This window comes from Ranitomeya imitator, chromosome 1 (assembly GCF_032444005.1).
Source record: "Ranitomeya imitator isolate aRanImi1 chromosome 1, aRanImi1.pri, whole genome shotgun sequence".
In the NCBI taxonomy this organism is placed as follows: domain Eukaryota; kingdom Metazoa; phylum Chordata; class Amphibia; order Anura; family Dendrobatidae; genus Ranitomeya; species Ranitomeya imitator.
The window spans coordinates 1180192685-1180264773 of record NC_091282.1 but is presented as its reverse complement, the minus strand read 5'-3'; the positions used below and the strand labels follow the sequence as shown (position 1 = coordinate 1180264773).

Here is a 72089-nt window from a genome sequence, read left to right as displayed (position 1 = left end):
TTATCATTTACTATTATTATAGCGCAGCTTATTCCATGGCGCTTTACATGTTTATATTTACAAATATTTCACTTTCGCTGCATCACTCCACTGTACTGCACTTGCCATCCTGTCACTTCCAGAGCGTGTGTGTTGCATGTCCAGACATCTCCCAACATGCACAGAAAACCTCAGCTCTCTATCACAGACAGAACGTGCTGGGATAGACAACTTACTGAATACCTCTAGTATAAGGAATGCAGAAGCTGCAGTTGCATACTGAATCTGAAGCTTAAGAATAGCAGGGCTCCTCTGCCACTAACATAATGAATCATGGCAGGTGGGGCTCCTGTCAAAGCTTTTGCATTGGTGCCCAGAGACTTATGCCTCCATATTGACCAGGTCTATTTGAATTGTTTGTTAGCAGGAGAACCATCCCCCCACCAGCTATAAGCCCTAGTCGGGTTAATCTTATTGAGATGACCAGTTTATAGTGATCTCCCAATTATAAAACCTGTGTTAAATCATATATCATCCAATTATCCAATATAAACTTTCTATACTATTACACTGGGAAAAAGTAATGAACACTTAAAGAAACAGAGGTGCAAAAAGACATGTAAAGTCATGATGCCAGCTGAAATCTATTAGTAACTAGAAAGTAATCATGCCACTTAGTGAAAAATAATATCAGCTTGTTCATCTCATGGTCTATAAAAGAGTGTCTCATTGCCAAGGTGCCACACAAGAAACAGCTCATTATAAGTAAAACCAGTGAGCTGTCTCAAGACCTTTGCAACCTTATTGTTGCAAAACATATTGATGGCATTGGTTACAGAAGAATTTCTAAACTAATGAAGGTTCAAGCGAGCACTGTTGGGCCCCTAATTGTGAAATCATTTCATCATAAACAAGCCATGACCAAGTGCTCCCCGCAAGATTTCAGACAGAGGAGTGAAATGAATAATCAGAATTATCAGGAGAATTGTCCAAAAGCCAAGGACCACCTATGGAGAGCTACAGAAAGATATAAAATCAGCAGGTACAATTTTTTCAAGAAAACTATAAGTAATGCACTCAACCTCCATGGACGGTATGTACACTCTCGATGCAAGACCCCATTGCTGAACATAAATCATGTTCAAGTACGTTTAAAGTTTGCTCAACAACATTCAGAGAAGCAGATGAAATACTGGGATAATATAGTCTGGTCAGATGAGACTAAAATTGAACTCTTTGGATGCCACAATGTACACCATATTTTGAGGTCAAACTGCATATCGCCTCAAAAACGCCATGCCAACACTGAAGTTTGGAGGTGGGAACGTCATGGTGTGGGGTTGTTTTTCAGCATACGACATTGGCAAACTTCATATAATAGAAGGAAGGATGAATGGATAAATTTACCCAGACATTCTTGACAAAAAATCTGATGCAATCTACCAGGATGATGAAGATGAAAGAGGGTGGACATTTCAGCAAGACAGTCATAGAATGTTAGAGTTGGAAAGGACCTCCAGGGTCATTGTGTCCAACCCCCTGCTCAATGCAGGATTCACTAATGGCAGATGTCTGTCCAGCCTCCGCTTTAAGACTTCTATTGAAGGAGAACTCACCACCTCTCGTGGCAGCCTGTTCCACTCATTGATCACCCTCACTGTCAACAACTGTATCTTCTCCCTTTCAGTTTCATTCCATTGCTTCTTGTGTTTCCATGTGTAAATGAGAATAATGATGATCCCTGTACACTGCGACATCCCTTCAGATATTTGTAGGCAGCTATTAAGTCTCCTCTTAGTCTTCTTTTTTTGCAAGCTAAACGGATGGTTTCACCCTTCCTTGTAGGACATAGTTTGCAGTCCGCTCACGATCCTGGTAGGTCTTCGCTGAACTTGCTCCAGTTTTTCAATGTCTTTTCAATGATCACACACACACAGCCAAGGAAGCCATCAGTTGGTTTCAGAGAAAGAAAATAAAGCTGCTGGAATGGCTGAGCCAATCAACTTACCTGAACCCAATAGAAAATTTATGAAAGGACATTAAGCTCTGAGCTCATAGAAGGAGTCCACAGAAGCTTCAGTTGTCCTAGTAGTGGACAACGCCTTTAAAGTAAATTTCCCATGAAAGAGATCACTAATTATTCATGGTAAGATAGCTGATAAGATTCTAATCACTGTGGTCCCCACTGCAGGACCCCAATTCATTTGAAGAAAGGGGGTCCTAATCCACTGTACTTCTTCACTGCATCAGAAGTTCTAATTGGGCCCTCCCCCCAAAAAATGATAATAATATTTAGTGGGGTGACAGAAGATAATCTCACAACTCTGCAGCCCTTAAAAAGTAATTTTGCACCCATTGAAGCCCCGTACACTAAGATACCTCTTTCATGTTCCCTATAAAGTATGATGCCAACAAAAGAGCCCCCTAAACACAGTATGACACCCTCATAGTGAGTTCCTCCACGTGCCCAGTATAGTGATCCTAGAATACCTCCCGCAAAATATGATGCCCAAACAGTGACCCCAACACAGTCTGTTGCCCCAACAGTGACCACAATACACTACGAAGGCCCCCACAGTCCCACACATACACATTATCATGGCCCAGACACATTACTCCCGCACAGTATGAGACCTCCACAGTCCTCTATACAGTATGAGTGGCCTCCATATAGTATGATGAGCCCAACACCCCTACATACAGTATGATGGCCCCCACACAATCCTCCACATATTATGATGCCCCTTCAAACTATATAATTGCCACCACATAGCCCTCCAAACAGTACAATGGCCCTAACATAGCCCTCCAAACAGTACAATGGCCCTAACATAGCCCTCCAAACAGTACAATGGCCCTAAAATAGCCCTCCAAACAGCATAATGGCCCCCCACCTAGCCCTTCAAACAGTATAATAGGCCCCACATAGCTCTCCAAACAATATAATTATCCCCCATACAGCACTCCATACAGTCTAATTGTCCCCACGTAGCCCTCCATACATTATATAGGCCCCCACATTGCCCTCTAAATATAATTGGCCCCCACACAGCCTTCCATATAGTTTAACCCAAAAATCTTAGCCGGACTATAAACTGGTTTATGTGCAAATTGTAATAGCATGTTCACACTGTGGCCATTTCACGGACAAAACCCAAGAATGAAAAAAATAAAATGAGCATATACCCTACAGCAAGTAAATAAGGGGGCCTGGTGCAGGCACCGGATCCCCCAAAATTCACCCTCCCCCTAGCGGTCCGCGGCTATTAGCCATATACTACTGGCTGCCTTCAGCGTCTGCACATGGCTCTGCTATCTCTGCCTACCCCATGGGCATGAATACAGCGAAAGTGGTCAAGTGCAGGAATATGCTGTAAACTGGTGTCGAGTACCCAGGAATTAGATATTAATCACACCAAAATATTTTGAGGTTATTTTTTTTTTCATTTCACTATCTTTTTTGCCAATATTTAGTACGTTATAAGGTAAATCAAATCATGGGATTCATCCTATAAAGAACAAGTCCTGATATAAATGTGACAATGGAAAAAAAAATATATATAAAAAAATGTAGAAAATAAATGTGTTCGGCTGTAAGGGGTTAACTCTTTGAAATAGAAAAATAATGGAGAATCTCTTATAAAAGGGCACGCATTCCGTTGGCAGCATTATCTTCCCTGACTTCGTCTAAAGAGAAAAAAAAAATCTCTCTATTTTTTTTTTCCGTATCTGGAATAATATCTCAGCGTTCAATTGATTTTTGTGTGGAAAACAACTTCAAGCTTTTCAAAGTGTAATAATGAAGATAAACGACAGAAAGTTATTGCTTTTGTGAAAAAAAATGATAAATGTCCAATACTTTGCCAATAATGCTGAAATCTACTGTTTGAATAACTGTGCGTCAAATTTATTTTTTTTTTTTGCAGGGATTGGAAAGGTCAGGCAGACTGCGAGGATGTTCAAGGCAATGCTAAAAAGAGAAAAAATCATAATTTCCAAACCTTGGCCTCCTTTCATAGTGAATGGTTAAAGCGGATCATACGTCAGATTCTCCAATACAAGCTGCATACGTTATAACATAGGTATGTTAGATCTGATGGGACTGGTGTACTTGCTTTGAAAATGCATGTCATAATTTTATGAGTCCAGCTTCACTCATAAAGTTCTGATTTTAATATTAAGCAGGGAAACGTTCACAAAATATTACGCGGCCATTCTGATGTGTATTCAACAGTTTTGAGGAGTTTCATGAGTGCTTGGTCTCTTTTTGCCATTAGTAATTTTCTAATATATTACAATAAAAAGAATTGGAAAGTTTCTCCTACCCATTACAATGTTGAGAACGGATGTCTGAATTGGGCCCTACAGGCGTCCTGCAGTCAGTCTCAGGTCCTTTCAGCTCCCCTCATGGCTTTACTTTGACAAAGGAGAGAGCTTCTTGTGTTGGCAACTGAATAATGCTGTGTGAAGAGGGCTAGCTCAGTTTAAAGGGGGCCGTTCACCAAATGTTTCATGTTGAACTGGACGCATGATGTAATAGTGCCTGAAGAGCGGAATAAAACATTTTTGTTTGTTTTTAATTTCGCCTCTCCGTTGCCGAGATATTAGTGATCAAAGTATTTGACATCCAATGAGTTAACATTTGCTAAGTCCACTGGGGGCGTGTACTTCTCCCTGCATGAGTCACTATCTGACCACGCCCACTTGGGGGCGTAACAAAAGTTAACTCATTAGGCGCCAAGACTTTGATTGCTAATATCTCCACAAGGGAGAGGCGAAATTAAAAACAACCAAAAAAGTTTTATTCCGCTCTGCAACCACTATCACATTGTGTGTCCAGTGCAACATGAAAATGCGATGAAAGGCCCCCTCTAAGCTGAGCCTGCCCCCTTCACATGCAGCGCAAGTCAGGGCAAGAAGTGAAGTTACAAAAAATACAAAAAACGTTTTAGTCCGCTCTGCAGTCGTGTGATCAGCTCTACATATAAAAATTTGGTGAAAGTTGCTGTTTAATACCCAAGCCAGCCTCCTTCTGGAGTTAAATTTGGAATCCAGCAGATAGAACAGGAGCCTAGATGTCATCGGTCACCTGAACACCCCCATCACCCAGAACTGGGCTTACGGATCAGGACCGTAAAACACAACAATATGGCATTCACATTGTCAGCTCTTCTGTGCACTATCAAAACGTCTTGCTCGTAACCACACATATTTTACGCCTCATTTACCACCCCCTTGAATGAGTAATTGGATGATGACGGAGCGCTGCAGCATTAGGCACGGGAAATCTTCCCCAAGTTCTGGTTTCTGGGTGATTCCATGAGACTTCCGCAGCATTGGAGAGATTTTCCAACTCTTTCGGGAGCCCGGGAGGTCTCTACAGCCTCTTCGACCTATCAGGGGAGAACAGGGCAATATTAGTGAACAGGGGTTTTGCCAAATTAAATTTAACACTTTAAAACAAAAAAACACTGTGTGAAAGAAATTTTAGAAATCTGATTCACATTGGTGTTACTGTAAAATTCTGTGTTTCTCCCACCACTAAAACTATTTAAAAAAAAAACAAGAAAAATGCCTAATGCTGCACTCTCCAGTAGTGGGAGCAGGCAGTCATTTGACCGCAAGTATACGATTTGCATACTTCCAGCCACATTCCAACTAGACGTGTTTGGCCTTGCTCAATTCACTTGTACTGAGCGAGTCCACGCACGTCTAGTCGGCATGTGACGGCATGTATGTATGCGCTGACATGAGAGAAACATAACAGAGCGCACGTTGCATGCTGTGAGGATTTACAAGTCTGCAGTCACATAGAGCGACTGCAGACTTGAGCCTGAAGTTTGGGGAACCGCTTTAATGTCTGCAGGATTTTTTGCCGGTAATATGTGCTGCACTTTGGATACACAGAGAGTGATGGCAAATGACTTGCCATAATAGTCTACGAAGAGACAAACCCTTTACGAGACGGGCTGAAGATGAGCGGATCGTTTTTACTGAATTTGTGATTCAGGTTTTGCTCTTTAAAGTTGCCAAATCGATTCCCCTAAGTCCAGTAATGCCTAAAGATCTGCAATTGATTCTCAGTGTTGGTTCTCAAAATGAAGTTACTGATTTTTCCAGAAAACCTGCCTTCTATAATGTGCACACATGTCAATATCATCTCTCTCTCTCTCAAATAGAGGAGTCAACTGAGCACAAAACTGTGCGAAAACGTGCGCTGTTTCTCTTACATGTGTGCCTATATACCAGGGGCACACATACAAATCATGGGGTACAGTGAGCAAAAGTACAGTTTGGGATTTTCACTCCTTCCCAATCCGCCACCCCTGAACAAAAAAGCATTGAAAGCAGAGAAATCACGGGGCCTATGTTAGGAAGGGAGTCCTTAGTCTATAGGTGCCGACACAGAAAAGGTTGGCACAAATGCCAAAAGACTTGTCTCAGCTTCTCTCTGCATCTCATCCAGCTGAAATGTTTCTGGCCACAATAGATGCAGGAGCCCAGAAGTCTGGCCCAGACCTACCGAAGTGAGCAGACGCCAGGCAGGGGATGGGGGCTGTTCAAAACCAGGACCCCAAGTCATGGGCTCTATAGCAGCTATATGGTCAGATTCTTGGCTAGCCAAGTCTTCTGACATTGCTGTTTTTCTTATTCTGTGACTTCACCTACATGTCGTAACCCTATCAATGGTCCGCTACTCTTGCTATTTTTTTAGAGGGGTCCAATTCTAATGGGACCCAATGATTTCTAAGTATACTGTATATACTTACTACTTTGTTAGACAGCTGTAAACCAAGGTAACCAAAGTCTCACCTCACAGGATGTTGGAAGGCTATGTGGGGGCCATTATACTGTTTGAAGTACTATATGGGGAACATTATACTATTTGGATGGCTATGTGGGGGTCATTATACTGTTTGATGAACTATATGGGGGCCATTTTACAATTTGGAGGGCTATGGGTGGGCCATTATACACTTTGGAGGGCTATGGGTGGGCCATTATACAGTTTGGAGGGCTATAGGTGGGCCGTTATACAGTTTGGAGGGCTATGTGGGTGAGTCACCGCCAGGGCCGTGGAGTACTCAGTACCGGGTCCGGTTGCAATTAAAGGGGATGTCGCGGTGGCTGCGACCCAGTCCATGGCCCTGGGCACCCAAATAAAGGAGAATGTCTTTAAAGGGGTTTTGAGAATAAAGCTTGTTCGTGACACCACCTGTGGTATTCGGTCAGTAGGGACCGATGCTGCTTAAAGGGGTCCTCTGAGGTGATGGTATGGCATCTAGATGGTATAACTTCCCACAGGTGAAGTAGGTCCCCAGGGCTCCCGTGTGTGTAGATGGAGATGGTCAATGATGCAGTGAAGAACGAGGACATAGGTTTGCAGTCTTTTACCTGGTTTACTGAAGCTTCAGGCAACCACAGTCCAGGGCACCAGATCACAGGGCAGGCAGGGTCCGGCTGGCTTGGAAGCGAATCCAGAGTCCCCTTTGCCAGGTTGAGATAAAAGCCTTCCTCAAAGCGTGGTGGAGTTGTAGTCCCTTACTGCCTATGGCTTCACCTAAGGTCCTCACAGTTCCTCTCTGTCCCCCATATAGGTTAGGACACAAACCCGTATGACAGGTGACTCAAGCCTTTTTATAGGGTCTCTATCATGACCCGGGCTCTATATGTCACTGTGCCTCCTGGGTGTAAAGGTGGACAGGTAACTTAAAGTTCAACTGTCCTGCCGGTTTCTGCTATGTCCCTTAGAGTCCGACACGGCCTCGGTCTTCCGGCTACTGGAATCTGCGCTAGCCAGGGAGGTAGCCAAATTACTGCTCTGCTCCCCTGGTGTCACTCTCCTGTGCCTTTTCTCTCCTGCACACTTTCCACAAGTTGTTCTTTTCCTTTCTGTTCTCTTTCTCCAGGGGCTGTAGTACCTCTGACTACAGGGCCCCTTCAGACCTTCTGACACTCTATGTCTGACTGCTTTCTTCTCTGTCCTCTGACAGTCTAACTGAACTAAACTCCTTCCCTCCAGACCAGAATGTATTTATAGGGGGTTCACCCTAATCCAGGTTTCCCCTTCTGGCCTGGAGTGTGACCGTGTTGTGTGTATGTGATTACCTGGTGAAAGATATCCTTCATCGCTTCCCAGCGTGACATCTCTCTCCCCGTGAGGAAAGCAATGCCACTGTGACAACCAGGACCCTGGGGCATAACATGGGCATCATTTTACTGTTTGGGGGGCTAGATGGGGACCATTTTACTGTTTGGAGGGCTATGTGTGGGCCATTATACTATTTGGAGGACTATATGGGGACCATTGTACAAGTTGGAGGGCTATGTGGGGTCATTATACTGTTTGAAGGGCTATGTGTTAGCCATTATACTATTTAGAGAACTATATGGGGACCATTGTACAGTTTGGAGTGCTATTTGGCAGATATTATACTATTTGGAGGGCTATGTGGGGGTCATTATACTGTTTGTAGGGCTATGTGGGGTTCACTATACTATTTGGAGGGCTATGTGGAGGTCACTATTTTGTTTGTAGAGCTATGCAGGGCCATTATACTGTTTAGAGGGCTATGTGGGGGTCATTATACTGTTTTTTGGGCTATGTGGAGGTCACTATACTATTTGGAGGGCTATGTGGGGTCATTATACTGTTTAGAGGACTATGTGGGGGTCAATATACTGTTTAGGGGGCTATGTGGGGGTCACTATACTGTTTGTAGGGCTATGTGGGAGTCACTCTACTATTTGGAGGGCTATGTGGAGGTCATTATTCTGTTTGTAGGGCTATGCTGGGTCACCATATTGTTTGGAGGGCTATGTGGGGGTCAATATACTGTTTGGAGGGCTATGTGGGGCCATTATACTGTGTGTGGGGCTATGTGGGGCCATTATACTGTTTGTGGGGCTATTTGGGGCCATTATACTGTTTGGAAGTCTAGTGGGACCCTAAAACTGTGCATGGGTTATTATACAATGTGGAGAGTTGTGCTGGGGCCATCATACCGACTGGAAGGCTGTGTTAGGGTCACTGTGAGGGAATCATACCTGGTATCATACTTTGTTGGGTAGGTGGTAACCCAAGGTCATCAAACTGTGCGCGTGGAGAGTACTGTGTAAGAATTCATCATGGGGGTATCATACTGTGTTTGGGGGGCACATATGTCTGCATCATACTTTATGGGGGCCATAAAAGATGAATCTTAATGGGTGAGATTACTTAAAGGGAACCTGTCACCCCGTTTTTTGAGATTGAGATATAAATACTGTTAAATAGGGCCTGCGCTGTGTGTTCCTATAGTGTATGTAGTGTACCCCGATTCCCCACCTATGCTGAGAAATAACTTACCAAAGTCGCCGTTTTCGCCTGTCAATCAGGCTGGTCAGGTCGGGAGGGCGTGTTCACAGCGCTGGTTCTTCCTCAGCTTTACGTTGGTGGCGTAGTGGTGTGCGCCTGTTGAAGTGACTAATCCACTGTGGGCACGTGAACAAGCAGCGCGCGATCTGCGCTGTCATCCCTTTCGTCGGTGGGGGCGGCCATCTTCCTGGGGCCGCGCGTGCGCAGATCGAGTGCTCTGCTGCACGGGGCTTCAGGAAAATGGCCGCGGGATGCCGCGCGTGCGCATTAGAGATCGCGGCGGCCATTTTCCCAAAGCCGAGATGCAAACTCGGCTTTGGGAAAATGGCCGCCGCGATCTCTAATGCGCACGCGCGGCATCCCGCGGCCATTTTCCTGAAGCCCCGTGCAGCAGAGCACTCGATCTGCGCACGCGCGGCCCCAGGAAGATGGCCGCCCCCACCGACGAAAGGGATGACAGCGCAGATCGCGCGCTGCTTGTTCACGTGCCCACAGTGGATTAGTCACTTCAACATGCGGACACCACTACGCCACCAACGTAAAGCTGAGGAAGAACCAGCGCTGTGAACACGCCCTCCCGACCTGACCAGCCTGATTGACAGGCGAAAACGGCGACTTTGGTAAGTTATTTCTCAGCATAGGTGGGAAATCGGGGTACACTACATACACTATAGGAACACACAGCGCAGGCCCTATTTAACAGTATTTATATCTCAATCTCAAAAAACGGGGTGACAGGTTCCCTTTAAGGGCTTCAAAGTTGTGAGATATGCATTTCTGTGACCTCGATTGAGATTTCTGCTCTGGGGCCCCATGATTTCTTTGTAGCCGAGTATAGCGCTCAGAGTCATCCCCAGTGCTGACAGTTCAGTGATCGGCGTGGATATATCTTCCGATTGGTTTCTCCGATTACTGTCATTAACCCTTCACTTGTTAAGGAGAAGTCCTTGATTCATCTTCATGGGTTTTTTTAATGCGCAGTGATAGTTATGGCCGGTCCTTACACCAATGTCTGATAGTTGGGGATCACAGACTTATTCTGCAGCACCTGGGACAGTGACATCCATAGGAGTGTGTCCGTGGCTGGTACCGCTACTCAACCACATGCAGCCCCGTTAAACTTGCATGGGCTGAGGTGCAGGACCAAGGACGGTCACACCGGTTGTTACCATGTGGGGATCATGGCTCGCCGGCTGGATCTTCACTGCCTTTTCCTTCTCTCGTGGGGGGAGGGGGTGGAAGCCGATTGATGGACTGCCCTAACGATAAGTCATTAACCCTTTCCCAAGGTATATCTTATATCAGGTGCAGGTATATACAGCGGGCATGTGTCTGAGACATCAGCAACCAGAGCCACCTCCGATCGCTGTTGTCTGACACTTTACATTACACTTTACTGCAGAAATTAAGTACAGTCATTGATAGACCATTATTTTTAATCTTTAGAGACTCCATAATAACAGGGTCTGTACCACAGGACTGGCGTATAGCAAATGTGGTGCCAATATTCAAAAAGGGGAAAAAAACTGAACTCGGAAATTATCGGCCAGTAAGCTTAACCTCTACTGTGGGTAAAATCCTGGAGGGCATTCTAAGGGACGCTATACTGGAGTATCTGAAGATGAATAACCTCATGACCCAGTATCAGCACGGGTTTACTAGGGACCGTTCATGTCAGACTAATTTGATCAGTTTCTATGAAGAGGTAAGTTCCGGATTGGACCAAGGGAACCCAGTGGACGTAGTGTATATGGACTTTTCAAAAGCTTTTGATACGGTTCCACACAAAAGGTTGATACATAAAATGAGAATAATGGGGACAGGGGAAAATATGTGTAAGTGGGTTAAGAGCTGGCTCAGGGATAGGAAACAAAGGGTGGTTATTAATGGAGCACACTCGGACTGGGTGGCGGTTAGCAGTGGGGTACCACAGGGGTCAGTATTGGGCCCTTTTCTTTTTAACATATTTATTAATGACCTTGTAGGGGGCATACATAGCAGAATTTCAATATTTGCAGATGACACTAAACTCTGCAGGGTAATCAATACAGAGGAGGACAATTTTATATTACAGGATGATTTATGTAAACTAGAAGCTTGGGCTGATAAATGGCAAATGAGCTCTAATGGGGATAAATGTAAGGTCATGCACTTGGGTAGAAGTAATAAGATGTATAATTATGTGCTTAATTCTAAAACTCTGGGCAAAACCGTCAATGAAAAAGACCTGGGTGTATGGGTGGATGACAAACTCATATTCAGTGGCCAGTGTCAGGCAGCTGCTACAAAGGCAAATAAAATAATGGGATGCATTAAAAGAGGCATAGATGCTCATGAGGAGAACATAATTTTACCTCTATACAAGTCACTTGTTCGACCACACTTAGAATACTGTGCACAGTTCTGGTCTCCGGTGTATAAGAAAGACATAGCTGAACTGGAGCGGGTGCCAGAGAAGAGCGACCAAGGTTATTAGAGGACTGGGGGTCTGCAGTACCAAGATAGGTTATTACACTTGGGGCTATTTAGTTTGGAAAAATGAAGGCTAAGGGGTGATCTTATTTTAATGTATAAATATATGAGGGGACAGTACAAAGACGTTTCTGATGATCTTTTTAATCATAGACCTGAGACAGGGACAAGGGGGCATCCTCTACGTCTGGAGGAAAGAAGGTTTAGGCATAATAACAGACGCAGATTCTTTACTGTAAGAGCAGTGAGACTATGGAACTCTCTGCCGTATGATGTTGTAATGAGTGATTCATTACTTAAATTTAAGAGGGGACTGGATACATTTCTGGAAAAGTATAATGTTACAGGGTATAGACACTAGATTCCTTGATAGGGCGTTGATCCAGGGAACTAGTCTGATTGCCGTATGTGGAGTCGGGAAGGAATTTTTTTCCCCAATGTGGAGCTTACTCTTTGCCACATGGGTTTTTTTTTGCCTTCCTCTGGATCAACATGTTAGGGCATGTTAGGTTAGGCTATGGGTTGAACTAGATGGACTTAGGGTACCGTCACACAGTGCAATTTTCATCGCTACGATGGCACGATCCGTGACGCTCCAGCATCGTAACAATATCGCTCCAGCGTCGTAGACTGCTGTCACACTTTGCAATGTACGACGCTGGAGCGATAATTTCATGACGTATGTGCGATGCAGAAGCCGTTGGTTACTATGCGCTCATCGTATACAATATCGTGCACACCTTTGTTACACCATGCGATCATGCCGCCACAGCGGGACACTAGACGACGAAAGAAAGTTTCAAACGATCTGCTACGACGTACGATTCTCAGCGGGGTCCCTGATCGCAGGAGCGTGTCGTGCCGTCGTAGCGATCAAAATTGCACTGTGTGACGGTACCGTTATAGTCTTCCTTCAACCTTAATAACTATGTTACTAGGTTACATGCCGCTGTCAATCACTGACATATACATTTATTTGTTGCCAGATTGTGCTGCGCCCGTCGCCTCCTCGGGGGTACCATGTTAGCTGGGGTCCTACTGAAAAGCCCCTGTAGCTGCCATCTTGGCGGTCCTGTGAAGCTCAACCTGACGCCGCGCTTCAAAGACGTCACTTTCACTAAAAACTGCAAAAGGAGACTAAAAAACAAAGCAAAAAATAATCAAAACATACGAAAAAAAAGTACAATTTTTAATCCACCACCTTTCCCTATTCAAAAATAAAGAGATAATAATAAAAAAAAGAAAAAACCTTGTGAACAATTTATGTTTGCCCTTTGGGGTCACTGCGCTTGTTGCCCGCTCCCTCTTCCCCCGCCCATCCCCCATACACGCAGGGGTCTCTCCGCTGTCGCCCCCTTTCTCTCGCCTCATCTCACTCTGCACAGGTAATGATGCTGAGGAATGCAGCCCAGCGCTGCAGCACTGAGAGAGTTAATGTTCTGCAGTGGGCGGTCCACGTGCTTGCGGACAACCAATGAACTGCCAGTCTGTGTTCCGTGTCAGGAGCTGACCAATCAGCGGCTAGATCCTGCGGCCTAACACTGAGCGGCGGAGGCTGCGGTGTCCCTGTGCTCTCCCGCTCCTCCCTGTTGCCATGTCCGCCCCGATGCGCCGGTGTCTGCTGCTGCTTTGCTCCCTGCAGCTGCTCGGGGTCCGGGCCGGGGGTGGGAAATACTCCCGGGACGTGAATGAGAACCGGGCGGACGAGGAGGCGGCCGAGTTCCGGATACAGAGGCTGAACCAGGTGTGGGAGAAGGCGCAGAGGGTGAGTGGTGACCGGTCATGTGATCTCCATAGACAATGCATTGGGCAGTGATGGCTGCGGGTCAGGACTGCTGCGCTGAGCCGGGACAGGCTGGATACAGCGCTCCCCTGTGACGCACTGCTCTCTGGCCTCATTAAAGGGGTTTCCTGCAGCCAGAAGACCCTGTCAGGACAATCTATATATATAATTGTCTAAGGGTCACTTCCGTCTGTCTGTCCTTCTGTCACGGTTATTCATTCGCTGATTGGTCTCGCCAGCTGCCTGTCATGGCTGCCGCGACCAATCAGCGACGGGCACAGTCCAGAAGAAAATGGCCGCTCCTTACTCCCCGCTGTCAGTGCCTGGCGCCCGCATACTCCCCTCCGGCCACCGCTCACACAGGGTTAATGCCGGCGGTAACAGACCACATTATGCCGCGGGTAACGCACTCCGTAACCGCCGCTATTAACCCTATGTGTCCCCAACTTTTTACTATTGACGCTGCCTATGCGGCATCTGTAGTAAAAAATGTCATGTTAAAAATAATAATAATAAAAAAAAAACCTGCTATACTCACCCTCCGTAGCCGCTCCCGCTGGCAGCCATCTTCCGTTGCAGGTTCCGGTGGCAGAAGGACCTGCCATGACCGCGACGTCATCACATTTCCTGCGCTCATACCAACCCTGGGACCGGAAGCTGCCATGGACTACAAGTGGCCCTCGGAAAGGTGAGTATATGTTTATTTTTTATTTTTTAACCTGTGACAAACCTGGCTGGGCAATATACTACATGGCTCTGTGCTGTATACTACGTCACTGGGCAATATACTACGTCACTGGGCAATATACTACGTGGCTGGGCAATATACTACGTCACTGGGCAGTATACTACGTCACTGGGCAATATACTACGTCACTGGGCAATATACTACGTGACTGAGCAAAATAATACGTGACTGGGCAGTATACTACGTCACTGGGCAATATACTACGTCACTGGGCAATATACTACGTGGCTGGGCAATATACTACGTGACTGAGCAAAATAATACGTGACTGGGCAATATACTACGTGTCTGGGCAATATACTACGTGGCTGGGCAATATACTATGTGGCTGGGCAATATACTACGTGGCTGGGCAATATACTACGTGACTGGGCAATATACTACGTGTCTGGGCAATATACTACGTGGCTGGGCAATATACTACGTGGCTGGGCAATATACTACGTGGCTGGGCAATGTACTACGTGGCTGGGCAATGTACTACGTGGCTGGGCAATATACTACGTGGCTGGGCAATATACTACGTGGCTGGGCAATATACTACGTGGCTGGGCAATGTACTACGTGGCTGGGCAATATACTACGTGGCTGGGCAATGTACTACGTGGCTGGGCAATGTACTACGTGGCTGGGCAATATACTGTACTACGTGACTGAGCAAAATAATACGTGACTGAGCAATATACTACGTGGCTGAGCAATATACTATGTGACTGAGCAATATACAGGATCTGAAGCCACATGCAGATTAGCCTGGAAGTGCCTTGGGGGTGTGACAGAGTGCATTTCCCCGCCCCCGAGGTGCTCCCAGGCCGATCCCAGCACAGGTGAGGTGAATTCTCTTGTACGGTTTCTCGGCCTCTGGTTGGACACAAGTATTGTTCTTTTCGCTAACAGGAAGCAGAGATGTTATAAGGAGCCGGGAGAGAGAAGCCCCACACACCAGGCGTGGTATTATGCAAGCTGTTTGGGGCGTGCTGCTAGTGGCTCAGTGGTTAGCACTGCTATTTGTAGGGAAGCACGAATGCTCAGTGGTTAGCACTGTATATATGGCACCACAATGGCTCAGTGGTTAGCACTATGCTATATATAGGGCAACTTGGTGGTTAACACTGCTTTTATATAGGGCAACACAGGCTCAGTGGTTAGCACTGCTTTATATAGGGCAGCACGGTTGCTCAGTGGTTAGCGCTGCTTTATATAGGGCAGCTTGGTGGCTAACACTGCTTTTATATAGCGTGGCTCGGTGGTTAGCGCTGCTTTATATAGGACAGCACGGTGGTTTGATGGTTAAAACTGCTTTTATATAGGGTGGCTTGGTGGTTAACACTGCTTTTATATAGGGCAGCACGGTTGCTCAGTGGTTAGCACTGCTTTATATAGGGCAGCATGGTGGCTTGGTGGTTAACACTGCTTTTATATAGGGCAGCACGGTTGCTCAGTGGTTAGCACTGCTTTATATAGGGCAGCATGGTGGCTTGGTGGTTAACACTGCTTTTATATAGGGCAGCACGGTTGCTCAGTGGTTAGCACTGCTTTATATAGGGCAGCATGGTGGCTTGGTGGTTAACACTGCTTTTATATAGGGCAGCACAGTTGCTCAGTGGTTAGCACTGCTTTATATAGGGCAGCATGGTGGCTTGGTGGTTAACAGTGCTTTTATATAGGGCAGCACGGTTGCTCAGTGGTTAGCACTGCTTTATATAGGGCAGCATGGTGGCTTGGTGGTTAACACTGCTTTTATATAGGGCAGCACGGTTGCTCAGTGGTTAGCACTGCTTTATATAGGGCAGCATGGTGGCTTGGTGGTTAACACTGCTTTTATATAGGGCAGCACGGTTGCTCAGTGGTTAGCACTGCTTTATATAGGGCAGCATGGTGGCTTGGTGGTTAACACTGCTTTTATATAGGGCAGCACGGTTGCTCAGTGGTTAGCACTGCTTTATATAGGGCAGCATGGTGGCTTGGTGGTTAACAGTGCTTTTATATAGGGCAGCACGGTTGCTCAGTGGTTAGCACTGCTTTATATAGGGCAGCATGGTGGCTTGGTGGCTAACACTGCTTTTATATAGGGCAGCACGGTTGCTCAGTGGTTAGCACTGCTTTATATAGGGCAGCATGGTGGCTTGGTGGCTAACACTGCTTTTATATAGGGCAGCACGGTTGCTCAGTGGTTAGCACTGCTTTATATAGGGCAGCATGGTGGCTTGGTGGTTAACACTGCTTTTATATAGGGCAGCACGGTTGCTCAGTGGTTAGCACTGCTTTATATAGGGCAGCATGGTGGCTTGGTGGTTAACACTGCTTTTATATAGGGCAGCACGGTTGCTCAGTGGTTAGCACTGCTTTATATAGGGCAGCATGGTGGCTTGGTGGCTAACACTGCTTTTATATAGGGCAGCACAGTGGCTCGGTGGTTAGCGCTGCTTTATATAGGACAGCACGGTGGTTTGATGGTTAAGACTGCTTTTATATAGGGTGGCTCGGTGGCTAACACTGCTTTTATATAGGGTGGCTCGGTGGCTAACACTGCTTTTATATAGGGTGGCTCGGTGGTTAACACTGCTTTTATATAGGGCAGCATGGTGGCTCAGTGGTTAGCACTGCTTTATATAGGGCAGCATGGTGGCTCGGTGGTTAACACTGCTTTTATATACGGTGGCTCAGTGGTTAGCACTGTTGCTTTGCAGCGCTGAGGTCCTGACTTCAAATCCCACAAGGACGTCTGCAAGTAGTTTTTTCTGTTCTCTCCGTGTTCGTGTGGGTTTCCTGATTTGGATAGTGAGCCCCAATGGGCACAGTGGCGATAATGTCTGTAAAGCGCTAAGGAGTTAATGGCGCCATATAAGTGAGTAAAATAAATGTTATCGGCACAGATCACCTCCAGTGCAACAGTGTGCGGGGCAGGAAAACCCCTTTAAAAAACACAAGTGTGAGAAATTGCTCCACAAATGGCCTCATTACTTGTGTGCTGCCGATCTTTATCAGCAATTTTTTCTTTTCTGTTTTTTTTATAGGTTTAATGACAAAAAAAAGCATCACAATAATAAAACAGTGCAGTGAGGTGCCCTGATGTGAATCACAAAAATGGGCATCAAAGTGGGCACCAAAGAGCGATGAATAAAGGGTTAAATGTCTTTGAGCCACTGATCTCACACTGCAGACATATAGAACCGGGTGCCCCACATCAAAACCAGGTATCTTCAGCCTGGCCCAAATGGGTTCTGGGCATCAGAACTGGCATCTAAGTGGGCAGACAGTCATTTTTGTCCATTTCAATAAGTAACTGATGTTTTTAAGGGGTTAAATGACTGTGGGCCACTGATCTGACACTTAAAATACACAGATAGTGATGCCCTCTATCAAACCCAGGTCCCTCCAGCCTGGCCCAAATGGGTCCTGGGCAACAAAACTGGCATCAAAGTGGCCATTTTCACATATTTGTGAAGGGGTTAAATGCCTTTGGCCACTGATACCACAGTGCATACATATAGAACAGGGAGCCCCACATCAAAAACAGGTCCCTCCAGCCTGGTCCAAATGGGTTTTCGGCATCAGAATTGGCATCAAAGTGGGCAAATGGCCAATGGTCATAGATTGTGGTGAGAGATCAGTGGCCCAAAGTCATTTAGCCCTTTAAAAACATCAACTTATTCTAATCTGTGAAAATGGACTGTTTGCCCAATTTAATGCCAGTTCTGATGCCCAGAACCCATTTGGGCCAGGCTGAAGAGACCTGTTTTGATGTGGGGCTCCCTGTTCTATATGTATGCACTGTGGTATCTAACCGCTTAAAAACATCAGTTACTTATTCAAATATGTTTGCTCGCTGTGATGCCATTTCTGGTGCGCAGAACCCATTTGGGCCAGCCTGGAGCGACCTGGGTTTGATAGAGGGCATCACTGTCTTTGTATTTTAAGTGTCAGATCAGTGGCCCAAAGTCATTTAACCCCTTAAAAACACCAGTTACTTACTCAAATGGCCAAAATTGACTGTCTGCCCACTTTAATGCCAGTTCTGGTTCCCAGAACCCATGTGGGCCAGGCTGAAGATGCCTGGTTTTGATGTGGGGCGCCCTGTTCTATATGTCTGCAGTGTGAGATCAGTGGCCTAAAGTCGTTTAACCCTTTCTTCAGCGCTCTTTGGTGCCCACTTTGATGCCCATTTTTGTGCCAGTTTTATTGTTTTTGTAGCTGTTTTTTTAGTGTATTCACATCAGGGCAGCTCACTGCATTGTGTTGTATTATTGTGATGCTTTTTTTTTGTCATTAAACCTATAAAAAGCAGAAAAGAAAAAAATGGCCTAATTAGAAACTGCCGAATAAGAAACCAACTTCAGCCTCGTACTGTAACTTCAGTATGAGAAATAAGAAATGTGAAACAATCTTGTGCCGCACTCGACACCTGCCACAGACCAGGCAGAAAGCGGAGGTGGCGCCTGTGTAACGCTGCCTCTCACTGCCGCGTCATCCACCCATTGTACATCCTTAGGCCGGCGTCACTCACAGCGTAAAACAATACGGTCCGTATATTACGGCCGTAATACGCTGAAAAGTCCCGAAAAAAGTGGTCCGTAGCTCCTCCGTAGGCAGGGTGTGTCAGCGTTTTTTGCGCATGGCATCCTCCGTATGTAATCCGTATGGCATCCGTACTGCGTGGTTTTCTCGCAGGCTAGCAAAACCAACATACCGCTATAGAAGTGATCCATGTGTCCCAAAAAGAAAAGAAAATATATGTATACTGTCTATATATATATATATATATATATATATATATATATATATATATATATATATATATATATATATATATATATCAGTAGACACATATATTAGAGAGAAAAGCCGGTAATTCAGTGCGGTGTACAGTTAAATCACACTGACAGCTTACAGTAGAATAGGTAGAATAAATGTGTACACATAGAATAGGTATATATATATATGTCAGTGAGACACATATATGTATATATATTAATATTTATTCCAGCGCTATACAGCTTGAAAGCCGGTAATTCAATTACCGGCTTTTTCTTTCTCCTTCCTAAAACCCGACATGATTTGAGACATGGTTTACATACAGTAAACCATGTCTTCTCTCCATTTTTTTTTGCAGATTCCACACTACTAATGTCAGTAGTGTGTATCTGCAAAATTTGGCCGTTCTAGCTCTTAAAATAAAGGGTTAAATGGCGGAAAAAATTGGCGTGGGCTCCCGCGCAATTTTCTCCGCCAGAGTAGTAAAGCCAGTGACTGAGGGCAGATATTAATAGCCTGGAGAGGGTCCACGGTTATTGGCCCCCCCCTGGCTAAAAATATCTGCCCCCAGCCACCCCAGAAAAGGCACATCTGGAAGATGCGCCTATTCTGGCACTTGGCCACTCTCTTCCCATTCCCGTGTAGCGGTGGGATATGGGGTAATGAAGGGTTAATGCCACCTTGCTATTGTAAGGTGACATTAAGCCTAATTAATAATGGAGAGGCGTCAATTATGACACCTATCCATTATTAATCCAATTGTAGTGAAGGGTTAAATAAAACACAAACACATTATTTAAAATTATTTTAATGAAATAAAAACAATGGTTGTTGCAGTATTTTATTCAACGCCCAATCCAGTCACTGAAGACCCTCGTTCTGTGAGTAAAAAAACATAATGAACCAACAATATACTTACCCTCCGCAGATCTGTAACGTCCAACGATGTAAATCCTTCTGAAGGGGTTAAAACATTTTGCAGCAAGGAGCTGTGCTAATGCAGGCTGCTCCTCGCTGCAAAACCCCAGGGAATGAGGCTAAAAATAGATCAATGATCTATATTTAGCTTCATTTGCGGTGAGGCGCCCTCTGCTGGCTGTTCATAGATCGTGGGAAATTACCTAGAAAGCTCCCTGGCTAGAACGGCCAAATTTTGCAGATACACACTACTGACATTAGTAGTGTGGAATCTCCAAAAAAATGGAGAGAAGACATGGTTTACTGTATGTAAACCATGTCTCAAATCATGTCGGGTTTTAGGAAGGAGAAAGAAAAAGCCGGTAATTGAATTACCGGCTTTCAAGCTGTATAGCGCTGGAATAAATATTAATATATATACATATATGTGTCTCGCTGACATATATATATATATATACCTATTCTATGTGTACACATTTATTCTACCTATTGGACTGTAAGCTGTCAGTGTGATTTTACTGTACACCGCACTGAATTGCCGGCTTTTCTCTCTAACAGCGCTGCGTATTTCTCGCAAGTCACACTGCTTGTCCGTGTGTAATCCGTATTTTTCACGCTTCCATAGACTTTCATTGGCGTATTTCTTGCGCAGTACGGTGACAAACGCAGCATGCTGCGATTTTGTACGGCCGTAGAAAGCCGTATAATACTGATCAGTAAAATACGGCAAATAGGAGCAGGGGCATAGAGAATAATTGTGCCGTATTTTTTGCGAGTTTTACGGACGTAGATTCTGCGCTCTTACGTCTGTAAAACTCGCAAGTGTGACGCCGGCCTTACTGTGGCCACAAATTCCGTGCCGACCGAGCCTGAAATCAGAAAAGTTGGGCCGCATTTATGTCATCAGATTAGCGGCATTAACCCCTTAGTGACGGAGCCGATTTGCAGCTTAATGACCGGGCCTATTTTTACACTTCTGACCACTGTCACTTTATGCGGTTATAACTCTGGAACGCTTCAACGGATCCCACTGATTCTGAGACTGTTTTTTCGTGACATATTGTACTTCATGTTAGTGGTAAAATTTCTTCGATATAACTTGCGTTTCTTTGTATGTTAAAAAAAAATGGTGAAAATGTTGATTTAGCAGTTTTCAAAGATTTAATCTTTATGCCCTTAAATCAGAGAGTTACCGTATGTCACACAAAATAGTTAATAAGTAACATTTCCCACATGTCTACTTTACATCAGCACAATTTTGGAACCAAATTTTTTTTTTTTGTTAGGAAGTTATAAGGCTATATTCACACTTTGCGGATTTTGCTGCGGATCCGCAGCGGATTTGACCGCTGCGGATCCGCAGCAGTTTCCCATGAGTTTACATTTCAATGTAAACCTATGGGAAACAAAAAACGCTGTGCACATGCTGCAGAAAAATCCGCGCGGAAACGCTGCGGATTACATTCCGCAGCATGTCACTTCTTTTCTGCGGATTTTCAGCTGCTCCAATAGAAAACTGCAGTTGAAAATCCGCAGAAGAAAACGCAGTAAAAACCGCGATAAATCCGCAGTAAAAACCGCGATGGGTTTTCACTGCGGATTTTGCAATTCCGCTGCGGAAAAATCCGCAGTGGAATCTGCAAAGTGTGCACATAGCCTATGGGTTGAAAGTTGACGAGCGATTTCTCATTTTTTCCAACCTAATTTACAAAACTGTTTTTTTTTTTTTTTTTTAGGGACCACCTCACATTTAAAGTGAGTTTGGGGTGTCAAAATAACACCATTCTGAAAACTGCACCCCTCAAGGTGCACAAAACCACATTCAAGAAGTTTATTAACCCTTCAGGTGCTTCATGAGAACAAAATCAATGAAAAAATAAACATTTTACCCTTTTTCACAAAAAAAAAGTTACTTTTTTTATATATATTTTCACAAGAGTATCAGGAGAAAATAGACCAAAAAATTTGTTGTGCAATTTCTCCTGAGTACACTGTATTTGGGGGTAAACCACTGTTTGAGCGCATGGCAAGGCTCGGAAGGGAGGGAGCGCCATTTGACTTTTTGAACATAACACTGGCAGGAATCGATGGCTGCACCATGTCGTGTTTGGAGAGCCCCTGATGTACCTAAACAGTGGAAACCACCCCAATTCTAACTACACCCCTAACACCAACTGCAAAGAATGGATAAAAATTACAATTTATTTATTTTATTTTTTTATCTAGGGGTGATAAAGGGGTATTTGATTTTCTATAATTTTTTTTTTTTTTTTTTTATAATTTTGATCACTGTGATAGTTTCTATACTGCACCCGCCATTTTCTTCCAGGAAGATGATGCCGGTGGACGGAATGGGAGGGTCTGGGGTTGGCGGAGGTACCGGGAGGGCTCTGGGGACCTCGTTTCTCTCTCCTCTGGTATGCTGTATCATATCAGAGGAGAGAGAGAGAAAGGAATTGAAAGCCAGACATAACAGCGATCACGTAACTGGGGACGGTGAAAACTGACCTGAATCTGATTTTTGGAAGCTGGGGGGGGGGGGGGGGTTGCGCTATACGCTTAATTCTCAGCACCTTTACAAAGCGGCGCTGAGGAATAAGTACTCTTAACTGCCGCTATTGAAATGTGTATTGGCGGTAGTTGTGGGTAGGCTGGCATTAATTTCGGCAGCACTCTATTTTCAGAATACATTGTGCCGTCGAGAACGATGCTCTTTTGTGCAGCCCACAAAAAAGATAATTTCGCCGTATGAGCGTTTTGAACATTTATTGCGTGATTGGCACATTGTATTTATCACCCACTCCTGGTTTTGGCTTATAAATGCTGAGGTAAAAAACTGACCAAATACTGAACGTGTGAACGTGGCCTTAATGCTCTTTTATTGAACTATAATTTTTTTTTTCTTCCTTTTATGATTAAAAACAGTTTTTACATGGCCTTTCAGCCTGAAAAACGTTTAAAAAAAACAAAAAACATCCGAAGATAATGAGAGGATGCATTTCTTAGCGGGATGTGAAGTTAATAAGTGTTCGTTTATAATGAGAAGTCTACAAATCACTAACTCCAGTGAATAATTACATCCTCTGGATATTCATTGACATACTTGACTTCTTTTTAAAAACGTTTTGTTAAAAAGGAGGAAGGAAAGGGCGACTTTTTTTCGTCATCTCTCTTTCATTCACTTCTTCCAAGAGCTGTAATTGCTTTACCGTAATTTTTTTTTTTTTTTTTGTTTATATCGTTGTAGTTGTGTGAGGCCTTATTTGTTTGTGTTATTGCAAAAGAAAATTCTGATGAACATAATCGGTAGTAGAAAGTGTTAATTAACACAAAAGGCATGAAGAATAATATTAAGCCTGCTCATCTACCACCGATGTATGGACAACTGCACCGCACAGAGCAAAAAAGTATCTTGAGACGACTAAGCAGTCATGAAAGTCCAAAAATAACAATTTTATTGGCTAAAATATATAAAAGACATAGTAAGTCAGACAATCGGACTCAACTGGGCCAAAAGATGGTACAAAGACAAAAGCCCCCATATGGAAAGCCCAAGGTAGGGTATATCCCTGGTACAGGTCATGTACACATAAATATATCGGTGGGGTAATACTATGCTCGTATGTGGAACATGCAGATGTCTATCAGTTAGTGATCATAGCGCAATGGCCCATATAGCACACCACATGTTCCTGACAAAATTATAGAGTGAAAGGATGTCCCTGGGTGTCAGTGTCTGCAGCGATAAGGTACTGTGAGTGGTGGTCTATGCTCTACAGAATGCTGTAGATAAGCCCCTGATGCCGGTGGCCTTTTCTCATATATGACTTTTGGGGTGACGGATTCCCATTAATAAATTGTTTTTCTAAAGCTTTATAGTGTAGTTTTAGGTCAGGGACGGATGGTTAGGGATGTGCTAGAAAGGTGCAGGGACAAGTAGTGATAGCTAGGGTTGAGCGACTTCTACTTTTTTAGGGTCGAGTCGGGTTTCGCGAAAGTCGAGTGAAATCGGCCGATTATGACGAAAAGCCGGGGATCGACCGACACGAAACCCAATGAAAAGTCAATGGGAAATCTATCTTCTTTTCTCTTTTTTTTTTTTTTTTTTTTTTTTCTTTTTTTTTTTGTTCTCTCTCTCTCTCTCTCTCTCTCTCTCTCTCTCTCTCTCTCTCTCTCTCTCTCTCTCTCTCTCTCTCTCTCTCTCTCTCTCTCTCTCTCTCTCTCTCTCTCTCTCTCTCTCTCTCTCTCTCTCTCTCTCTCTCTCTCTCTCTCTCTCTCTCTCTCTCTCTCTCTCTCTCTCTCTCTCTCCTCCACGCTCCTTCATTGGCTGAAAAAATGGCGCCAAACGCGTCATACGAGACGCGACTTTGGCGCAAAGATCGCCGACCGCATGGCCGATCCCACACTAGGGTCGGGTTTCATGAAACCCGACTTTGCCAAAAGTTCGGCAACTTTAGAATTTGTCCAATCCGTTTCGCTCAAGCCTAGTGATGGCTACTTGCGGACATGTGCGGCACTTGCGGTTTTGCACTTGCGGTGAGACAAAAACACTGCTGGCAGCGTTTTTTCCCATTGCTGCAAGTACCGCATTTGCCGGATCACGGCAAAACCGCAAGTGCCGCACATGTCCGCAAGTCCCTTTGGAATGAATGAGGCCAGAACGCAGTGTTGCCGTAAGTGATACGTTACGTGGCAGATACAGAAAAACTGCCCGATCTGCCTCAAAAGGCGACTTTCACATCAGCGATTCTTGCCAAAGTCACTGCCGATAGTGTCATACTCACCAAAGGGGGAGGCAGCGCTAAAAGTGCCTAGGGCAGCAGAAACTCTAAATACGGCCCTGGTCGTAACACAGGAAGTAGGAAAAAAAATGCAAAAGCAGGTAGATGGTGTAGTTGGGAAATTTTTTTTAAAGCAAGTATATTAGAAAATATCTTAGAATTATGGGACTAAATAATTAGAAAGTTGAGAAAAAATCTTTGCTTTTGCATCACCCCTTTAACTTGGCTCAATATTTGGGGACTGGCTGAACCCTTTAATTATGCAGTCGTATACATACAGACCTTCACCTCCCCAAACATTTATCAGGTTACTCTGCTTGGTTTTGCAAAATGAAATAAAAAAACCTCTGACCATCTGTGCGTCCAGCAGGTGACCCTCGCCCGTGTTTTACTTTACGTTTCCTCATGTTAAATGGATAATTTCGGGAAACTTGTGACCCTGAACTCCCTGTTCTTGACTCTTTTATCTCCTTTTAGCTCCAGTTTTCTGCTGTAAAATTAGCAGAACTTCACAGTGATCTGAAAATCCAAGAGAAGGATGAGCTGAATTGGAAAAAGCTGAAGGCAGAAGGTTTAGACGACGATGGAGAGAAAGAGGCCAAACTCCGACGATCCCTGAATGGTACTTACTTTTTTCTATTCTTCGAGATCTTCATATATCCTGTGTACTTTGGGTATTTTTCCACACCTTTTCAGCACTGTATACTGCCCGGATATCTGTCCATTTCTGCTCCTCTTCTCCTTCTAAGGTGTACAGTTTTACAAAGTGTAAAAGAACCTGCAGCTGCATCTCCCTCCTCCCTCTCTAGTAGCCAAGTATTTACTGCAATACTTTAACCAAACTTTATCAGTGGCTGAAGGGGATTCTGAGCAAGCAGGTTGTGAATTCTTGGAATCACAGAAAGCTTTGATCCTGGCTCTTTATGTGACGCTAGTCCCTACTCGCGGGCTGTGAGACAGGGTAGTGAAGAGGTCCGTGGTCATATACCAAAAGAGCTCATTGTAAATTAAGGGGAAAGACAAAGATGTAGTCAGAATTCCTGAAAAGTAGCTGATCAAGACAAAGGGGCTAGGCAAACAGATGGTGAGGTACGAGGTCAGGCGGCAAGCGATCAGAAGCACACCTACGTCACCGAGCTAAGGCTACGACTTGCAGTAATATGACATCTAGCTAAATAGCAAGGTACCCAGGAGGACGAGACACCAGGAGGAAACCCATCATGCACTTACCCTGATTGGACAGCCGGACTGTCACTCAATACTGACAGCTCAGCTCGCACTTGCCCCAGATTGGACGTCTGAACTGTCACTCACTGCGTCAGACACCACTGAGTGGTGGAATTGTGACACTTTACCTGTTCATTGCTTTATTGTGGCACTGAACAAAAGAGGAGGGCGGAACATAGTAAAATAAAGCGTATTATATTGGCTAGAAGACATGTACAATAATATATCCACCATAACCGTACAATAAATATATACACTTATAGGATTTTTTTTCTGTTAGCAATTTTCTGCACACCATCCAAATGACTGTTAAAAATTATAAAATCGCCACTACTCGCCCTCCCCAGGTCCAGCATTGCATCACCAGAGACTAAGGCCTCTTTCACACTTCCGTCTTTGAGCTCCCTCGAAATCCGTCTTGTTTTTTTTTTTTTTTTTTTAAAGCAGGATCCAACAAATGTTTCTGCTGGATCCTGTTTTTTCCCATAGACTTGTATTAGCGACGGATTGTGACGGATGGCCTTCCGTTTCATCCGTCGTGCACTGGATCCGTCAGAAAATCGCTGTCCGTCAGGCGGGGATAATGCACAGAGGAATGTTTTTTTCTGCATGTCGGAAAATCGGATCCTGCGCTGCCAATCGTTGGCTATAATGGAACGCTATGGGCGCTGACTGTCAAAAGCAGGAATCCAGCGACGGGCGCCGCCTTTCGAAACTGAGCATGTGCGAAAGAACTTCCAGTCAGGTAAATTCTCTCTCGCTCGCTCTCTCTCTTGCCTATGCAGCTTCAATAGTAACAACATATAATGTTAAAAATAATAAAAAAAAATAAAAACATCTCAATATTCTTTACCTTCCGGCGTCCCGCACAGCGTTACCGATGCTCCCGGCAGCTAGCGTTCCCAGTAATGCATTGCAAAATGACCCGATGACGTCGCAAGACCGCCACGTCATCAGAGGTCATTGCACGCAATGTATCACTGGGAATGGGAGCTGACGGGAGCATCGGTAACGCTGCGCGGGACGCCGGAAGGTAAAGAATATTGCGTTTTGTTTTTTTTTTTTAACGTGGGTTGTGTTGTGTATGCTGCGAAGACGCATAAACAACAGGTGCACATAGCCTCAACGGGTCCGTCAGAAAAACGGGCCCAGTGCACCCGTTTTTTACAATCTACACAGGATCCGTTATTTCAACGGATCCTGTGCAGATTGTAAAAATGGAAGTGTGAAAGAAGCCTAAGTGTTAGACTTGTGGATTTGTTATCCAGAAAGGTGCAGATAGAAAGCATCTTGTGATGGCCAAAAAAAAAGTGAGGGCGGAGAATGTTAGCAGTTTTGTTTTTTTTTTTCTTTGCTCAGTTTTGCCTCTCCACTTCCCAATATGCTGTGTTTCTGCAAAAACAGGAAGAAATAGCAATATGAAAACTCTAAAAAAAAAAATTGTCTGATCCTTGTGCAAACGACATCTTTTTCACACGGAATCTGTTATCTTTTATTACTTCTGTACCCTTACACATAAGGGTTCGGAAATCTTGAAGCTGTTAAAAGTAGTAAATGGTCATTCTTCAAGTGGCTTCATTTGTAAGCCGCCTGCTCTATGTAATTGAAAGCACAGCGCAAAGACACCGGCAGTAGAGCTGTCGTAAAACCGCCAGCGAAGCTGCGTCCGAAAAAGATTGGACACTTTGTCCTGAATCAACTTCACCTTGGAACACTTGGCCGTTCTCCTGGCTTATTAAAGATACCATGCGCACATACCCTTAAAGGGAACCTGTCACCCCGTTTTTTTTCAAGATGAGCTACAAATACCGTTAAATAGGGGCAGAGCTGGGCTTTACATTAGTGTATTTTGTGAGCCATTATTCCCCACCTATGCTACCGAAATACCTTTGTAAATTTTCCGTTTTGGGCTGTCACTCACGCTGGTCAGGTCATATGGGCGTGGTGACAGCGCTGTTTCTCCCCCAGATCTCCGTTGGTGGCGTAGTGGTGTGCGCATGTCCAACTGGCGAATCCACTGCGCAGCTTGAAGGAAAATAGCGCGATCTGCGCTATTCAACCGTTTATCGGTGGGCGCGGCCATCTTTGTGAGGCCGCGCGTGCGCAGATGGTTCTTCTCGGCTTCTCGGGGCTTCAGGAAAATGGCCGCGGGATGCCGCGCGTGCGCAGATGGCGATCGTGGCGGCCATTTTCCTGCAGCTGAGATGTGAACTCGGCTTCAGGAAAATGGCCGCCGAGATCTCCATGTGCGCACGCGCGGCATCCCGCGGCCATTTTCCTGAAGCCCCAGGAAGCCGAGAACCGTCTGCACACGCGCGGCCTCAGGAAGATGGCCGCGCCCACCGATAAACGGCTGAATAGCGCAGTTCGCGCTATTTTCCTTCAAGCTGCGCAGTGGATTCGCCACTTGGACATGCGCACACCACTACGCCACCAACGGAGATCTGGGGGAGAAACAGCGCTGTCACCACGCCCATATGACCTGACCAGCGTGAGTGACGGCCCAAAACGGCAACTTTACAAAGGTATTTCGGCAGCATAGGTGGGGAATAAAGACTCACAAAATACACTAATGTAAAGCACAGCTCTGCCCCTATTTAACGCTATTTTTAGCTCATCTTGAAAAAACGGGGTGACAGGTTCCCTTTAAGTAGATCTTTAAATGGATCTCTTGGATCTGATGAGGCTGATGTGCTTGCTTTGAAATTCCATGTCAGAATGGCTGTATAATCCTGTTATTTAAAATATGCAATATATTAATTCTGCAAAAGCGTGAGCGCTCTTTGTAGTCCAAGTGAATTCTGTTATGAATAGGTAATTCAGAACCACAATGGACCTTGAAGTTCAGAGCACACAAAGTGACCTGACAATAACCAAAAAACATAGGACGAGCTCTGAGACGTGGAAACTCTGCTGACCGCAATCCCTAATCCTCTCCAACCACACTAGAGGCAGCCGTGGATTGCGCCTAACGCTCCCTATGCAACTCTGCACAGCCTGAGAAACTAACTAGCCCTGAAGATAGAAAAATAAGCCTACCTTGCCTCAGAGAAATACCCCAAAGGAAAAGGCAGCCCCCCACATATAATGACTGTGAGTTAAGATGATATTACAAACGCAGAGATGAAATAGATTTAGCAAAGTGAGGCCCAACTTACTGAACACACCGAGGATAGGAAAGATTGCTTTGCGGTCAACACAAAACCTACAAACAACCACGCAGAGGGGGCAAAAAGACCCTCCGCACCGACTAACGGTACGGAGGTGCTCCCTCTGCGTCCCAGAGCTTCCAGCAAGCAAGAAAAACCAATATAGCAAGCTGGACAGAAAAAACAGCAAACAAAAACAACACAAGCAAAACTTAGCTTATACAGGATAGAAAGGCCACAGGAACGATCCAGGAGGAAGCAAGACCAATACTAGAACATTGACTGGAGGCCAGGATCAAAGCACTAGGTGGAGTTAAATAGAGCAGCACCTAACGACTTAACCTCATCAACTGAGGAAGGAAACTCAGAAGCCGCAGTACCACTCACATCCACCAACGGAAGCCCATAGACAGAATCAGCCGAAGTACCACTTGTGACCACAGGAGGGAGCTCGACCACAGAATTCACAACAGAATTCAGTCTATGCGCACTCAGCACTACTGACAGCTGCAGCTTGTCCTGAGCAGTGTGAGATCTCACCAGGGAGGAAGGCCATTGAGGAGCTGTCATTTAGGCTAGATGGAAGGAGATGCAGCAGGGAGGAAGTACACTGAGGAGCAGGTATATCTGGCTAAGCGGGTGGAGAGGGAAGATTAAACTTTCAATAAAGAAAATACTGCCTTTCTGACATGTATTAGTACAGTAAGTACAAGGGTCTGATCATGTCTAGTAATGTATGCAGTTAATAATTTTCAGCTTTTTCCCCTTGAATTGTGCTCAGGGTTTGGGAATTGTCCTTTCCTTTTTTTTACCCTTCTGCAGGTGTCCCTTTGCCTCCTCACAGGTCACTTTGCCGCCTGTCCCCCTAGGATGCAGTGTTAATAAGTAATCATGAGCACCTTCCATTATCTTGGGGAATGTGATTTGATGGCTTTTTGCAGATGGTTAATATGTTCATTATTTTGCTTCAAAGTGCATTTCTTGGAACTGTCTGCAAAAAGAAAAGTAAATGAGTAATTATAAAAGCCTAATTCCTTACTGGTGTTTCCTTCTAACAAAAAAAATTCTAAGGCCAGAATTTGGCTAATTAAAGGAATTGTACATTAAGCAAAAGTCCATAGTTTACTTGTTTTCTTGGATATCGGATGATTTTTAGCTCTGCTCTATTAAGGCACAGTTTGGTCAGTGACTACAGGTTGGTCCACTGCTGGTCTGTCTCCTCCTCCATACTTTACACTGCAGGGAATAAGGTGAAGCCAATCAGCCTGATCAAAGGAATTATTCGTTATCCATCAGATAGGGGATCATTTTGTAATTGTCGATGGTCAGACCGCTGGAACCTTCAGAGATCCTAAGATCAGGGTTCTTCAACTCCGAGAATGTGACTCTGCAAAGTTGCACATGTTCGACCTTTGCTCCGTTCATTGTCTATGGGAATGCCTAAAAATCAAATACAGCGCTGTGCTATATCTTGCAGTCCTATAGACAATGAATGGAGCAGAGGTCCTGTATCCAAACCTCCTTTCTATCTAATGTGGTTCAACAGCGCCTCGTTCTCTGGGGTCCAGGGGACCGTTCTCGAGATCACTTGGGTGGGATTCCACCAGTTGGACACCTTTTTGGATTGGGATAAAAGGGATCCAAAAATGTGTTTGGGGTGGCTCCGATATTGTCACCTATTATATATTTGTGTTTTCAGTAATATTGGCCAAGTTTGGACTGGATGGGAAAAAGCAAACGCAGACAGAAGAGAATAATTATATTAAGGACGGCACAGAGAATGATGTGTTAAATGATCCTCGGTTAGAAAAGCTGTGGAGCAAGGTGAGGCCGGAAGTTCTAGGGGAACCTCTATTTGGGGTTTGTCAAGACAAACATGGAGCTCGATCTATTACTGCATTTGCGCCCTTATATTCTGTATAATTTTTTTTTAATTTTTTTTTTTTAGTTTTTTTTTTTCATTTCTGCCTTATACTTTTTATTTGCAGCTTTTTTTTTTTTTTGTCTTTTATGTATTCCTCTTTTTTAATATATGTTTGCCATTCTGGGCAGGGTTTCGGGGTTCCAGAAGATTTTGCCTGGCTCATCAATTGCAACCTTTTAAAAAGTGGCAATATTTTTCCTGTAATGTAATCCACTCCCACTCGATCTCCCACCGTGACGATTTTATGTGGACTTGATTTTTTTTTTTTTTTTTCCGCAAGTTTTGAAACCATTTGGTTGAATTTGCAACTTTTCACACAAAAAAATTGGAATAAAAAGGTTTAAAGAGCATTTCCTATTTTGCAGAACATTCATGTATCGTCTTATATGATTTTGAAGCATTTGGTGGAAAAAAAAAAAAAACCTGTCAATGAATACCTTTAAAGTAAAAAAAAAAATGCTAATTATGAATTGGGGCCAATGGTTTCTTGCCTTCAGGCAGCATGCAGTAGAGCAGAAGAAGATTAGCAGATTATGGTTTTATGGAAAAGATTGCAATTTTTCTTATAATTTCTGATAACTGATCGTGTGAGTCCAGTGGGCGAGGTGACTATCACTCTGGAAGTCCAGTGGGTGGGGTGACACTTTGCCCCTGCGTGTCCAGTGGGCGGGGTGACTCGATGACCTTGCGTGTCCAGTGGGCGGGGTGACTCGATGACTCTGCGTGTCCAGTGGGTGGGGTGACTCTTTGCCCCTGCATGTCCAGTGGCAGGGTGACTCGATGACCCTATGTGTCCAGTGGGCAGGGTGACTCGATGACCCTACGTGTCCAGTGGGCGGGGTGACTCGATGATCCTACATGTCCAGTGGGCGGGGTGACTCGATGACCCTGCGTGTCCAGTGGGCAGGGTGACTCGATGATCCTACGTGTCCAGTGGGCAGGGTGACTCGATGATCCTGCGTGTCCAGTGGGCGGGGTGACTCGATGACCCTGCGTGTCCAGTGGGCGGAGTGACTCGATGACCCTGCGTGTCCAGTGGGCGGGGTGACTCGATGACCCTGCGTCTCCAGTGGGCAGGGTGACAGTTTTCTTGGAATGCATGTTTGCACTGTATAACATGGGATTTTTCGTTTCTAGGCTAAGACATCCAGGAAATTTTCAGATGAGGAGCTGGATAACCTGTGGCGGGAGTTCCTCCATCATAAGGAGAAGACCAACGAATACAATATATTGCTCGACACTGTGAGCAGGACTGAAGGTAGGGTCATTGGCTTAGTTATCACGGTTTCCATTTTTGTATTGCTAAAATGAAGGAAGGGGAAGAAAGGCAACTGTGAAAATGGTCTTAATTCACATTTTCCTACCGTTTTGCGTATACAGCTCTTATGAGGGGTCATGTGTCTCTATGGTAACAGAATGTTATGTAGTCTGATGCTGCCGATATACTTTCTTCCATCTGTCCCCTACTTCTTTCTAATATACAGTATGTCCAGGAAATACAATTTACCCATCCTGCAACAATGGTCCAGACAATCCGAGCTCCTCACGTCACGCCTTGTAGAGGAGTCTGAAGTCTTCCATCCAATATTCTGTCCTATTGCTTGGCGCTGGTAGTAAAGTGCACGGTTGTAGGTAGCAAGACAGTGACTGTGTTGTCGTAGGAGGTTTCTAATGGTGCGATTGACTCATCCTCCATTGTCTTTACTAGGTTTTATTCATCAGTCCCTGACTGTGTGGTACAGATAATAAAAGTTCTGTGCAGTTTGAAAGATGATTCACTTGTAATACTGAAACATCTTAGAATTCAAGAATGTCGTACTCCATTTCACCAAGGGCCACATCCACATTATGGTTGCCTTCAAAGGACAATAATGGCTTATGCAGATGTCTGTGTAACACGGTACAAGCACAAACTGCAATACACAAACTGTGTCCAGGTGCTTTAAGACAGCTGTCCCTGGGTAGTAGGGCAATAAGACAGCTGTCCCTGGGTAGTAGGGCAATAAGATGGCTGTCCTCAGGTAGTAGGGCAATAAGACAACTGTCCCTGGGTAGTAGGGCAATAAGACAGCTGTCCCTGGGTAGTAGGGCAATAAGACAGCTGTCCCTGGGTAGTAGGGCAATAAGACAGCTGTCCCTGGGTAGTAGGGCAATAAGACAGCTGTCCTCAGGTAGTAGGGCAATAAGACGGCTGTCCTCAGGTAGTAGAGCAATAAGACGGCTGTCCTCGGGTAGCAGGGCAATAAGACGGCTGTCCCTGGGTAGTAGGGCAATAAGACGGCTGTCATTGGGTACTATGGCAATAGGACAGCTGTCCTTGGGTACTAGGGCAATAAGACAGCTGTCCCCGGGTAGTAGGGCAATAAGATGGCTGTCCCTGGGTAGCAGGGCAATAAGACGGCTGTCCTCGGGTAGTAGGGCAATAAGACAGCTGTCCTCGGGTAGTAGGGCAATAAGACGGCTGTCCTCGGGTAGTAGGGCAATAAGACGGCTGTCCCTGGGTAGTAGGGCAATAAGACGGCCGTCCCTGGGTAGTAGGGCAATAAGACGGCTGTCCTCGGGTAGTAGGGCAATAAGACGGCTGTCCTCGGGTAGCAGGGCAATAAGACGGCTGTCCCTGGGTAGTAAGGCAATAAGACGGCTGTCATTGGGTACTAGGGCAATAGGACAGCTGTCCTTGGGTAGTAGGGCAATAAGACAGCTGTCCTCGGGTAGTAGGGCAATAAGACGACTGTCCCTGGGTAGTAGGGCAATAAGACAGCTGTCCTCGGGTAGTAGGGCAATAAGACAGCTGTCCCCGGGTAGTAGGGCAATAAGATGGCTGTCCCTGGGTAGCAGGGCAATAAGACGGCTGTCCTCGGGTAGTAGGGCAATAAGACGGCTGTCCTCGGGTAGTAGGGCAATAAGACGGCTGTCCCTGGGTAGTAGGGCAATAAGACGGCTGTCCCTGGGTAGTAGGGCAATAAGACGGCTGTCCCTGGGTAGTAGGGCAATAAGACGGCCGTCCCTGGGTAGTAGGGCAATAAGACGGCTGTCCCTGGGTAGTAGGGCAATAAGACGGCCGTCCCTGGGTAGTAGGGCAATAAGACGGCTGTCCTCGGGTAGTAGGGCAATAAGACGGCTGTCCTCGGGTAGTAGGGCAATAAGACGGCCGTCCCTCGGTAGTAGGGCAATAAGACGGCCGTCCCTGGGTAGTAGGGCAATAAGACGACTGTCCCTGGGTAGTAGGGCAATAAGACGACTGTCCCTGGGTAGTAGGGCAATAAGACGGCTGTCCCTGGGTAGTAGGGCAATAAGACAGCTGTCCTCGGGTAGTAGGGCAATAAGACAGCTGTCCCCGGGTAGTAGGGCAATAAGACGACAGTCCCCGGGTAGTAGGGCAATAAGACGGCTGTTCCTGGGTAGTAGGGCAATAAGACGGCTGTCCTCAGGTAGTAGGGCAATAAGATCCCTATGTTTCTCCAATTATTTAACAGCTATACTCTGCTCCAGTGCTAGCGCTATTCCAGTGGTGGTGACATTGGCTCTCCATATGATCACGTGACAGTGTCATGTGATCCCTGTGGCCAAGCCGTGCTGGCTCCACTCCTCTCCTACAGACATCATTGACATCCGGAGTAAGTGAGAACTACGACTGCTCGCACTTGCTCCAGGTATCTTGATTTGCCTAAAGGAGGGGAAACATAGGGATTTAGAAGGGACTGGCCTTAAGAATAAGGATTCAGAAGATTCAGAAGGGATTGCCCCTGAATACAATAAGTATTGAGGGACAAACAAGCACTTCATAGAGCAGCCGAATAAAAGTATCAGTAGTTTGGTATGTTATGGGTTGGAAAAGGTTACTTGCCTCGAAAGGGAAGATAATTGTCGCCAAAATTTAATGTAAGAAATTTGTTTGATTTTGCTGCTAAACACTAAACTACCAAATGGCTTAAATTATAGAAACAATAGTGTGTGTGTGTGTGTATATATAGAGGGTAACAACATCCTGTCTATAGTAATACTTTATATTTGTATATTGTGTACATTTTGTGGTTGTTTACATGTGATTGGTTCTTACTGGTTTTAAATAGTCACAGTCAAAGGTGGATTATCTCCATGACTAAGGGCGTGCGACGCACCAGAAACGCGTCAGAGGGTTAATGTGGAACGGCTCGTATGTGTGTGGTATGTTTGTTTTTTGTTTTTTTACTTTTAATGGAGATTTAAATAAAGAAAATCCTGTTTCTATATCTCTTCTGGGAATGCCAATTCCTTTTCCTTGCATTTCTATGCTGCATGCCAGCAGTATTGTGGCTACCACATAATATATGAGGCTTGAAACGCATGTGGCGAGTCCAGTAAAACTTCTTGGATATAGTTATACATCGCTGGATGATATACCGTATATACTCGAGTATAAGCCGAGATTTTCAGCCCAAATTTTTGGGCTGAAAGTGCCCCTCTCGGCTTATACTCGAGTCAAGGTGGGTGTCAAGGTCGGCGGGTGAGGGGGTGAGGGCGCTGAGGTATACTTACCTAGTCCCAGCGATCCTGGCGCTCCCCCTGCCGTCCCACGGTCTTCTGTGCTGCAGCTTCTTCCCCTCTTCAGCGGTCACGTGGGACCGCTCATTAGAGAAATGAATAAGCGGCTCCACTTCCCATAGGGGTGGAGCCGCGTATTCATTTCTCTAATCAGCGGTGTCGGTGACCGCTGATAGAGAAAGAAGCTGCGGCACCGAAGACAGCTGTGACAGGCAGAGGGAGCCGGACGTCGGGACCAGGTAAGTATGTAATATTCACCTGTCCGCGTTCCAGCCGCCGGGCGCCGCTCCATCTTCCCGGCGTCTGCGCTCTGACTGTGCAGGTCAGAGGGCGCGATGACGCATATAGTGTGCGCGGCGCCCTCTACCTGATCAGTCAGAGCGGAGAGAGACGCCGGGACCGGACGCCGGGAGCTGCAAGCAAGAAAGGTGAGTATGGCTTTTTTTTTTTTTTTACTGCAGCAGCAGCGGCAATGGCAGAGCTTTCTATGGGGAACTATGAACGGTGCAGAGCACTATATGAGGCACAGCTATAGGGAACTATGAACGGTGCAGAGCACTATATGAGGCACAGCTATAGGGAACTATGGACGGTGCAGAGCACTATATGGGGCACAGCTATAGGGAACTATGTACGGTGCAGAGCACTGTATGGGGCACAGCTATAGGGAAATAATGAACGGTGCAGAGCACTGTATGGGGCACAGCTATAGGGAAATAATGAACGGTGCAGAGCACTGTATGGGGCACAGCTATAGGGAACTATGAACGGTGCAGAGGACTATATGGGGCACAGCTATGGGACAATCATGAACGGTGCAGAGCACTATATGGCACAGCTATGGGGCAAGAATGATCTATTTTTATTTTTTGAAATTCTCCTGTAAATGCTGCATTTCCACCCTAGGCTTATACTCGAGTCAATAAGTTTTCCCAGTTTTTTGTGGCAAAATTAGGGGGGTCGGCTTATACTCGGGTCGGCTTATACTCGAGTATATACGGTACATATGTTTTTTTTTTCTTATTGGTTTGTAGCTATAAATGGTGCAGATGTAACAATAGTGCCCGCATCCTCCACCAAATGTAAAGCTACTGTATTCCAACTTTGGATTTCTATTCAGGCCCAGAATCTTCAAGTTACAACTCCTGTACTTTATAATTTATGCATTGTAATTGATTGGTTTAACCCTTGGAATATGTCATGATTAGTGTTGAGCGATACCTTCCGATATCGGAAAGTATCGGTATCGGATTGGATCGGCCGATATTCCAAAAATATCGGATATCCCCGATACCGATACCCGATCCCAATGCAAGTCAATGGGACCAAAATATCGGAATTAAAATAAACCCTTTCTTTCCTTGTAGGTTCATTCTACATGAAGGAAAACAACAAAGAATAATGCAGGATGTATTTGGGGAGGTGGCGGAGACATTAAAGTCATAGAGGTTTAGCGCAATCAAATAGAATAGCCTTTTTTTTTTTTTTTTTTTTTTAAAGACGTTCGTAGTGACAAAGAAGATATTGACTATGTAATATTTTTTTTATTTTGTCAAATATTGATGTTTCACTATTCCACGCCCTTCCCCTTTTTTTTTTTTTTACTTTTCCCACACTTTCATCTTCATCATCATCAGCATCTTTGACATCAACTTTCTTCACCTTATTCATCTTCTTCTTCATCTTCTACCTATTTTTTCTTTATTACATTCTTCATATTCATTTTATTCAACTATTATTATTCTTCCTATTCTACATATTCATTTTCTTCAACTATTATTATTCTTCCTATTCTACTTCTTCATCATATTCTCATTTGTGACAGGCATTCCCGTAGTTGTTATCTATAAAAGTTTGAAGATTACACCTTCCGTTCTGCCAGTCACAAAAGTTACATTTGTCCGCGTTCAGTTTGGCCTGCAGCATTAGGCTTTATCCAGGGGCACCACGAGGAGGAACGGACTCACCCCCATACACTGCTTAGTCTTCTTCTGCATATAATTTAGATAATATCTTTTACACAGTAAAAAAACAGAAGGTTTACACAGTAAAATATCGATATTTGCAGATGATACAAAACTATGTAAAGCAGTTAATACAAGAGAAGATAGTATTCTGCTACAGATGGATCTGGATAAGTTGGAAACTTGGGCTGAAAGGTGGCAGATGAGGTTTAACAATGATAAATGTAAGGTTATACACATGGGAAGAGGGAATCAATATCACCATTACACACTGAACGGGAAACCACTGGGTAAATCTGACAGGGAGAAGGACTTGGGGATCCTAGTTAATGATAAACTTACCTGGAGCAGCCAGTGCCAGGCAGCAGCTGCCAAGGCAAACAGGATCATGGGGTGCATTAAAAGAGGTCTGGATACACATGATGAGAGCATTATACTGCCTCTGTACAAATCCCTAGTTAGACCGCACATGGAGTACTGTGTCCAGTTTTGGGCACCGGTGCTCAGGAAGGATATAATGGAACTAGAGAAAGTACAAAGGAGGGCAACAAAATTAATAAAGGGGATGGGAGAACTACAATACCCAGATAGATTAGCGAAATTAGGATTATTTAGTCTAGAAAAAAGACGACTGAGGGGCGATCTAATAACCATGTATAAGTATATAAGGGGACAATACAAATATCTCGCTGAGGATCTGTTTATACCAAGGAAGGTGACGGGCACAAGGGGGCATTCTTTGCGTCTGGAGGAGAGAAGGTTTTTCCACCAACATAGAAGAGGATTCTTTACTGTTAGGGCAGTGAGAATCTGGAATTGCTTGCCTGAGGAGGTGGTGATGGCGAACTCAGTCGAGGGGTTCAAGAGAGGCCTGGATGTCTTCCTGGAGCAGAACAATATTGTATCATACAATTATTAGGTTCTGTAGAAGGACGTAGATCTGGGTATTTATTATGATGGAATATAGGCTGAACTGGATGGACAAATGTCTTTTTTCGGCCTTACTAACTATGTTACTATGTTACTATGTTTTGCTCTGATATTAAGTGTTATGCTTAATGTTCTTCTGCTCTTTGTTCTGCAGCCTCTTGTTCTTCTGCTTCTCGGTCTTCCATGTCGTCGTCTACGCCGTCGTCGTCTACGCCGTCGTCGTCTACGCCGTCGTCGTCTACGCCGTCGTCATCGGGGTGGTCTTCCGGGTCGTCGACTTTAGGGTCTAAAACTTGGAAATGTAGCAGAAGGTACAAGAAGGCTGATGAAAATGCCAAGAACCAGCTGATGGAACTGGAACTCGGATGGCTACCCGAAGGTTCAAGAGCCTATGGAACTACCGAGGACCAGCTGACGTTACTGGAACCCGGTTACTAAGCAGGAGGTACCCGTGCTAAAAAGCACTAACAAGGACCGCCTGACGTTGGCGGAACTCGGATACCCAGAAGGAGGCACCTAAGCCAAAGGCTCTGCCCGGAACCAGCTGACGTTACTGGAACCAGGATGGGGAGCAGAAGGTACAAGAGCAAAAGACACTGCCGAGAACCAGTTGACGGTACTGGAACCCGGATGGGTAGCCGAAGGTCCAAGAGCCAATGGAACTACCGAGGACCAGCTGACATTACTGGAACCCGGTTACTAAGCAGGAGGTACCCGTGCTAAAAAGCACTACCAAGGACCACCTGACGTTGGTGGAACTTGGATACCCAGAAGGAGGCACCTAAGCCAAAGGCTCTGCCCGGAACCAGCTGACGGTACTGGAACCAGGATGGGGAGCAGAAGGTACAAGAGCAAAAGACACTGCCGAGAACCAGCTGACGGTGCTGGAACCAGGATGTGGACCAGAAGGTCCACAGGAGAGGAGAGAACAGCTAGGCCGCGAGGCAGCCGCAGTTACCGAACCCCAACAGTCCTACAGGGGGAGCTTGGCCTACTGGCACTACAGAACCAGCCTTGACTACCAATTCACGCAGCCCACATAGGAAGCTCCTAAACTGGAGGCACCCTGGAGTTGGCTAACTCGACCGCAACACGACGGGGCAACGCATAGGTGTCTCAGTGAGTTTGACAGTACCCGGAAACAGCTGACGGTGCTGGAACCAGGCTGGGCACGAGAGAGTACCCGTGACAAAAACACTGGCGAGAACCAGCTGGCGGTGCTGGAACCCGGATGCGTGGCTCCAGTGTGCAAGAGCCAATGGCACGACCGAGGACCAGCTGACGGTGCTGGAACCCGGTTACTAAGCTGTAGGTGCCCGCGCTTAAAAGCACTACCAAGGACCGCCTGGCGTTGGCGGAACTCGGATACCCAGGAGGAGGCACCTAAGCCAAAGGCTCGGCCCGGAACCAGCTGACGGTGCTGGAACCAGGTGGTGGACCACAAGGTCCACAGGAGAGGGGAGAACAGCTAGGCCGCGAGGCAGCCGCAGTTACCGAACCCCAACAGTCCTACAGGGGGAGCTTGGCCTACTGGCACTACAGAACCAGCCTTGACTACCAATTCATGCAGCCCACATAGGAAGCTCCTAAACTGGAGGCACCCTGGAGTTGGCTAACTCGACCGCAACACGACGGGGCAACGCATAGGTGTCTCAGTGAGTTTGACAGTACCCGGAAACAGCTGACGGTGCTGGAACCAGGCTGGGCACGAGGGAGTACCCGTGACAAAAACACTGGCGAGAACCAGCTGGCGGAGCTGGAACCCGGATGCGTTGCCTATTAAAGATTGTCTTCCTAGAGCCCCAACTAGCGGTGTTGGAGCTAAGGGTAAGCAGGGGGAGCAGAGTGTAGGCCGAAGCCTGCACTGGAGGCAGCTTTGTGTCTGCGTTGCGTTTGCAGGACACTTTGCCGACTACACAGTGGGGGAACAGCTGGCGTTGCTGAAACCCACTGACACAATGGCGGGTGTTTTTTCTCTGTGCAGCTAGCACTTCCGGGCAAAAACTAGCGGTGTTAGAGCCCAGGGGCAGCAGGAGGAGGAGAGGAGCAGAGTGTAGGCCGAAGCCCAGTTGAACCAATTTCAAAGGAAACCTTTAACCCCCCCTCAGGTGTTACAAAGTACAAGAGACACACCTTCTGCAGTATTAATGCTGCACAAGTCAAAGGTTGCCCTATTAATTTGTCTACTTGCACACGCTGAATGAAAGACGTACACAATTTAGCCCATTCTACAGTCAAACTGTAGTGGATGCGTGACTTGTCTTTTTAAGGAGACGCAGCACAGGTGTCCCAAATAACGCCTTGGTGCTTGGCGCAGCTTCCTGAGCGTTATTTGCTGTACAGGAGTCTGCGCTCTTGTGTTATCCCTTGTCAATGCCCTGTTAGCGCTGCCCGTCTTATGACCTCATTTCATGTTGGCCGGTGCAGTTAACGATGGCCATTAATCCCAGACCCACAGTGCCTTTTCATAAAGTCACACTGCGGTGCTCGAATTCGTGGCCTTGAGCAGTAAATATTTTCGCCGCTCACACACGTCCTTACACCTGCTTCAGACTGGGCGGCCTCTGCTGGATCCCTTCTCGCATGCCGCGGCCATGAGGCTGCACAGTCTGAAGAAGGCGGAAGGAGATGAGTGACGACAGGCGAACATATGCACTGCTCGTGCCCATAAACCACACCCTCGCTGACAAAATAAATAAGAAACCGAGGGGTGTTGTTTCGAGCAGGGCGGACGCACAGGCGCAGCCAGCTAACCAATGATGTCAAAAGACGCGAAGCGCTACCAAAGGGGGGTGCTGCATATCATTAGAAAGGAAAGTCACACCTCAGGGAGAGTGGAATGGTCTCAATGAGACACATTTTGTACGTGTTGAGTTCCACGTGGGCAAGTAGAAAAAGTCAGCCACCTTGTACAAATGCAGCAGTACTGCTGTACAAGGTGGCTGTTATACATAGAAACACCTGGGGGTGGGGGGCAGGCTCCCTTCAATTTCAGTTCATGTGCCTGCGTGGCGTTTGCAGGTCACGTTGCCGGCTACACAGCAGGGGAACAGCTGGCGGTGCTGAACCCCACTGACACATTGGCTGGTGTTTTTCTCTGTGCAGCTAGCACTTCCAGGCAAAAACTAGCGGTGTTAGAGCCCAGGGTCAGCAGGAGGAGGAGAGGAGCAGAGTGTAGGCCGAGGCCTGCACTGGTGGCAGCTTTTGGTCTGTTGTGCCAGCGTGGCTTGTGCTGGACACGATGCCGGCTACACAGCAGGGGAACAGCTGGCGGTGCTGAACACCACTAACACATTGGCTGGTGTTTTTCTCTGTGCAGCTCGCATTTCCGGGCAAAAACTAGCGGTGTTAGAGCCCAGGGTCAGCAGGAGGAGGCGTAGAGGAGCAGAGTGTAGGCCGAAGCCTGCACTGGTGGCAGCTTTTGGTCTGTTGTGCCAGCGTGGCTTGTGCTGGACACGATGCCGGCTACACAGCAGGGGAACAGCTGGCGGTGCTGAACCCCACTGACACAATGGTGGGTGTTTTTCTCTGTGCAGCCAGCACTTCCGGGCCCCAACTGGCGTAGTTAGAGCCCAGGGTCTGCAGGAGGAGCAGAGTGTAGGCGGAAGCCTACTTGAACCAATTTCAAAGGTAACCTTTAACCCACCCTCAGGTGTTACAATGTTGAAGAGCCACACCTTGTGCAGCAGTAAAGCTCCACAAGTTAAAGGTTGCTCTTTAAGTTTTGCTCATTGCACACGCAGAATGAAAGACGTACACAATTTAGCCCATTGAACAGTAGTTCAGTTCTGTATTGGAGGCGTGACTTGTCTTTTTAAGGAGACGCAGCACAGGTGCACATAAATAACGCCTTGGTGCTGGGCGCAGCCTCCTGAGCGTTGTTATTTGCTGTACAGGAGTCTGCGCTATTGTGATCCCTTGGCCATGCGCTGTGAGCGCTGCCTGTCTTCTCACCTCATTTCATGTTGGCCGGTGCGGTTAGCAATGGCCATGAATCCCAGACCCGCAGTGTGTTTTCAAAAACCACACTGCGTGGCTGGGATTCGTGCCCTTGTGCAGTAAATATGTTTGCCGCTCACACATGTCCTTACACCTGCTTCAGACTGGGCGGCCTCAGCTGATCCCTTATCGCCTACCACGGCCATGAGGCCGCACAGTCTGAAGAAGGCGGAAGGAGATGAGTTAAGACAGGCGAACATATGCACTGCACATGCCCATCAATCACACCCTCGCAGCCAAAATATATGAGACAACGAGGGGGTTGTGTCGGGCAGGGCGGACGCACAGGCACAGGCAGCCAACCAATGATGTCAGAAGACGGGCAGCGCTACCAAGGGTGGTGCTGCGTACCATTAGAAAGGAAAGTCACACCTCAGGGACAGTGGAATGGTCTCAATGAGACACATTTTTTACGTGTTGAGTTCCACGTTGGCAAGGAGAAAAAGTCAGCCACCTTGTACAAATGCAGCATTACTGCTGTACAAGGTAGCTTTTATACATAGAAACACCTTGGGGTGGGTGGCAGGGTCCCTTTAATTTCAGTTCATGTGCCTGCGTGGCGTTTGCAGGTCACGTTGCCGGCTACACAGCAGGGGAACAGCTGGCGGTGCTGAACCCCACTAACACATTGGCTGGTGTTTTTCTCTGTGCAGCTAGCACTTCCGGGCAAAAACTAGCGGTGTTTGAGCCCAGGGGCAGCAGGAGGAGGAGAGGAGCAGAGTGTAGGCCGAAGCCTGCACTGGTGGCAGCTTTTGTTCTGTTGTGCCAGCGTGGCTTGTGCTGGACACGTTGCCGACTACACAGCAGGGGAACAGCTGGCGGTGCTGAACCCCACTGACACATCAGCTAGTGTTTTTTCTGTGTAGACAACACTTCCAGGTGGCAACTGACAGTGTTGAAACCCAGGGAATCAAAGAGGAGCAGAGTGTAGGCCGAAGCCTGCAGTGGAGCAAGTTGAAAGGGAACCTTTAACCCCCCCAACCCCCCCTTCACCAGGCATTTGTTGCTGAAAGAGCCATCTTGTACAGCTGTAACACTGCACATGGAAAATAGTGGCTCCTAAAATTATGCTCCTTGCAAACACTGAAGTACACACTCATATAATGTGTCCCCTCACACCGTCAAACCGTCCCGGAAGTGGGACTTTCCTTTGTAATGTGACACAGCACAGCCGTCATTCCAACCCCCTTGGTGCCGTGCGCCACCTCCTCAACGTTGTTTGGTTCTGTCACGGAGCCCGCGCTGTAATGTTATCCCTTGGCCATGCACAGTTAACGGTGCCCGTCTTCTGACATCATTTAGGTGTCAGGCTGGCAGTGCCTGTGCGTCCAAGCTGCCCGAGATCCTACCTCGCAGTGTCATCTAATGTAATCCCACTGCGGGCCAGGGATCCATGGGCATGCGCAGTGCATATCATTGCCTCTCACTCACCTCCTTCCTGCTTCTTCAGACTGTGTGGCGTCACGGCCGTGGCATGCTATTAGGGATCAGCTGACGCCGCCTAGTCTGAAGAAGCGTGAAGAAGGGGAGTGAGAGGCTAGTATATGCACTGCGCATGGCCATGGATACCAGGCCCACTGTGGGATCACATTAGACGACACTGCGAGGTGGGATTTCGGGCAGCGTGGACGCACAGGCGCAGCCAGGACGACAACAAATGATGTCAGAGGACGGGCAGCGCAAACTGTGCATGGCCAAGGGATAACATAACAGCGCAGGGTCCATGACGGAATCAAACAACGCTAAGGAGGCAGCGCACGGTGCCAAGGGGGTAGCAATGACGGCTGTGCTGCGTCACATTACAAAGGAAAGTCCCACCTCCGGGACGGTTGGACGGTGTGAGGGGACACATTACATGAGTGTGTAGTTCAGCGTTTGCAAGGAGCATAATTTCAAGAGCGACCTTTTCCTTGTGCAGTATTAGTGCTGCACAAGGTGGCTATTTCTGTAACAAACGCCTAGGGGGGGGGGAGGGACAGGTCCCCTTACATTTTAGTTGTGCCAGCGTGGCGGTCGCATGACACGTTGCTGGATACACAGCTGGGGATCAGCTGACGTTACTGAACCCCAATAACAGAGGAGCGACTGTTGACTGTGCAGACAGCACTTCCAGGCACCAACTGGCGGTGTTAGAGCCCAGGGACAGCAGGAGGAGCAGATTGGAGGTATTGCCGCACACACAGCTGGGGATCAGCTGACGTTACTGAACCCCAATAACAGAGGAGCGACTGTTGACTGTGCAGACAGCACTTCCAGGCACCAACTGGCGGTGTTAGAGCCCAGGGACAGCAGGAGGAGCAGAGGAACAGAGTGTAGGCCGAAGCCTGATTGGAGCAAGTTGAAAGGGAACCTTTAACCCCCCCCCAAGACGTTTGTAGCTGAAAGAGCCATCTTGTGCAGCACTAAGGATGCAAAAGGAAAAGGTTGCTCTTTTAATTATGCTCCTTGCAAACACAGAAGTAAACACTAAAAATGTGTCCCCTTATACCGTAAAACCGTCCCGGAGGTGGGAATTTCCTTCGTAATGGGACGTAGCACAGCTGTCATTCCTATCCCCTTGGTGCCGTGCGCTGCCTCCTCAGCGTTGTTTTAAGCTGTCACGGAGCCTGCGCTGTTCTGTCCAATTAGCGCTGCCTGTCTTCTGACATAATTTGGTGTCAGGCTGTCAGTGCCTGTGCGTCCACGCTGCTCCAGATCTCACCTCGCAGTGTCGTCTATTGTAATCCCACTGCGGGCCTTGGATCCATGGACATGCACAGTGCATATCCTCGACTCTCACTCCCCTCCTTCCCTCTTCTTCAGACTGCGGCGTCACGGCCGTGGCATGCTATTAGGGATCAGCTGATGGCGCACAGTCTAAAGAAGGCGGAGGGAGATGGGCGAGAGCACGAGGTGAAGATATGCACTGCGCATGCCCATGGATCCCAGGCTCGCAGTGTGATTCAATCAGAAGACACTGCGCGGCGGGTTCTCGGGCAGCGCGGGCACACAGGCGCAGCCATCCTGACACCAAATTATGTCAGAAGACAGGCAGCGCAAACTGGCCATGGCCAAGGGATAACAGAACAGCGCAGGCTCCGTGACAGCTTAAAACAACGCTGAGGAGGCAGCGCATGGCACCAAGGGGGTAGGAATGACGGCTGTGCTGCGTCACATTATGAAGGAAAGTCCCAGCTCCGGGATGGTATAACGGTATCAGTGAACACATTTTATAAGTTTTAAGTTGTGCGTGTGCAAGGAGCTAAAATAAAAGAGCTACCTTTTCCTTGTGCAACATTACTGCTGCACAAGATGGCTCTTTCAGTAACAAACGCCGAGGGGGGGGGGGGGTACAGGTTCCCTTACATTTAGGTTGTTGTGCCAGCGTGGCGGTCGCAGGACACATTGCCGGCTACACAGCTGGGGATCAGCTGACGTTACTGAAACCCAATAACACTGGGTCGTATGTTTTGACTGTGCAGCCTGCACTTCTGAGCCGCAACTGGCGGTGTTGGAGCCCAGGAATAGCAGTTCAGGTGGTAGAAAGATGAACACATCAGGAGACCTGGATGACACCCAATTACTTAATCAGGCAGAGGAGTGGCAAATTCCTGCGAGATCCAGGCCTGGTTCATTTTCAGGAAAGTAAGCCGGTCAACGTTATCGGAGGATAGTCGCATGCGATGGTCTGTTAGTACACCACCTGCAGCACTAAAGACACGTTCCGATAAGACACTAGCCGCAGGGCAAGCCAGCACCTCCAATGCATACTGGCTTAGCTCTGGCCATGTATCCAGCTTAGAGACCCAAAACTTGAACGGGGAAGAGCCGTCTGGGAGTACACTAAGAGGGCAAGCCATGTAGTCTGTCACCATCTGACGGAACCGTTGCCTCCTGCTGACTGGAGCCGCCGGTGATGGTGTAGACATTTGGGGCGGGCACACAAAAGTTTTCCACAGTTGTGCCATACTTGGCTTGCCTTGGGCAGAGGCACTGCTTCTGCTACCTCTTTGTACAGAGCCTCCTCCTCCACTGCCTCGACGCACTGAGCTGCTTTGTAAAGCACTAGCAGCACTCCTCTCAGTTGGACTGGAGAAGATGATGGAATTCACCAGTGTGTCGTGGTACTCCCGCATTTTACGCTCCCGTGTCAACGCCGGGATGAGGTTTTGGATATTGTCACGGTAGCGAGGATCGAGGAGGGCGTACACCCAATAATCAGGCACGTTGAGAATGTGGTCAATGCGGCGGTCGTCTCTCAGGCACTGCAACATGAACTCAACCATGTGCTGCAGACTGCCAACTGGCCCAGAAACGCTGTCCCCTGCTTGAGACATGATCTCTGCCCGCTCTTCATCACCCCACCCTCGCTGTACACACTGACCACTGGACAATGGTGGAACTCCCTCCTCTGGACGTAGCTCTTCCTCGTCCATTGACTCCTCCTCATCCTCCTCACAAAGGGTCCCCTGCCGACCCCTTTGTGAGGAACCACGTGGCGCTGACTGTCCAGAACCTGATGGAAAAGGTGACTCCTCGTCCTCCACCTCTTCCACATCATCCCTTATCCCTTGCAGGGTTTCTTGAAGCAAGCAGATAAGGGGGACAGTCATGCTGACTAGTGCATCATCTGCACTTGCCATCCGCGTGGAATAATCAAAAGGACGCAAAACCTGGCAGACGTCCTTCATAGTGGCCCACTCTGTGGTTGTGAAGTCTGAGCGGCGCTGACTGCGACTTTTTTGCGCCTGATGCAGCTGGTACTCCATTACTGCTTGCTGCCGCTCACACAACCGCTCCAACATATGTAACGTGGAATTCCACCTGGTAGGTAGGTCACATATGATGCGATGTTCAGGAAGGCGAAACAGACGCTGCAGAGCAGCAATGCGGGATCTTGCCAAGCTGGAACGCCGCAAGTGAGCACACTCTAGGCGGGCCTTGTGCAGAAGTGCATCAAGATCCGGATAGTCCCTCAGAAAACTCTGCACAACCAAATTGAGCACATGTGCCAGACATGGGATGTGAGTGAGGTTGCCAAGGCCTAAAGCTGCCACCAGATTTCGGCCATTGTCACACACTACCATGCCTGGCTGGAGATTCGCTGGCACAAACCACACATCGCTCTCCTGCTTTAGGGCATTCCAGAGCTCCTGCGCTGTGTGGCTTCGATTCCCCAAAGAAACTAATTTCAAGACGGCCTGCTGACGTTTGGCCACGGCTGTGCTCATGTCAGTCGTAACAGGTAAACGTTCACGGGTCCATGTGGAGGTGGACTGTGACGGATCCTGCAGCGAGGAATCTGAGGAACTGGTGTAAGAGAAGGAGTCAATGCGTACAGACTGGATTCCTGCAATCCTTGGAGTGGGCAGGACACGTCCTGCGCCACTCGCACGGTCTGTACCCGGCTCAACAACATTAACCCAATGGGCAGTGACGGAAAGGTATCGCCCCTGTCCATGTTGACTGGTCCACGCATCGGTGGTGAGGTGGACCTTGCTACTGACGGCGTTCAGTAGCACATGTTTTATTTGTCCCTCCACATGCTTGTGCAGGGCAGGGACAGCTTGCCTGCTGAAGTAAAAGCGGCTGGGCACCTGGTACTGTGGGACTGCCAATGCCATCAAGTCACGGAAGCTGTCAGTCTCCACCAGCCTGAATGAGAGCATTTCCAGGGACAGAAGTTTGGCAATGCCTGCATTCAGAGCCTGTGCTCGGGGGTGGTTTGCCGAGAATGCCCGCCTTTTCTCCCATGCCTGTACTACCGATGGCTGTAGACTAGGCTGGGAGTGTGAGGATGACTGGGAACGTGGTTCTGTGGGTGGAATTACACTAGGTCTCTGGACAACAGTGCCAGAGGTTCTTCCATGGCGATCCAAGGAGGAAGCCGAACCAGCTGTGCGTGAGCTGGAGGAAGAAGCAACACGAGCTGAAGAGGTGGTAGCTGCCGCTGTTGGTTGGCCTAGGTCTTCAGTGTGTTTTTGGTACTCCACCGCGTGCCTGGTCCGCACATGTTTCCACATATTTGTGGTATTGAGGTTGCTGACACTTTTACCTCTTTTTACTTTCTGATGACACAGCTTGCATTTGACAAAACAAATGTCATCTGCAACTGTGTCAAAAAAGGACCAGGCACTGCAAGTCTTGGGAGCGCCCTTTTTGGCTTTTGAAAGAGACAGGCTCCTAACTGGTGCCAAAGTGGAGGCTACAGGCTCCGCAGTCTTCCCCCTCCCTCTCCCTCTTTGGCCCGTTAGGGGAATCTCTTCCTCTGAGCTGCTCCCACCACCTTCCTGTTCCTCACGCCACGATGGGTCAAGGACCTCATCATCTCCACTACCCTCTGCCACCAACTGCTCCTCCTGGGTAGTCTCGGCAGCACAGTACGCACCAGAAAGCGGCACCTGAGTTTCATCATCAGATGCGTACTGCGCTGTGGTCACCGCAGGCACTGACCCACCCGCCTCTTCAGAGTCAGAGAGACAAAGCTGTTGGGCATCACTGCACACTGCCTCTTCTTCCATTTCTCCAATACTGCTTGGCTGGCCCCCTGTTTCCAAGCCAAGAGATTCAGAGAACAGAAGTAGAGACGGCTCCTGTCCTGGGCTCTCTGACTGCCTGGCCAATTTGGCGGGTGGTGAAGAGACAGATGGCTGCTCTCCAGTGGTCTGTGCCTGAGAGGATGTGGCACTAATTGAAGTCGATGCGTTAGCTGCCATCCATCCGACAACGGCTTCAATCCATCCGATCTCGGCTTTGGGAAAATGGCCGCTGCGATCTCTATCTGCGCACGCGCGGCATCCCGCGGTTATTTTCCTGAAGCCCCGTGCAGCAGAGCACTCCATCTGCGCACGCGCGGCCCCAGGAAGATGGCCGCCCCCACCGATGACAGGGGGTAATAGCGCAGATCGCGCGCTGCTTCTTCACGTGCGCGCAGTGGATTTGTCACTGCGACATGCGCACACCACTACGCCACCAACGGAAAGCTGGGGAAGAAAAGAGCGATGTCACCACGCCCACCTGACCTGACCAGCCTGATTGACAGGCGAAAACGGCGACTTTGGTAATGTATTTCGCAGCATAGGTGGGGAATCAGGGTACACTACATACACTATTGTAACGCACAGCGCAGGCCCTATTTAACAGTATTTATATCTCAATCTGAAAAAACGGGGTGACAGGTTCCCTTTAATCATGGGGTCCAAAGACTAAAAACTTGTGAGCAGCAAACGCCAAAACCCCTTGAGCACGCTTAATCTATTTGCAGTTTCATCCATAACCTCTATTGATACAGACAACCTCTGTGATTTCTTGCAGAATATACCATTTAATTAATCTTCTTGCTCGGTCCATGTTCTCAGATTGAAAGATTGCATTAAAATACAATTACAATCAGGCTGCGCGTGTACATGTCAGAGTAGCTTCTGTTTGTAGAGGTAAAGCATTGGACAGAATGGGAGATTTGTCAGCGCAGAGACCATTAAAGGCCGGATATAGAGCTTTCACGGAAAGATCAGAAATATTGTGCCAGAGGCGGTGGGTGAAGACTAAGAATAAGTGTAGTGTTTTCCTTGATCTTTGCGGGAGGACTCCGGTAAATAATACTTGCCCTTTTCGGGGTGAGGTACAGGTGACGATGACTAAGTAAAGGGTTTTGTCTAAGCCCCTGGCAAATGACTTTCAGAAATCTAATCCACAACCTTAACTGACATTTGTTTTGTAGCCAAACGGACATTTAGTAGCAACACGAGATGAAAAGACCATTTCCGTGGTCCCGATCTTGTATTTGTGATTATATTTTTGCATATATTTTTTTATTATTATTTTATCACCTATGTGATTATTAGTCTTTGGGCTCCATGGCATCTTCTGCTTCTGAAATAATCATTGATAACTGCAATGTTTCCTTATAAGAGCATTTGAAAAAAAAAAAAAAAAAAAGCGAGATCCTATGCAATTTTAGTCCTCCTTGTGGCCCCAAGGATATAGGGTAAGACCTTCTAAACTTTCTATTGCCAGGTATGGATCGTATATTCTTCTTGGAAGCAAGAGAATTATTTGGACTGAAGGTAGTCTAACCTTTTTTTTTTTTTTTTTTTTCGATGCCCTGGTGTCTACCTTATCTATCATCCACAAGCAAGGATGGACCCTTTAAGCACACACAAGGGTGCTCGCTACGGCCTCATTCAGACTTACATTTTTCTTGTACTTGTTCTATCCACGTAACCATTATAGTCTGCCACAGTTCATACGTCCATTGCGTTTGGTGTGCTGCGTGTTTGCAGAAAAAACTAAAGAGCTGGAAAAATGGAGACATGCAGCACACCGATGACATCCGAGTGCTGTCATAGTCTTCTGTTTGAAAAGAGAATCTTCGAAATGTAGGAACTAGGCTCTTCTTTTACCCTGGAAAGGGTGTAGACTGTGTGGCTTTTCTGAATTTTTTTTTTTTTTTCTGGTATATGTAAAAAAAAAAAAAAAAAAATTGGTGGAGTCTACAACTGCAGAGAAGTAAAACCTCAAACTACAACAATGCAAAAAGTGACGTGTTTCAAATCACTTATGATCCTTTTACATAGATATACATGATACAGAACGCGTCACTCTTTTTTTGTACTTGTATCTGTTCTATTTTATGTGGGTTCTTCAATAAGGTCAAACATGATTTTTCTGGAGCCGGATGTTTTTACTCCTCTTCATTAATGCATATAGACAATGTGATCCACGCAGTTGGTGGTGAGTTAGTTGGACTTTCTGTCCTCATTTTTTTTTATGCAGCCACTGCAGGCTTATGCTTTGGAGGGACTATGCCAGAAGTCATTGTGTTTTTTCATTTAATACTGTATCCTATTACCCCGTTGGTTTGTCAGTTTCTCCTATGATCCTCCATGTTATAATGATACAGTAACCATTATCTGTATGTCCCAAGGTAATCTTTTTATTGTCCCACAATGTCTGAGTGCTGTTGACTTTTCTGAAAGCCGGAATATGCAACACATTTCCCACTTGTGCTTTGTGTCTGGTATTCTCCATTTTATTTTTTAAGTCCGTACTTACCATCAGCATGGCATCTTTTTCAATCAAAGGCCCAGAATCATGTATACCAGCCCAACGCTCCTGATTTATTGAGATTCGAACACGTAACCACAGATCATACTCCGATCTGGGCACTGGAGTAACATTTTGTGGCATAAGGAATGCCACTGCTAGACCTGAATTTATGCTAAGTGGGGATTGCCATGCCCCTTTCCCGCCACGGGTCTGCCCACTTTGTCTGAACTGGGAAAAAGAAAACCGTGAGACCACCAAAAGTTGCAAAATTTTAGCGCAGCCTTGTGTTGCGCCAACATTTGCAACTATGCAAAGCTTTTTGCACAAGAATTCTGGCATAAAAGCTTTTTATCAATTTTTATACATTTATAGGTAAAAGGTGTGTGTGTGTGTGTGTGTGTGTGTATGTTTGTTTGTTTTGCTTTATTTTTATCCTTCTATATTATGGCATTTTTTAAAAATTTCTGGCCGTAAAAGACAACAGAAAAGAAGTTTCAGGGAAACGCCACCAGTATTTTCCTAAAGCGCCCTCTGCTTCAAAAATAAAGCTGGTACACCGGCATTCAAAAAACCGTAATTTGTACATTATCATTAGATTAAATTTCTAGGACACAGACTTGCACAGCGGAGTGGACACACGACTCTCATTTTATTCCATTTTCTCTATTTGTTTGGTAACAGAAATCCACAAAAATATTATCAGCCCTGATGAAAATGAGATTAAGGCAGAAGACCTGCACAGCAAACACACAGATTTAAAGGAGAAACTTCGGAGCATAAACCAAGGATTTGACCGTCTTCGGAAAATAAGTCATGAAGGTTTCAATGGCGAAAGAGGTGAGTGTCCGACACATGATTCATGACGAAATTCCATTTTAGAGCCTAATTTTTTTCCAACGTAGATCGTAAAGTGACCATTTTTCAGTGCGCTTTCTACTTGAAATGTACTTTTTAAAAGTTGAGTCTCTTTGTAAATCCATCACATTATTTATCATCTTCACTTTTATTGAACCCCAAGTTAAATCTTCTATAATACTTAACTTGACAAGATGGAACAACCCCTTTTATCATCCATCCTGATTTGCCGATTGCTGGGACCTAGCATTTTGGTATATAAGCTTCGGCCAACCGCCATCAGGGGCTTATCTACAGCATTCTGTAATGCTGTCGATAAGCCCCCGATGTATCCCTGAAAGATATGAAAAACAAGTTAGATTATACTCACCTGGGTGGTGGTCCGGTCTGATGGGTGTCGCAGTCCGGGTCCAGCGCCTCCCATCTTCATGCGATGACGTCCTCTTCCTTGCTTCTGTCGTGGCTCCTGCGCAGGCGTACTTTGTCTGCCCTATTGAGGGTAGCGTAAAGTACTGCAGTGCGCAGGTGCCAGGAAAGGTCTGAGAAGCCCAGCGCCTGCGCACTGCAGTACTTTACTCTGCCCTCAACAGGGCAGACAAAGTACACCTGCGCAGGAGCCGCGACAGAAGCAAGGAAGAGGACGTCATCGCATTTGTGCGCCCAACCCCCACAAAAAAAGGGATCATAAATTCTTGTGGACACCAAAAAGTACCAATAAAAAGAACAGCTCATCCCGCAAAGAAACTCTATACACTGAAAAATGGAATGGTTCTGGCACTCACAATAACTGAAGCTAAACATTTACTTTTAATGGTGTCATTCAAAACTACAACTTGTCCCACAAAAAAAAAAAAAGCAGTCATATGAAAGATGTTGCCAGAAGGAAAAGGCAAAAGTAAATATTTTATGAAAATTGTGAATTGTTTGTTTCTTATTTCAGATTTTAACGAGCCAAGGGTTAATGACTTGTGGGACATGGCAAGGAGCGCAAACTTCTCTCCCAGTGAATTGGAATCATTCAAGGTAAAGGAACATAACAAAAAACACTGCTATTTAAAAAAAAAAAAAAAAGTAAAATTTGCATATATTCATTTTTTATTTTTCTTCAGGAGGAACTGAAACACTTTGAAACGAAAATCGAGAAACATCAACATTATCAGAAGCAGCTTGAAATCTCACAGGAGAAACTGAAGCACATTGCAGACTCTGGGGACAAAGAGCATATCAAGAAGAGTAAAGCAAAATATAATGCGCTCACAGACAAGATCAAGGAGCTGGGGTATAAGGTCTGTATCCACAAGTTTGGGGGAGGGGGGGGTTTTGTTTGATTTTTTTTATGAGCTGCTTACATTTTTTGGTATATTGGTAGGGCAGACCATAAATGTGTGATTTACTGGGTTTGGGTGTTTTATGACCCCTTGTGGGCGTTTTCTTTTTTATCCTCTGACATTGACCAATCAAAATACTGCCACGCCCACCGAAGTTCTGTGGTACACGCCCAGTAGGTTGAAAGGAAAATGTGCATCTTTATCACGCGGGGCATAACTTTAGAATGGAGTGGCACAGAAGAAAAAGAATAACTGCTCTAGAATCTGTGGAACAGCCCCAATTGGGAAAGGAACTCAAATCTAAATTTAATCCAGTTATAGGTCGTCTTTATGTGAATAGAGGTGACTGCAGCTTCTACACAACAAGGAGGGAAAAATTAGGAGAAGAGCTACACTATTCACTTATTTCCCAGGATCAGTGAGGGTCCCAGTCGTTGGACACCCAAAGTGATGTTCTATCTTATTGTCATTACGTTGCGAGGTGAAAAAACACCTTATACATTTTTTTTTCATAAATTGGTGCTTTTCAATATATAAAATGTTTGCAACTTTTTAGAATAAGGTATTACCTTCCCCATTTTTTTTTAACCTGTTGCCACATCTGTAAATGGTCAGAAATAGTGATGAGCGAATATACTCGTTACTCGAGATTTCCTGAGCACGCTCCGGGGTCCTCCGAGTATTTTTTAGTGCTCAGAGATTTAGTTTTTCTTGCCGCAGCTGAATGATTTACATCGGTTAGCCAGCATAAGTACATGTGGGGATTTCCTAGCAACCAGACAACCCCCACATGTACTTATGCTGCTAACAGGTGTAAATCATTCAGCTGCGGCGATGAAAAACTAACTTTCCGAGCACTAAAAAATCTCGAGTGACGAGTATATTCGCTCATCACTAGTCAGAAACCCTCTCAATAACCGATGAGCTGAAGAAAGAGGGAAGGCGGAGGGGATTAACAGTGTAGCTGCTCTCCGATCGAGGGAAAGTGTCGGTGTGTTTAGGGGACTGGGAATAGTAGTCAGTAGTCAGTTTCTTCACACTTTTTCAAGGGGAATAACAGCGACACAATGTAGAGTTTTAAGAAAAAATGTGTCGGGTTATGTCATGGAGACTGTAAGAATTTACTGAAAGGACGGAAGGCAGCTCGTAATTCATGCTATAGAAAGTTCTGTATTTTGATCAAATCGTTTGATTTAATCATAAGACAATATGTGTTTGTTTGAAAGGATTTAAGCGGCTGTCGACTTGAACACAAAATCCTCCGTGATTCCTTGGTCTGTCATGTTTGTACATAACCCAACACATCCTTGTCTTTTTATAAGCTCCAGAACAAGGTTTATTGCTGTGAATGTCCAACAGAAAACACCATCTGTATTCGCCAGCAGTGAGGTTCTTCATCTCCTGACATTTGCCTGATGGGGCCGATGTACTTAGCCCACATTATTAACATGCTGTATTCACCTGCACATAAGCATGATGGTAAAGGGCAGCCGCCATTGAGATGTTTTCTGACCTAGTGTTTATACCGAAAGAAACGTACTTTTGTTCAAGTCTTATTAATCGCTTTTTAACATTTATTTGCTAGTTAGGTAACATACCATTGTAGTAATATCTGAACCATTCCATATATATCTCTATTCTGGATGTGTAGTCTGGAGCCCCCTATAGCAGCAGTCTGGATGTGTAGTCTGGAGCCCCCCTATAGCAGCAGTCTGGATGTGTAGTCTGAAGCCCCCCTATAGCAGCAGTCTGGATGTGTAGTCTGAAGCCCCCCTATAGCAGCAGTCTGGATGTGTAGTCTGGAGCCCCCCTATAGCAGCAGTCTGGATGTGTAGTCTGAAGCCCCCCTATAGCAGCAGTCTGGATGTGTAGTCTGGAGCCCCCCTATAGCAGCAGTCTGGATGTGTAGTCTGGAGCCCCCCTATAGCAGCAGTCTGGATGTGTAGTCTGAAGCCCCCCTATAGCAGCAGTCTGGATGTGTAGTCTGGAGCCCCCTATAGCAGCAGTGTGAATGTAAACAAGAAGCAGTAGGCAGTGAAGATGGGGATGATGTCCTTGCTGTCGATGCCCCTTGTAGTTGGGGCTTATACCTACAATCTGCTATATCTACATCACTCCACTATTAGAGTTTGGCTGAAGCAGTGTTAAGTAGTGATGAGCGAGTATACTCGTTACTCGAGATTTCCTGAGCATGCTCAGAGATTTAGCTTGTCGACGCAGCTGCATGATGTACGGCTGCTAGACATCTTGAATACATGTGGGGGTTGCCTGTTTGTTAGGGAATCCCCACATGTATTCAGGCTGTCTAGCAAGTATACTCGCTCATCACTAGTGTTAAGATTCGCCCACCTTTTTGAGGACTTCTTTTTGCAACTATTTAAATGTAATTGGGGGCTAATAAAAGCACATCTTAGCAAGTGGGTTTCATTAATAAGTTTGTACCGTTTGCTCCTATAGCCGCTGTGTTGGTGTCTTTTGCTAACTGCAGAATCCGATAACTGAGGATTTATGTTTCTGTGATCTATAGATAAAGAACATTAGGAAGAAGCAGGTCTTGCCATTCTAGTTTTTTTTCTCCTGCCGCAGATCAATAAATGAATAAACTCCGTCAATAGTCCACTTATCTTGTGCAGCAAATTCTTTTCTTCGCTCCATTCCTCCGCTTTATGCTTTGCGTTTTTTTTTTTCTACTTTTCACATTATTTTCCAGCTTGGCCTATCCTCTCTGCATAGCGGTCAGGCCAATCCAGACAATTAAGGACAGTAACACATATTTCTGTGTTCTCATCCTGCCTAGGTAAAGAAGCATCTGCAGGATTTAACAAGCCGCGTGTTTAAGGATGGCCTCCCTCACAACGAGCTGTGATCGACGATGGAGGTGAAAAGAGACATTTCATAGAAAAGGCCAAATCAAGTGTTCCCCACCGTTGTGTGGAGAGAGCCCTGCTTCTGTCGGGAATGCTGGAAACTCTCCGTGACAGATGTTATCTCCGTCCCCGGACAGCCCGTGGCTGCTTTTGAGGGGAATCATTCAGTCTGTCCAAACGCATTTCTCTAGAAAATCCGAATCGTTATTCCAAATCTTCTAACATTCATAGAGTTGCCGAAAATTCTCTTTAGTAGCCACATTGTAGAAATTTTGGATCGTGTATATATTCTTCACGCTGTGTTTTGTATTTTCTGGAGCCGAATGAGTTTCAGTTGCCTTTTAGAGATCGGATGATTGTGATAGTAATTAAAAATTTTCCAAGAAACCTTTGCCGTATCTGTATGAAATTATTGAAACCTCAATATGTTCTTTGCGTTGCGTCCCATCAAACCTTTCTGGCGGTGACCGTGCTACTGGATTATCGAGAACTTATTATTTCGGCAGTTCTGTGAGCCTACCATTGCCAGGCATATACCGGAACACCTTATGGCGCAGGGTTTTGAAGGTCATTTTGGCATAAACTGACCAAATCAAAAAACTAAGTTCATCATTTCACCGCCAGTGTTTAAGGTCTTGTTAATCTACAGGTTAAAAGATGCTCAGGTGCTAACCGAGTGTCTTTAGTGAGCTCGAAAAATATTTTTGAGTGCCGTCGCCTGCATGTCTCACGGCTGTTTGTTAGGCAATCTCTGCATGTGTTGCGACTGTCGAACAGCCGTGAGACCTGCAGTCGCGGGAACTCGAACATATTTTTCGAGCACGCTGAAGATGCATGGTTAGCACCCGAGCATGTTCAGATAACAGCTTATCCGAGCATGATCGCTCATCAGTACAGTGGTCTACAAATAGATGTACAGTTAATACATAACAAATCTACACACACCTCTGTTACCACACCAGGTTTTTGTCCCTAAGAAAAATAAAAATCTAATGAATCATTTCAGAACTTTTTTTCACCTTAATGTCACCCATAATCTGTACAACTCCATTGAGAAACAAACTGAAATCGTTTTGAGAGGACAAAAATAACACAACTGAAATGTAAAAATAAAGGAGGATAGGCACATCCAAATGAAATCTTCAAGCTTTATTCATGTCCAGATGGCGATGGTAAGTCACACTCTGACGTCTACTGCGCCCTTGGCAATCATACTCTGCTTTTAAAAGTTTGTGTTCTATCCCGTTAGTCAAAGACTCCGCATGTGCAACCAGTTTACAACTCTGTTGGTATTATCCACAACAAAAATTATCACAAACTTGCCGAAAACATGAGAAAAAAAATCTATTATAAAATCGAGTAATATATATATATATATATATATATATATATATATATATATATATATATATATATATATATATATATATATATATATATATACTGATAGAATCATTAATCTGGCCTTCCAGAAATCTTTGGAAATAGAGAGAGAAGTGAGGTTGCCTGGAAAATTTAAGAAAAATGACAGATTACAGTGGCATGTACAAGTTTGGGCTCCCCTGGTCAAAATTACGGTTATTGTGAACAGTTAAGTTGAAGATGTAATCATATCTAAAAGGCCTAAAGTTAAAGATGACACATTTCCTTTTGTATTTTAGGTAAAAAAAAAAAAACAATATTGTCATTAATTATTTTTTAACCCCTTTCCAACCGTACACGTATAGTTACGTCTACGGTTGCCCCTCCTGTTTACTGCATGCTCATCGCAACATTTGCAGCACATGTTGGCTAGATTCAGCTGCTGTCAATCTCGGACAGTGGCATTTAACACGATTGTGCCGGAAGTGTCAGTAATCCCACCCATCGGCAACCGTGTTACATGACCGCAGGTCGCCAATGGGTTGGCATGACAACCCCGATGTAGCAGACCCTTTTTTTGTCATTCCTGGATTGCTATGAATGCTGCCCAACTCTGTGTAGCACAGGCGATTGGATGATCGCAGCTTCTAGTCTCCCATGAAGACTATTGAAGCAAGTAAAAAGTTAAAATCATCCCCCATTTGCCACATTAACAAAAAAACAATAAAAAAGCACATATTCAGAATCGCCCGATCTATCAATATATAGTTAACTAAATGCGTAACGAGAAAAGAAATCAAAGCTACATTCTTACGTGTTTTTTTTTTTTGTCGCTGCACCATTGCATTAACCCCTTAAGCCCCGAGGGTGGTTTGCACGTTAATGATCGGGCCAATTTTTACAATTCTGACCACTGTCCCTTTGAGGTTATAACTCAGGAACGCTTCAACGGATCCCGGTGATTCTGACTTTGTTTTCTCATGACATATTGTGCTTCATGATAGTGGTAAAATTTCTTTGATATTACCTGCATTTATTTGTGAAAATAATGGAAATTTGGCAAAAATTTAGCAATTTTCCAACTTTGAATTTTTATGCCCCTAAATCACATATATGTCACACAAAATAGTTAACCCCTTCCCGACCCATGACGCCACGTAGGCGTCATGAAAGTCGGTGCCAATCCGACCCATGACGCCTATGTGGCGTCATGGAAAGATCGCGTCCCTGCAGATCGGGTGAAAGGGTTAACTCCCATTTCACCCGATCTGCAGGGACAGGGGGAGTGGTAGTTTAGCCCAGGGGGGGTGGCTTCACCCCCTCGTGGCTACGATCGCTCTGATTGGCTGTTGAAAGTGAAACTGCCAATCAGAGCGATTTGTAATATTTCACCTATTATAACGGGTGAAATATTACAATCCAGCCATGGCCGATGCTGAAATATCATCGGCCATGGCTGGAAATACTAATGTGCCCCCACCCCACCCCCCCGATCGCCCCCCGATCTGGCCGGTACACTGCTCCGGCTCCCCTCCGTCCTGTGCTCCGCTCCCCCCCGTGCTCTTGTCCGCTCCCCCCGTGCTCCAATCACCCCCCCGTGCTCCAATCACCCCCCCCTGCACTCCGATCCAGCCGGCAGATTCGTTCCAAAGTGCATTTTGATCACTGAGATAGATTATATCTCAGTGATCAAAATTAAAAAAATAATAAATGACCCCCCCCCCCTTTGTCACCCCCATAGGTAGGGACAATAAAAAAATAAAGACTTTTTTTTTTTTTCCACTAATGTTAGAATAGGGTTAGGGGTAGGGGTAGGGTTAGGGTTAGGGTTTCGGTATGTGCACACGTATTCTGGTCCTCTGCGGATTTTTCCGCTGCGGATTTGATAAATCCGCAGTGCTAAACCGCTGCGGATTTATAGCGGATTTACCGCGTTTTTTTTCTGCGCATTTCACTGCGGTTTTACAATTGCGATTTTCTATTGGAGCAGTTGTAAAACTGCTGCGGAATCCGCACAAAGAAGTGACATGCTGCGGAATGTAAACCGCTGCGTTTCCGTGCAGTTTTTCCGCAGCATGTGTACAGCGATTTTTGTTTCCCGTAGGTTTACATTGAACTGTAAACTCGTGGGAAACTGCTGCGGATCCGCAGTGTTTTCCGCAGTGTGTGCACATACCTTTAGAATTAGGCTATGTGCACACGGTGCGGATTTGGCTGCGGATTCGCAGCAGTGTTCCATCAGGTTTACAGTACCATGTAAACATGAAAAACCAAATCCGCTGTGCCCATGGTGCGGAAAATACCGCGCGGAAACGCTGCGTTGTATTTTCCGCAGCGTGTCAATTCTTTGTGCGGATTCCGCAGCGTTTTACACCTGTTCCTCAATAGGAATCCGCAGGTGAAATCCCCACAAAAAACACTGGTAAAACACAGTGCCTTTTACTCGCGGATTTTTCAAAAATGGTGCGGAAATATCTCACACGAATCCGCAACGTGGGCACATAGCCTTAGGGCTAGGGTTGGAATTAGGGTTGTGGTTAGGGTTGTGATTAGGCTTAGGGGTGTGTTGTGATTAGGGTTATGGCTACAGTTGGGATTAGGGTTAGGGGTGTGTTGGGGTTAGTGTTGGAGGTAGAATTGAGGGGTTTCCACTGTTTAGGCACATCAGGGGATCTCCAAACGCAACATGGCACCACCATTGATTCCAGCCAATCTCGTATTCAAAAAGTCAAATGGTGCTCCCTCACTTCCGAGCCCCGACGTGTGCCCAAACAGTGGTTTACCCCCACATATGGGGTATCAGCATACTCAGGACAAACTGCGCAACAATTACTGGGGTCCAATTTCTCCTGTTACCCTTGTGAATCTAAAAAAATGCTTGCTAAAACATCATTTTTGAGGAAAGAAAAATGATTTTTTATTTTCACGGCTCTGCGTTGTAAACGTCTGTGAAGCACTTGGGGGTTCAAAGTGCTCACCACATATCTAAATAAGTTCCTTTCGGGGTCTAGTTTCCAAAATGGGGTCACTTGTGGGGGGTTTCTACTGTTAAGCCACATCAGGGGCTCTGCAAACGCAACGTGACGCCCACAGAGCATTCCATCAAAGTCTGCATTTCAAAACGTCACTACTTCACTTCCGAGCCTCGGCATGTGCCCAAACAGTTGTTTACCCCCACATATGGGGTATCAGCGTACTCAGGAGAAACTGGACAACAACTTTTGGGGTCAAATTTCTCCTGTTACCCTTGGGAAAATTAAAAAATTCTGGGCTAAATAATTATTTTTGAGGAAAGAAAACGTATTTATTATTTTCACGGCTCTGCGTTATAAACTTCTGTGAAGCACTTGGGGGTTCAAAGTCCTCACCACACATCCAGATTAGTTCCTTTGGGGGTCTAGTTTCCAAAATGGGGTCATTTCTGGGGGATCTCCAATGTTTAGGCACACAGGGGCTCTCCAAACGTGACATGGTGTCTGCTAATGATTGGAGCTAATTTTCCATTTAAAAAGCCAAATGGCGTGCCATCCCTTCCGAGCCCTGCCGTGCGCCCAAACAGTGGTTTACCCCCACATATGGGGTATCAGCGTACTCAGGACAAACTGGACAACAATATTTGGGGTCCAATTTCTCCTATTATCCTTGGCAAAATAGGAAATTCCAGGCTAAAAAATCATTTTTGAGGAAAGAAAAATTATTTTTTATTTTCATGGCTCTGCGTTGTAAACTTCTGTGAAGCACCTGGGGGTTTAAAGTGCTCAATATGCATCTAGATAAGTTCCTTGGGGGGTCTAGTTTCCAAAATGGGGTCACTTGTGGGGGAGCGCCAATGTTTAGGCACACAGGAGCTATCCAAACGCGACATGGTGTCCGCTAACGATGGAAATAATTTTTCATTCAAAAAGTCAAATGGCGCTCCTTCCCTTCCGAGCCTTACCATGTGCCCAAACAGTGGTTTACCCCCACATGTGAGGTATTGGTGTACTCAGGAGAAATTGCCCAACACATTTTAGGATCCATTTTATCCTGTTGCCCAAGTGAAAATGAAAAAATTGAGGCTAAAAGAATTTTTTTGTGAAAATAAAGTACTTTTTCATTTTTAAGGATCAATTTGTGGAGCACCTGGGGGTTCAAAGTGCTCACTATGCATCTAGATAAGTTCCTTGGGGCGTCTAGTTTCCAAAATGGGGTCACTTGTGGGGGAGCTCCAATTTTTAGGCACACGGGGGCTCTCCAAACGTGACATGGTGTCCGCTAAAGAGTGGAGGCAATTTTTTTATTCAAAAAGTCAAATGGCGCTCCTTCCCTTCCAAGCCCTGCCGTGCGCCCAAACAGTGGTTTACCCCCACATATGAGGTATCAGCGTACTCAGGACAAATTGGACAACAACTATCGTGGTTCAGTTTCTCCTTTTACCATTGGGAAAATAAAAAAATTGTTGCTAAAAGATAATTTTTGTGACTAAAAAGTTTGTTCATTTTTTCCTTCCATGTTGCTTCTGCTGCTGTGAAGCACCTGAAGGGTTAATAAACTTCTTGAATGTGGTTTTGAGTACCTTGAGGGGTGCAGTTTTTAGAATGGTGTCACTTTTGGGTATTTTCAGCCATATAGACCCCTCAAACTGACTTCAAATGTGAGGTGGTCCCTAAAAAAAATGGTTTTGTAAATTTCGTTGTAAAAATGACAAATCGCTGGTCAAATTTTAACCCTTATAACTTCCTAACAAAAAAAAATTTTGTTTCCAAAATTGTGCTGATGTAAAGTATACATGTGGGAAATGTTATTTATTAACTATTTTGTGTCACATATCTCTCTGGTTTAACAGAATAAAAATTCAATATGTGAAAATTGTGAAATTTTCAAAATTTTCGCCAAATTTCCGTTTTTATCACAAATAAACGCAGAATTTATTGACCTAAATTTACCACTAACATGAAGCCCAATATGTCACGAAAAAACAATCTCAGAACCGCTAGGATCCGTTGAAGCGTTCCTGAGTTATTACCTCATAAAGGGACACTGGTCAGAATTGCAAAAAACGGCAAGGTCTTTAAGGTCAAAATAGGCTGGGTCATGAAGGGGTTAATGAATCACATTTCCCACATGTCTACTTTACATCACAATTTTGGAAACAAATTTTTTTTTTGTCAGGGAGTTATAAGGGTTAAAAGTTGACCAGCAATTTCTCATTTTTACGACATTTTTTTTTTAAGGAACCATATCACATTTGAAGTTAGTTTGAGGGGTCTATATGATAGAAAATGTGTGACACCATTTTAAAAACTGCACCCCTCAAGGTGCTCAAAACCACATTCAAGAAGTTTATTAACCCTTCAGGTGTTTCACAGGAATTTTTGGAATGTTTAAAAAAAAAATGAACATTTAGTTTTTTCACACAAAATTTACTTCAGCTCCAATTTGTTTTATTTTACCAAGGGTAACAGGAGAAAATAGACCCAAAAAGATGTTGTACAATTTGTCCTGAGTACCACGATACCCCATATGTGGGGGTAAACCACCGTTTGGACGCATGGCAGAGCTCGGAAGCGAAGGAGCGTCATTTGACTTTTCAATGCAAAATTGGCTGGAATTAAGATGGGACGCCATGTTGCGTTTGGAGAGCCACTGATGTGCCTAAACACTGAAACCCCCCACAAGTGACAACATTTTGGAAAGTAGACCCCCTAAGCATGTCGTGTACTAGAAAATTGGAAAAAAATTCCAAGTGCGGTGAAATTGCAAAAAAGTGCAATTCCACACTTGTTTTTTGTTTGGCTTCTTTACTAGGTTCACTTAATGCTAAAACTGACCTGCCATTATGATTCTCAAGGTCATTACGAGTTCATAGACACAAAACATGTCTAGGTTCACTTATCTAAGTGGTGAAAAAAATTCCAAACTTTGATAAAAAAAAAAAAAATTGCGTCATTTTCCGATACCCCTAGCGTCTCCATTTTTCATGATCTCGGGTCGGTTGAGGGCTTACGTTTTGCGTGCCGAGCTGGCGTTTTTAATTATACCATTTTGGTACAGATATGTTCTTTTGATCGCCCGTTACTGCATTTTAATGCAATGTCACGGCGACCAAAAAAACGTAATTCTGGTGTTTCTAATTTTTTTCTCACTACGCCGTTTAGCGATCAGATTAATCCTTTTTTTTAATTGATCGGGCGATTCTTAACGCGGCAATACGAAATCAGATCTCTCCTATGTAGCTGAATTCCTGCATTGCTATGAGCGCCGACCACAGGGTGGCGCTCACAGCTAGCCGGGATCAGTAACCATAGATGTCTCTAAGACCTCTATGGTTACCATTCTGATGCATCGCTGACCCCCGATCATGTGACGGGTCGGCGATGCGCTCATTTCCGTCCGGAAGCGCCGGTTATATGCCGCTGTCAGTTTGACAGTGGCATTTAACTAGTTAATAGCGGCGGGTGAATCGCGATTTCACCCGCCGCTATTGCGGGCACATGTCAGCTGTTCAAAACAGCTTACATGTCCCGGCTTTGATGCGGGCTCACCGCCGGAGCTCTGCATCAAAACGCGGGATCTGACCTCGGACATACTATCCTGTCCGAGGTCAGAAAGGAGTTAACACCCAGTTTTGTATTTTCCCAAGGGTAACAGGAGAAACTGGTCCCCAAAAGTTGTCCAATTTGTCCTGAGTACGTTGATACCTCATATGTGAGGGAAAACCACCGTTTGGGCCCATTGCAGAGGTCGGAAGGGAAGGAGCGTCATTTGGAATGCAGACTTAGATGGATTGGTCTGCAGGCGTCACATTGCGTTTGCAGAGCCCCTGATGTACCTAAACAGTAGAAACTCCCCACAATATTCCCCATATTGGAACCTAGACCCCCCAAGGAACTTATCTAGAGGTGTTGAGAACTTTGAACCCCCAAGTATTTCACTACAGTTTATAACGCAGAGCCGTGAAAATAAAAAATCATTTTTTCCCACAAAAATGGTTTTTTAGCCCCCCAAATTTTTATTTTCCCCAAGGGTAACAAGAGAAATTGGACCCCAGAAGTTGTTGTCCAATTTGTCCTGAGTACGCTGATACCTCATATGTTGGGGTAAACCCCTGTTTGGGCGCACAGGAGAGCTGAGAAGATGGCAGTGTGCCAGGGGTTAATGTGGCGGTACGTGACCGCTCCTGGCACATAGTGCCAGATGTCAGCTGCGATAGTCAGCTGACACTTGCGATTGGCCGCGCTCCCACCGTGAGTGTGGCCAATCGCTATGCCGTACTATCCCGTCCCTGGGAATTAAGTCCCAGGTCACCTTTACTCGATAGTACGTCATATGGGATTAAGGGGTTAAAATGCAACAACGGGCAATCAAAAGATTGTGTCCACACCAAAATAAAAATGCCAGCTTGGCATTCACAAAATAAGCCTTCACCCAGCCGCAGAAAAGTGGAGACGTTACAGGTCTCGGAAAATGGCGACTTTTTTTTTTTTTTTTTTAGAAACTTTGTATTTTTTTCCACCACTTGTCTTGGCAGGTGAGTTTTAGCATTTAGTGAGCACGGTAAAACAAAAAAACAGTTGTGGAATTGCACTTTTTTACAATTTCAACCCACTTTGAATTTTTTCTCGTTTTCCAGTACACGTTCCACAAAAAAACCCTGACATGCCCATATTGATGGAAAAATAAAAATGTTATGTTTCTGGGAAGAAGGGGAGCAAAAAACGGAAGCTCAAAAACTGAAAAACCCAAGGTGGTGAAGGCGTTAAAAAAAAAAAAAAGTGCTGATGCAAAAGTTTGGGCACCATGCATGGTTAGTACCTAGTAACACCCTTTTTTTTACATCTTGTAAATGCTTTTTGGAGCCAGACAAGTCTTTCAATTCTTGTTTGCGGGATTTTCATCCGTTCTTCCTTGAAAAAGTCGTCCAGTTCTGAGATTCCTTGCTCTCACTGCTGTTTTGAGGTCTAGCCACAGATTTTCAATGATGTTCATTTGTAGAAGCCATCCTCTTTTCAACTTAAGAATTCTGTGCCAAAAATATCACATTTCATTTCTTAAGTCTTTGAAAAACTTTTTGTGACTTCATTGGACATGGTGCTTGTGGCTCAGCAAGAAAGGGGGAGCATTCCGTAGGAATGGAGGTGACTTAGGCAACAAACACCATGTTCGAAAAAATTTGATGCTATTTAGGCTAGACAGTCTGAAGATGCGCCAAGTTTCAAAGGCTTTAGAAAATTGACCCTAATGTGTTTTATAACAATACAGTCATGTGCTCGCACTATTCCTTTAAGAACCACATGACTTGTAATGACAAAAATTAAAATATGGCACTAAAAAATGCAATGCACATAAACGTATGCATTTTTAACAGTTGGGAAGGGTGGCAGCAATAGACGTCTGTGGGATAGGAGTGGCACAAATCGGCAGAAAAAAATCAGCTTGCCTAGAGCACCGTACAGTTTTGAAAAATGGCACAACCACAAAGAACACAAGCACCTCCATGCCAAAAATACAATAAATTGTACGTAAGATTCCCTTCTGACTTTAAAGTGGTGGCACCCTGACAGATTGGACAGTGTGTCACCAGTGGCTCTCCATCCTCAAGTTTCTGAACCCATCACCATGTTGTTTCTGGTTTTATTTCTGCGGAACACAAGAATTTATGTTCATTCATCGATGGCTCTATGTGGGTTTTTTTGCACCTGGTGGAAAGCTAATGATCATGGTCATCACCCAGTGATGGAAGCCAGGATTTAATGCAAGATAATAAATATTTAGGATTTGTGACGATGGAGGAATCCTGCGGTTTTTATTACAATACTACAATTACATCCAGCAATCCGCTCAGCAGGAAGATCCGGGCTTATAATTACAGCTCTGTAAGGTTTATAGTGATGAAACCACAAAAACCCATTGTAGAAAGCGCTGTGGTGAGTTATATACGGCCAGTGGTGGCGACTCAAAAGTCTTCATTAGAAGAAGAAGAAAAAAAAAAAAGGAATAGAAGCTTAACTTCTATTTTCCATGATTTATAGAATTACAGTCATAAATTTATTTTCATAACTCAAAAATAAATGTGAAAATGAGACACTTTGTGAGATATTTTCTTAGAGAAATTGGCTTCTTTCTTCTGGTCTAATCATTGTCAGAATTCTCAATTCTCAGGTAAACTGTTGTTCCAGTAGTGATGATCAAGCACTGAAGTGCTCAGTACTCAAATCAAGCAGCTCAGACTCTGCTTAACTCGAGTAATGAGCATAATGGAAGTGAATGTGAAACTCAAGCAATTAAACCAATAAGGATAACGAGGTCATTGCACCAAGTCCAGAAGACCAAGGTGGCTACATATAGGAGAGGACTTAAGGTACCTTCACACTCAGCGACGCTGCAGCGATACCGACAACGATCCGGATCGCTGCAGCGTCGCTGTTTGGTCGCTGGAGAGCTGTCACACAGACAGCTCTCCAGCGACCAACGATGCCGGTAACCAGGGTAAACATCGGGTTACTAAGCGCTAGGCCGCGCTTAGTAACCCGATGTTTACCCTGGTTACCATCGTTAAAGTAAAAAAAACGACCACTACATATTTACCTACCGCTGTCTGTCCCCGGCGCTCCGCTTCTCTGCTCTGGCTGTGAGCGCCGGGCAGCCGGAAAGCAGAGCTGTGACGTCACCGCTCTGCTTTCCGGCCGCTGTGCTCACAGTGAGTGCAGGAAAGCACAGCGCCGGGGACAGACAGCGGTAGGTAAGTATGTAGTGGTTTTTTTTTTACTTTAACGATGGTAACCAGGGTAAACATCGGGTTACTAAGCGCGGCCCTGTGCTTAGTAACCCGATATTTACCCTGGTTACCAGCGAAGACATCGCTGAATCGGCGTCACACACACCGATTCAGCGATGTCAGCGGGAGATCCAGCGACGAAATAAAGTTCTGGACTTTCTTCCCCGACCAACGACATCACAGCAGAATCCTGATCGCTGCTGCCTGTCACACTGGACGATATCGCTAGCAAGGACGCTGCATCTAGTGTGTTATAGAGGCCTGATATATAGGCCACAAACAATATTTTTGGAAACGTGAACACTCCTGGTTGGGTGTCCATCTGCTGTACTAGGTGTAGTGACCTGTCGGTCCCTATTCTACTATTTCTACTGTGGTGAAATTGATGCCAATTTGGTGGTGTCTGCCAATAATTTTTGGAAATGTGAACACTCATGGTTGGTGTGTCCATCTGCTGGATTGGGTGTAGATGAAGACCTGTCGGTCCCTATTAGACTATTTCTACTGTGGTGAAATTGATGCCAATTTGGTGGTGTCTGCCAATAATTTTTGGAAATGTGAACACTCATGGTTGGTGTGTCCATCTGCTGGATTGGGTGTAGATGAAGACCTGTCGGTCCCTATTAGACTATTTCTACTGTGGTGAAATTGATGCCACTTTGGTGGTGTCTGGCAATCATTTTTGGAAACGTGAACACTCCTGGTTACATGTCCATCTTGCTGTATTAGGTATAGTGAAAGACCTGTCGGTCCCTATTAGACTATTTCTACTGTGGTGAAATTGATGCCACTTCTGTGGTGTAAGGCCCTCATTTCTATAAATGTGAACACTGCTTGTAGGGTGTCCATCTGCTGGATTGGGTATAGTGAAAGACCTGTCAGTCCCTATTCTACTATGGTGAAATTGATGCCATTTTGGTAGTGTCTGCCAATAATTTTTGTAAATGTGAACACTCATGGTTGGAGTGTCTATCTGCTGGATTGGGTCCATCTGCTGTTGGTCCCTATTAGATTATTTCTACTATGGTGAAAGTGATGCCACTTTCGTAGTGTCTGCCACTAATTTTTGTAAATGTGTAGACTCCTGGTTTGGGTCTCCTTCATGTGTGTTCCCTGTAGCAGTAGGCCTCTGAGACCTTCAAGCCTCCACTTCCTTGGACTCAACTACCCGTATTACTATCCTTAAATTTTTCTGACAATGGTAGTCTAGAAAACTGATATTTCTGCCACCTGAGTGTGGCTCAGCATAAAAGCAGGTAGAGGTGTTGCATATGGTGTCAGGGCTCCTAGCAAAGGGGCACTACACCGATCCCTCACCCACCTCGTCTTTCTGTAACGTTCATTGGAAAAAAAAATATATATGTAGGGAACAGAGACCACAAATATGGACACATAAGTTGAGTTTTGTGTGTGCAAGTGTACTAGCCATGGACAGCGAAACAAGAAATACTGTCTTCTGTTGGGGTAAAGTGGTGACCTACAAAATGCATAAATATCACTAAGGCCAACAAGGAGATTCAGAACTTTAAATGTTGTCCAAGATGCCAATATCTTATGCCTGGCTGACTGCTGCAGATCCATGCTGCAGTTTGAACTGTGGGTAAATTGAGGCTATTTTCCTGGTGTCTGTCCCTCATTTGATGTGTTTTGGCAGCATTTGGGGCCATTCTAAGGTGTTGTGCATGCGTTTGTTTTTGCCTCCCATTGACGTGAATGGCGTTCGGCTATCTTCAGCGATTATTCAACGAATTAATCGGCGAATATTGCAAATTCGGCGAACGTAATCCTTATCGAACAATAAAACATTCACTCATCTCTAATGGTCATAAATATTCAGACCCTTTGCTCAGACAGTCATATTTAAGTCCCATGCTGTCCATTTCCTTGTGATCCTCCTTGAGATGGTTCTACGCCTTCATTGGAGTCCAGCTGTGTTTAATTAAATTAATTTAATTAATTTTGATTTGGAAAGGCACACACCTGTCTATAAGACCTCACAGCTCACAGTGTATGTCAGACCAAATGAGAATCATGAGGTCAAAGGAACTGGCCAAGAGCTCAGAGACAGAATTATGGCAAGGCACAGATCTGGCCATGGTTACAACAGAATTTCTGCTCTACTCTAGGTTCCTAAGAGCACAGTGTTCTTAGACCTGGCCATCCAGCCAAACTGAGCAATCGTGGGAGAAGAGCCTTGGTGAGAGAGGTAAAAAAGAACCCTAAGATCACTGTGGCTGAGCTCCAGAGGTGCAGTAGGGAGATGGGAGAAAGTTCCACAAAGTCAACTATCACTGTAGCACTCCACCAGTCGGGCTCTTATGGTAGAGTGGACCGACGGAAGCTTCTACTCAGTGTAAAACAAATGAAAGCCCGCATAGAACACATGAAGGACTCCCAGACTATGAGAAATAAGATTGTCTGGTCTGATGAGATGAAGATAGACCTTTTTGGTCAGGATTCTAAGCAGTATGTGTGGCAAAAACCAGGCACTGCTCATCACCTGCCCAAAACAATCCCAACAAGGAAGCATGGTGGTGGCTTGGCCAAAGGTTCACCTTTCAACAAGACAAAGACCCTAAGCGCAGAGCTAAGATAACAAAGGAATGGCTTCAGAACAACTCTGTGACCACTCTTGACTGGCCCAGCCAGAGCCCTGATCTAAACCCAATTGAGCATGTCTGGAGAGACCTGAAAATGGCTGTCCACCAACATTTACCACCCAACCTAACAAACCGCAGAGGATCTGCAAGGAAGTATGGAAGAGGATCTCCAAATCCAGGTGTGAAAAACTTGTTGCATCATTCCCAAGACGACTCATGGCTGTACTAGCTCAAAAGGTGCTTCTACTCATTACTGAGCAAAGCGTCTGAATACTTATGACCATGTGATATTTCAATTTTTCTTTTTTTAATAAATCTGCAAAAATTACTACATTTCTGTTTTTTTCAGTCAAGATGGGGTGCAGAGTGTACATTGAGAAAAAAATTAACTTTATGGAATTTACCTAATGGCTGCAATGAAACAAAGAGTGAAAAATTTAAAGGGGTATGAATACTTTCCGTACCCACAGTATGCCGGCCAATTGGAAAACATAAAGATGTAAGGTACCGTACAAACTCCTACAGTAAATCATGGTGGTGGCAATGTCATTTCTGGGGCTGCTTTTCTGCATCTGCCATTGGCTCAATGGAAATATGAATGCTACCATGTACAAGGATATACTGGACAATGTAATGCTGCCCCTTGGTAAAACCAAAGTAGGCAGAGGCTAAAAACTCTAGCAAGACAATGATACTAAGCACACATCCAATATAGTATAAAATTGGTTAACAAAGAAAAACGTTCGCTTGTTGCAATGGCCAAGTTTTTTTTGCAGTCACTGCAGCTTGCACCTATTCACACTTGGGAGGTGCTGGTCAGGTTTTTTTGTATATCTAGTTTTGAGGGTGTGGCTCCCTCTGCTCTGACACTGCACTGCTCCCATTGACCTGCAGGTGTTCTCAACCAATTCTACTTGCCCATTTAGATTGTAGGCTTGCAGCCGAGGAGAGACATATTTGTCCATTATTGTAAGCTTTTTAGCCCGAAAGTGGCACGTACATTAGGATAGGGAAAAGTTATGATAGGATCCATCACAGAAGTGTCACCTTGCCATGATTGATGGGCTAACATGAATTGGCCAATTTATGTGCTAAGAACCTTAGCCTTTTTGTAAGTACATTTTGCTGAGGGACAATGCGGTTGGAAGTTATTTCCATTGACATTATATGTCTTGGCATTCACAGAGTACTGTTGTGCTTTTTTATACATATCTATTATCTATATTTAATTTCTATCTATCGATCGATTTATCTATATCTTCTATTATCTATCTATGATCTATCTCATATCTATCATCTATCTTTAATCTATCTATACAGAAAAAAAACCTGACCAACACCTCCTAAGTGTGAACATGTGCAAGCTGTGAGACTGCATTATATAGAAAAAGGAAAACACAGCAGCAATATGCATAAGTTTAGGCCATGTGAAAACACTGAAAAACACTGAATCCAGATTTTACTACTCAAAAAATATAATTACAGAAATGAATAAAAATGAAGGTTCTTAGCGCATAAATTGGCCAATTCATGTGTGCCCATCAACCATGGCAAGGTGACCTCCCTCTGATGGGTCCCTGTTCTACTGTATATGCCACTCTCAGGCTATCAACCTAAATATATCTATAATCTATATTTTATCTATCTATTATCTATCTATCTAGCATCTATGTGTAATCTATCTTTTATCTATTATCTACCTATTATCTATCTGTCATTTATCTATCATCTATTATCTATCTAGGTATCCTATTTATGTGTTTAGTTGTAGCTTTTGCTCAA

General features: G+C 45.4%; 1 protein-coding gene across 1 annotated transcript; it reads left to right on the top strand.

The window, feature by feature from the left end:
• Positions 1–13322: 13322 nt before the first annotated feature.
• On the top strand, positions 13323–56975 carry LRPAP1 (LDL receptor related protein associated protein 1). Its single transcript, XM_069744756.1, has 8 exons — positions 13323–13574; positions 25272–25416; positions 30870–30994; positions 32232–32352; positions 52220–52375; positions 53334–53416; positions 53503–53679; positions 56519–56975. The coding sequence occupies exons 1-8, from the start codon at positions 13404–13406 to the stop codon at positions 56585–56587; spliced, it is 1047 nt and encodes a 348-aa protein (XP_069600857.1). The 5' UTR covers positions 13323–13403; the 3' UTR covers positions 56588–56975.
• The last annotated feature ends 15114 nt before the right edge of the window (positions 56976–72089 follow it).

Coding starts and splice junctions, on each gene's coding strand:
- LRPAP1 (XM_069744756.1), top strand. CDS start 13,404: ATGTCCGCCCCGATGCGCCGGTGTCTGCTGCTGCTTTGCTCCCTGCAG. Junction 32,353..52,219: donor CACTGTGAGCAGGACTGAAG/GTAGGGTCATTG, acceptor GTTTGGTAACAG/AAATCCACAAAAATATTATC. Junction 53,680..56,518: donor TCAAGGAGCTGGGGTATAAG/GTCTGTATCCAC, acceptor CATCCTGCCTAG/GTAAAGAAGCATCTGCAGGA.